This window comes from Copadichromis virginalis, linkage group LG7, assembly GCF_057382275.1.
Source record: "Copadichromis virginalis isolate Kocher_CV1m ecotype Utaka linkage group LG7, C_Virginalis_male_GT1.1, whole genome shotgun sequence".
Classification (NCBI taxonomy): Eukaryota; Metazoa; Chordata; class Actinopteri; order Cichliformes; family Cichlidae; genus Copadichromis; species Copadichromis virginalis.
This window is the reverse complement of record NC_140624.1, coordinates 24,454,782-24,515,729: the sequence shown is the minus strand read 5'-3', so window position 1 is coordinate 24,515,729 and position 60,948 is coordinate 24,454,782. Positions and strand designations below refer to the sequence as shown.

The following is a 60,948-nucleotide window of genomic DNA, read 5'->3' as shown; positions in this document are numbered from 1 at the left end:
TCTGCATATATATATATATATATATATATATATATATATATATATATATAAAAACACCCAGCACGCCCCTGCGGGCGGTTTATCCTTCAAGCTCGGGTCCTCTACCAGAGGCCTGGGAGCTTGAGGGTCCTGCGCAGTATCTTAGCTGTTCCCAGGACTGCGCTCTTCTGGACAGAGATCTCCGATGTTGTTCCCGGGATCTGCTGGAGCCACTCGCCTAGCTTGGGAGTCACCGCACCTAGTGCTCCGATTACCACGGGGACCACCGTTACCTTCACCCTCCACATCCTCTCGAGCTCTTCTCTGAGCCCTTGGTATTTCTCCAGCTTCTCGTGTTCCTTCTTCCTGATATTGCTGTCATTCGGAACCGCTACATCAATCACTACGGCCGTCTTCTTCTGTTTGTCTACCACCACTATGTCCGGTTGGTTAGCCACCACCATTTTGTCTGTCTGTATCTGGAAGTCCCACAGGATCTTAGCTCGGTCATTCTCCACCACCCTTGGGGGCATCTCCCATTTTGACCTCGGGACTTCCAGGTTATACTCGGCACAGATGTTCCTGTACACTATGCCGGCCACTTGGTTATGGCGTTCCATGTATGCCTTGCCTGCTAGCATCTTGCACCCTGCTGTTATGTGCTGGATTGTCTCTGGGGCATCTTTACACAGCCTACACCTGGGGTCTTGCCTGGTGTGATAGACCCCAGCCTCTATGGATCTTGTGCTCAGAGCTTGTTCTTGTGCTGCCATGATTAGTGCCTCTGTGCTGTCTTTCAGTCCAGCTTTGTCCAGCCACTGGTAGGATTTCTGGATATCAGCCACCTCCTCTATCTGCCGGTGGTACATACCGTGCAGGGGCCTGTCCTTCCATGATGGTTCCTCGTCTCCCTCCTCTTTCTTGGGTTTCTGCTGCCTGAGGTATTCACTGAGCACTCGGTCAGTTGGGGCCATCTTCCCAATGTATTCTTGGATGTTCGTTGTCTCATCCTGGACTGTGGTGCTGATACTCACCAGTCCCCGGCCCCCTTCCTTCCGCTTAGCATACAGCCTCAGGGTGCTGGACTTGGGGTGAAACCCTCCATGCATGGTAAGGAGCTTTCTTGTCTTTATGTCAGTGGCTTCTATCTTCTCCTTTGGCCAGCCTATTACCCCAGCATATATATATATATATATATATATATATATATATCGCCCGGATCAACAAGGTCCGCGTCAGGTGTTGAGGAACCAGGGCACCCTGACGAAAAGTGGGCTACTGGAACAAGAAGGCATCGGTGGGCAAGAGACGAAAACAGGGCGTTGTTGGAATGCTACTATGCAAGTAACCCCGGCGGAAGGGGCTACATGAATAGGATGAGGGACCTATGGATTCTTCGATACCCAACATCCACAATGACGGCGAAACAACTAGTAGCTCAGTGTTCCAACATTCGAAAGAAGGGACTGCTCTCACAGCTAGAGATTGACGAGGTACAACACAAATGCTACGGCAAGGAGGAGTCAGGACGCCAGGTCAGGGGGGAGATATCATCACCCCCACCCGAGATTGGGTACATAGCCCCAAGTGCGATAGGAGAAGGATCGTTGAGTGCGAGAGGAACTGACCTGAAAAATAGGATCATGGCCAAGCTTGAAACCTGGATCCCGCGTAGCCGGTTACCAAGATTACGTGAAGTTCCCTCAGAAGGTCTGCTAGATGATGTTAATGCAGCACTACGGGCAATACCTACAACCACGATTACCAACACTAACAAGCTGATCTACAATACGGCAACAGTGATCAGTGAGATGCTTGGCTACAAGTTGAACAGCGACAAGGGGCAGTACCCTCCATGGAGAAGGAGGCTAGAGGGCAAGATCAAAGTAGCACGGAGGGAGGTTAGCCAACTAACGGAGTTGCAGAAAGGTGCGACAAATAAGGTGCCTAAGAAATACAGCAAGCTGTCCATACCTGAGGCCTTGGAAACTGCCAAGCAAAGACTCACAGCCTTGGCCAGCCGCTTGAGGAGGTACACCAGAGAGATAGAAGGCAGGAGAATAAACCAGCTGTTCTCCACAGAACCAGCAAAGGTGTACTCTCAGTGGCAAGGGAACAATAAGAGAACAGCACCACCAAGGCTGGAGACGGAGCAATACTGGAAGAGCATATGGGAGAAGGATGCAACCCATAACGGCAATGCTCAGTGGCTAGAGGATCTGAGGGCTGACCACAGCGACCTCCCTGAACAGGGTCCAGTAACCATCACAGTGGCAGATATCCAAGAAAGGGTCTCCAGTATGAAGAGTTGGACAGCACCAGGGCCCGACATGGTTCACGCCTACTGGCTGAAGAAGCTGACTGCACTCCACGAGCGTCTGGCAGCACAAATGAACCAGCTGCTAGTTAACGAGAGACACCCGGAATGGCTAACTGAAGGCCGGACGGTCCTGATCCCCAAGGACCCCAAGAAGGGACCGGTCCCCTCCAACTACCGACCAATAACCTGCCTCAGTACTACATGGAAGCTCCTGTCAGGCATCATATCGGCTAAGATGAACAGGCACATGGGTCAATACATGAGCGGGACACAGAAAGGAATTGGCAAGAATACCAGAGGCGCAAAACACCAGCTACTGGTAGACAGAACAATCAGCCGAGACTGCAAGACCAGACTGACCAACCTGTGCACTGCCTGGATTGATTACAAGAAGGCCTATGACTCAATGCCCCACAGCTGGATACTGGAATGCCTAGAATTGTACAAGATCAATGGGACCCTAAGAGCCTTCATCAGGAACTCAATGGGGATGTGGCGTACAACACTAGAGGCCAACTCCAAGCCCATAGCACAAGTCACCATCAAGTGCGGGATCTACCAAGGAGATGCTCTGTCCCCACTGCTGTTCTGCATAGGCCTGAACCCCCTCAGTGAGATCATTAACAAGACTGGCTACGGATACCGACTACAGAACGGAGCAGTTGTCAGCCACCTCCTGTACATGGATGACATCAAGCTGTATGCCAAGAGTGAACGAGACATCGATTCACTGATCCACACTACCAGGCTATACAGCAATGACATTGGAATGTCGTTCGGACTGGAGAAGTGTAGTCGGATGGTAACAAAGAGAGGGAAGGTAGTCAGAACTGAGGGGATTGAACTACCAGAAGGCAACATTGCAGACATAGAGGACAGTTACAAGTACTTGGGGATCCCACAGGCGAATGGGAACCATGAAGAGGCCGCTAGAAAAGCTGCAACCACCAAGTACCTGCAGAGGGTCAGGCAAGTCCTGAGGAGTCAGCTGAATGGTAAGAACAAGATCCGGGCCATCAACACGTACGCCCTGCCCGTGATCAGGTACCCTGCTGGGGTAATAGGCTGGCCAAAGGAGGAGATAGAAGCCACTGACATAAAGACAAGAAAGCTCCTTACCATGCATGGAGGGTTTCACCCCAAGTCCAGCACCCTGAGGCTGTATGCTAAGCGGAAGGAAGGGGGCCGGGGACTGGTGAGTATCAGCACCACAGTCCAGGATGAGACAACGAACATCCAAGAATACATTGGGAAGATGGCCCCAACTGACCGAGTGCTCAGTGAATACCTCAGGCAGCAGAAACCCAAGAAAGAGGAGGGAGACGAGGAACCATCATGGAAGGACAGGCCCCTGCACGGTATGTACCACCGGCAGATAGAGGAGGTGGCTGATATCCAGAAATCCTACCAGTGGCTGGACAAAGCTGGACTGAAAGACAGCACAGAGGCACTAATCATGGCAGCACAAGAACAAGCTCTGAGCACAAGATCCATAGAGGCTGGGGTCTATCACACCAGGCAAGACCCCAGGTGTAGGCTGTGTAAAGATGCCCCAGAGACAATCCAGCACATAACAGCAGGGTGCAAGATGCTAGCAGGCAAGGCATACATGGAACGCCATAACCAAGTGGCCGGCATAGTGTACAGGAACATCTGTGCCGAGTATAACCTGGAAGTCCCGAGGTCAAAATGGGAGATGCCCCCAAGGGTGGTGGAGAATGACCGAGCTAAGATCCTGTGGGACTTCCAGATACAGACAGACAAAATGGTGGTGGCTAACCAACCGGACATAGTGGTGGTAGACAAACAGAAGAAGACGGCCGTAGTGATTGATGTAGCGGTTCCGAATGACAGCAATATCAGGAAGAAGGAACACGAGAAGCTGGAGAAATACCAAGGGCTCAGAGAAGAGCTCGAGAGGATGTGGAGGGTGAAGGTAACGGTGGTCCCCGTGGTAATCGGAGCACTAGGTGCGGTGACTCCCAAGCTAGGCGAGTGGCTCCAGCAGATCCCGGGAACAACATCGGAGATCTCTGTCCAGAAGAGCGCAGTCCTGGGAACAGCTAAGATACTGCGCAGGACCCTCAAGCTCCCAGGCCTCTGGTAGAGGACCCGAGCTTGAAGGATAAACCGCCCGCAGGGGCGTGCTGGGTGTTTTTTTTTTTTTTTTATATATATATGTATCTATTTGTGGTAAATCTGAATCTATACAAAATAAAATATGAGCATAGCCCACTTGATGTCATCTATTGGTTTAAGGCCTTGTTTACAACATTGCAATTTTGTTCATCTTAAGCAAAGATTAGTGACGTTTTTTTGCAAAGAGAAAGCAAACGTTGATTATGTTTTTTGTTAATATTTTTTTTTTATTATTTTTGTGTAAGCCAAAATAAGGGCTTGTTCATCATTTGATTGTTGGGTTCTCACTTCCAGAATTTTGGGTCCTCTCTACAATAAACAGTTCTGACAGAAAGAAATGTTTTTCATTGTTTTACATTTTTTTCACTGGCAATACTATTAGACATGTGTTTATATTTATGTATATAACATCCACCCAGAAAAAACAAATCAGCTAGTAAAACTTGACACATGTATTAAAAGCAAACAGGCCTGGATTATCTTTAAAGTCCTCCTAAAATCAAAACAAAATCTTTTCATTTCGACCCGAAAACTCAGAAACACTAACCTTAACAAAAAAGTTCTCTTTTTTCTTTACTCTCACCTCCATATGCTCAATTTGCATACCATAATACTGATTATTCAGAACTAACTGGTTATGGTTAATTCTGTCATGGTCCCACTGGGCCCTCTTTATTTTCTCTTTCCTCTTTCTTCTCTTTTCTCTCTCTATCCTGCTATTATTCTTGCTCTCAGGTGGAGTTTGGGCTGTAGCTGGTTACACACAAATAATACATAACACAACAAACGACAGATGCTTTTTCCTGTCACCGTGATAAAGAATTGAATCTGGATAATATTACACTGCTGCACTGGAAGAAAACAATCTAACAGACACTTTTTTTCACAGCATCAATAATTATACTGTGTGTAATCTTTCTAAAACTCATGAGAACCAGCTCTTTTTTGGAGTTTGCCAAAATGTATACATTCAGTCACCGTACATGTTATAAGATTTGGCACTGATCCCGAGTTGGACCTGATATAAGAAGTAGGAAATAAGTACAAATACTGTATTACTGTACTTTAGTAGAATTTTGCATGCTTTCCTTAAATGTTTATGTTTATGATAACTATTTTTTTATTTTTACTACTAATACTTTCTATTGCTTATATTTTTAAAAGTAATGCTTTTTTAAGTGGCAGGCAGTTTCAACTGTAATGTTCGTAATAGCTCATTAAATATCAGCGAACACACAAAATTCTGTGCAGTTTGTCACACAGTTTTAACTGCTGTAGCTTAATATAGCACCATAGCCTAGCATAACATAGCAGTAGCAAGCTGCTGTGTTACATAAGGAGAGAAAAGAACGTGTGATAACTTCACTCAGAGATTAAGAGTTTTTTTCTTTTACAACATACGTGTCCAAGTGAAGTGTTAGACGTAGTGTAACAAATATTATTTATGTCACAAATGTGTGTACTTTTGCCAACTCTGCATGTTGTTGCCTTAAGATAGTGTGGTTTATTTTTGTGCAGTTAATCCTGTTGCTCTACTACCACATGAGCAGTTCCACTTCCTGCTGAGAAGAGAAAGTAGGTTATAATCCAACATAAGTAAACTGTATTTGAGTGTAATGTAACCATTTTAAACTGTATTTTCTAAGGCACAATATTAAAATGTACAAAATGTATCAAATCTTATTTACTTTTAAGGGTCTAAGACAGGGAACAAAATTAGGGACAACTTCTGTTGAAAAGCAAAAGCTCTGCAACGATTTTGCTTCCTTGAGACAGCCTACAGTGTTGTATACTTTATTACCAGCTCCTTTTGAGGATTAAGAAAATCCTAATTGACTTTTGTGACAGGAGTTTGCAGCTCTAGTTTCAGTTTAGCTTTGTGTGTGTGTATGTGTGTGTGTGTGTGAGAGAGAGAGAGAGAGAGAGAGAGAGAGAGAGAGGGAGAGAGAGAGCTGGATGTTGGGATTTTGAGTGCTAGCTTTTTAGTTACAACCCAACTTCACTCTACACATCTTACAGCAGATATAAACTCAGTATAACACACCATCTTGCTTTGATGTGTTTTGACTGTTAAAAGGACCAATAGAGCTTTTTGAAAACACAATCACTTTTCAGTTCAGAAATAAAAAACTTTGCTTCCTTGTCCACATGTAAAGAATTGCAGAATTTGAGGGGGGGGGGGAAGACACCCACAATGATGGGTTTTGTTTTCGTTTTTGTTTTTTTACCTAAAATACCATTTGTATCTAGACAAAAAGAAATAATGTATAGATGCAAAAAAAATGCCATTTACTTAAACACGAGCGTATGTGTTGACAGGACAAAAAAAGAGAGAAAAATAACTTAACCTAGACTCTCTTCAGAAGTCAGAAGAGACCTTTAAGTTGTCATTTTTTGAGTGGTAGAACCTAGGAATAAGCGCCACCCCTTTGCAGGGCTTGGTTACTGTTAAGTAGATGTTTTTTCTCCTTTTATAAGTACAGGTGCAAGTAATTAGGATCATTTTGGTCTGAAATGGATTGAATGGATTAACAGACTTTGACTTTGGATTGCAGACTGTGGATACAGAAGCTTCTGTCTGCCACTGATTTTTTTTTTCACCATCCATGAGTCAGTTTTTGGTTTTAAAACTGACTCATGGAGTCCATGGATGGACTCATGGAAACCTAACCCTAACCCTTTTTCACCATCCATGAGTCAGTTTTTGGTTATTTTGGTTACTCTTTCAATTTTCGGTTTTTACCAAAATTTCAAGTGAATAGACTTGCAATTTTGACTTACTAACCTGAAACAAGGGTTGAGATTAGGGGTTAAGATTAGGGCTTAAGGTTTTAGGATTCCTGAGACTTACTAACTCAAAATCCTATGAAATTAAATCAAAACTGACAGGAAGTTTTAGGTAATTGAGTCAAAATTTATATGACCTGAAATTGTGACTTATGGTTGGCAAATGTATTTACTTATATATTTATAGTTGGGGGATATTCTTTTTTTTATTGGCAGAAAAAAACTTCCATATTTGAACTTGGCAACAGTTGGGTCAAGTAATACATTTAGTGTGGGCAGAAGGTGCCTGTATAAATCCAATAGCAATACTCTTCAATGCTTTTTCATGAAGGCCATGGTGGGAACACCGATAGCTGCAATAGCATGGAGGTAAGTACGGAGGTAGTGAAAAGGATAGAGAGGAAAGTAAATGGCAGCAGGCGGAGAGAGGTCAGAAGAATAAGACGCATCCCACATAGCAAAACTGGTATCGCCCAGATCTGGCCCACACAGTGTGCTTACACATGGCCCACATACCGCAAAGAATGACGGCCCTTTGGTGGCCCAGATGTGGTTGGCCAGAGGTGGCCCACACATGGGCCAGCACAAGGCCGATTGCAGACACACTAGTGGTCCTATGCTGGCCCAGAACAGTTTCAGCTCTGGCCCCAGATGTCAGCCTAATATGTACCTTAATCAAGCCATGTAATAACAACATGTGCCAGAACATAATAGTGCAAAAGTAGCATGACAAAACTGTTCAGACAGTGAATGGATTGATTCTTATACAGCGCTTTTCTGCTTTCCAAAGAGCTCTATACAACATGTTATACTCATCCAATCACACACTTTCTCTTAACTGAGTGCTTCCTCACTGCATTCATACACATTCACACTCCTGACATGCAGACTTAGAACCACTAACCTTCCGATCAGTAGGTGACCTGCTCTACCTCCTGAGCTACAGCCACTCAGTGGTAAACAGTAAACCCTCACTAGGTTTAGGATAAAGTGTACACTCACAAACCTGTCAAACCTGTATTTGAAATGTTGGCTACCATGGCAGTATAGAATTGCAACATGGCATTTGGATCTTCCTGTTTTCTATGAGCATGGGCCACATAAACCAAACCACAATCGGGCCAGATGTGGCATGCCATCACATAAACAGTGCCATCTATGCCCATATCTGGATGACATACCACTAGATTTGTAGTCAACACCGCCTAAACCAAGACCAAGACAATACCAAGACCAGAGGGTATCGAGACCAAGACAGACTGAGTCAAGACCAAGACAAAGTTGAGACGAGACCAAGACCGAGACCGAGACAAAAAAGTCTTTAAACTGCAGCCAGATGCTGCTTCGTTTACGGGTGTCAGGCATATTTATGTGTTTATGAGATGCACTCACACAGCCCTCCTCACTGCTGTCTACTGTCTCACTCACTTACTGAGAGGACAGACACATGCTCCACTTGACTGTCGCGTCTCTCACCCTCTCTGATATATATATATATATCCTCGCATGTGATTGGCTATAATATGGAGGGATTGTAGCATAGCTGAGCCACTGTGTGAGAGCTGAGCAGCGAAAGGAAATTAAGTGAGTAGCCGGCTCTCGCTCAATGGGAGTTGACTCTTCTGATTCACTACAAAGCACTCTGTTAGAGCTGATGCTTTTGCGCACGACACATTATCGAACATTACATTGTGTGTCATGGATACCGTTGACTCCAAATCTCCCGACCACTATGTCGATCTGAGACAGCAAGACCGAGACAGTGAGACCAAGACAAGACCGAGGGATCCAAGACCAAGACCAAAGTCCGTCGAGACCAATACAAGACCAAGACCACGTAAAAGTGGTCACGAGACATCCAACTCTACATACCACTTACCATGCCAGAAGCAGCCAGCAGTGCCGATTTGACACCAGACTTGTCTGCTATGTCGGATGAGGAGGCTAACTTGGAAGGATTAGACAGTGAGAGTTGTGAAGGTGAGATGAAGTCTAAAGTGGAATCCCTTCATGTTGTGGTGAGGTTGGAAGGTGATGGTGGGATAAAGATAATGGAGCTGCTAAATTTCACACACAAAAAAAAAAATCAAAGCCAAAGTTGGTGAGGCTACGTATCCCTGGATGTTGGAGGATGACCTGATGATAAAACTGCATCAAACTGAAGTCAGTGGAATTATGAGCTTCCTAAGTGTAAGAACAATTCAGATTAAAATTGGGGAAAAGTGGCGAATATATAGAAAAGATTTGGAAGACAGAATCAACTAAGGAGGGGAAAAGTGAGATTTTGCATTTTAAATAGAAAAAAGGCAATGTAATTTTTGAATAAGAAAGTTAGAGAAGGAACGGTTCTAAAGCTACATGGATATAACCTTGAAAGCTTTTGGGTTTTCTTGGACTGCACTTTGACGGTAGAGTAGCTTGGAGCAATCGTGTCTAAACTATAGGAAAAAGGTGTGAGTCATCTACCAGTGTTATCAGGTGTTAAACAGCTATGGGGTGAGGAACTGATATGGCTTCAGTGAGACAAATACTGTATATGTTGCCCTAATCCAGTTGATTTTGACTTATGAGTGTTTTGTGTATGGATCAGCAGCCAAATCTTTATTGACAGAGCTGAACAATATTCAATCCCTAGCTCTTATGATTTGTGTTTGCACAGCATATGTGTGATTATGTGTGTGATTGGGTGAGTGAGGCTTGTAGTAAAAAGTGCTTTGATTGCTCACTTAGAGTAGAAAGGTGCTACAAAGGTACATTCGGGAGATCTCCTCTTCAAGTGGAGGTAGGTGAAATGTCACTTTGGATTCAAAGGAGGCAGCTTGCAGCAAATTACTGGATCAGTTTAAGGGGACATAATGAAAGCCATCCTACAAAGAAGGTCTTAAAGGCTTGTTGGGGAGAGGAGAAAAGTACTGAAAATTTGTCTGGGATGATTAGACGTAGCTCAACAAATGAAAGTCTGTAAAACAGGCAGCTGTCTCTCTGCACTTTCACTCTAGAAGTTTAAAAATGCTTATGTTAACAGCCAATGATTACATATTAAAAGAAGGAACAAGAAAGCAGATCTTGTTCAGATGTATTACAGTCTCGAGGACCTTAAATCTAGTAAATGTGCACAAGTTACTGATGGGTTAAAAGATACACAACCAAAGGCAACAGAGGCAGCAGTGGCTATTCCCAGGCACAAGAATGTTTGATGTAAAAGGAGATCAAATCATCCAAGTCTATATTCTGTTGAGCAGTGTGTAATTTTGCTAACTTTGAAGTGGGCAGAGCAAATGTTTATGAGATACTTTCAGTCAAGGCAATCAAGGAAAACAGTATTCATGTGGGTGCTAGCTCACAAAACATTCTACTGGTAATCTGTGTAACAAAATAATCAGTGGAGCATGTTTTGATTTGAAGCTTATGCTATGAGGAAGTCATTTGAGCATATTTTGATTTCATGCTTCTGGTATGAGGAAGAAAGAAGGTGGGATACACGTGGTTGGGTTAGAAAATGTCTTAGCAATGCATTCAGGTGTGGCGACCCAACAGATGACAGGAAAGTGTAGGTTTCTGAAAACTACTCGACTATTTCTGAAAATATAGTTACGTTGGACTGTTGAGAAACGTATGATTAGCTAATGTCACAGTTAATACCCAGAGAATATCCAACATTAAGCTTCAATAAACCACAAACCTGCCTTTAATGTATCATGTTACTGTTATCACAGAAGTATGCTACATGAAAGTGTTTTTTGGATTGCATGTTCTGACTTCTCTATATGAAGGAAAATATTTTTCCCTTCCATTTTGTCAATGAATTGCTGATATTTCTGTTTATACATAATTTGCTGAGCCATTGTTTTAAAAAAAAGACTTACAAGGTAAACTTTGGCTGCAAATGGCAAAGAGATTTGTGTTATTCACTTCTTTCATCACTGAGCAGTGACTGAAATGAGGAAGTGTTTCATTCAAATCATTAGTGTGGTAGAACTTTATAATGAATGATTAACGTCTCTCGAATTAACTTATTTTTCCTTTTGGCTTCTTTAATGGGCTTCAGATTATTGTTAAAATGTGAGTGTGATTCTGCACAAATGTTTATCCTTGAAATTTAAGAATATGGCAAGGAGAAGCTCAACCCAAAGGTCCACTTACTAATGGCTTACCATGACCCAAAGAGGTCAGTAACCTTAACTGTCTCTACCTCCACAACATTATGTTTTTATATTCACATGAAAAAGAGTTGTCTGTTGGAAATATCAAACAAAAGCCTAGGGCGTGAAGGGGGAAATTGTACAGAGCTATCATCTGCATTTTTTGCACCTCCTAACTAGTTTACAAGCAAAAGATACGAGGCATTGCCTGCCAAAACTTGTATGAAACTTTCCACATGATATCTTTTTGTTCACTATGATGAACATAATCAAGCAGATAAATGTAAGCAATTTATTTCCCCCATTGTAAATTTATTTGAAATAACATGGGTAGTCTTACAGGTCATATTTTCCTCTGCAACAACAACGTCAAAATTGATGAACGATACAGAGTTTTGAAGTTTGAATGGTTGAAAACTTCTGAGGTACAGATGTCATTTTGTTTCTGAAACTGTTTTATGTTTGCTGTGCACTCAAGCTTGTTATTTACACTGACATTTTAAATGCTCTCCTAGAAAACTATTTATCTGTGGCATGTGTGCACCTTGTAAATTCCTTCATTCAGCGTGAACGCAAAAATGTAGCCACTGGTAGTGCTTATCTTTGATTTGATGGATTTCAAATTTTGAAAACTAATGAACTGTGAGTAAGTGGTATTTAGAGGCATTACCTGAGTAAAACAAAACAAGTATTGCTATCAAAATTAAAAAGATTACTGTGAAAAGTGAAATTAATCTCCTAAATATTCACTTTCAAAGCGGAAATTAATGGATTATATCATGACACCCTTTTACTTACTATCCCTTGCTATTTTACACTAATCTTAAAGACCTGTAAATAAATTAAATTATGTTACAGCAGCTTTACACTTTACTTTTGTAGCAGCAAAATCAGGTTTATATGAAAATTGGGATCTTTTCTGATCTTTTGCTTTCTGACATATTCTGTATGCCTCTCGACTAGATACTAGTTACTTGGTTTTATCTGAGACTAGCTCAGATAAAACCAAATTATCATAAAAAATGAAATGGAACTCAAGAAAGTTTATAGAGAATAATTAGCAAATGAGCCTCATTTAGCACATTAATTTGATTTGTATGACACATTTATGCAAAGATTCAGTCTCAGGTTCAGGTACATTAACTCTACAACATGATGACAGTGCAGGACTGTGTGTTTATGTGCTTTTTTCCCCTCATCAATATTAACCAAAAATCAATTAGTACAGTCTCCAGATTGCCCAGCCATTCCACAGAAGACTTCCTGTATTTCATAAATACAGGAAATCCTGTTTCTTGCAACTGTGGATTACATTTATTGACAAATATCCATGAAGTCATGGTATTTCACAGACAGATTACCAAAATAAGCACCTTATGTAATTATGCCTCTCAGACAGCCATTCAACACGAGAAGTAGGCGGGCTGAGTTTGTGGTTATTCAGCAAACAACAATGATTACTGATCCCATCGTATCCTTTTAATCCTCTCTGCTACTCAACATTCTGCATCTAAAAAAGATTTTGAAAGCTGACTGTGAAATATGTCTGCATTCAGTCAGTTCACAGAAGTCTCACACAGGCAGTGAAAGGGCTGAAAACTTTAAATGCGATTCTCAAGAACTGTCAGATTCTCCAGAACTGTCAAACCAGTTTGTTTATCCCTGAAGGCAGTCACCACACCTCCGACAGACTGACAGAAGTCTGTGTGCTTCAATTAGACCTTTCTCACTATGCACAATAAATATAATTTGTCACACCGGCTCGTTTAAAGATAAAATTGTCTTAACTTTTGCTTATCGTCAGAAGTGACCATATTTGGATGAAAGGGTAAAAGCTAAATTTTGGAGCTTGTATATGTGTTTATATGCTGTAAGAGTGCAGTACATGAACACTGATACTTGTTAGTTCCACCTAAAACTAGATTTGTTTTCTTCTGTTTTCTTTTGGTCCAGGAATAACCAACGGTAGCTTTTATAGACTGCAAACATTTATCGTATGAAGTAGGGCATTTTAAACATAGGAGTCTGTGGGACTTGATTCATTTTCTGGGCTCATCTTAAGTGGCCATTAGAGGAAGAGCAGTTTTTCACATGTCCACACTGGCTTAAAACATAGCTGCCTGGGCCTCCCTTTCCTCCAACAGAGCCCTTCCATGGGGCTAGCAAGGATTTTCCAGGCCAACCAGGAGACATAATCTCCCCAGGGTATCTTTTTTACATCCCATTTAAATCACAATTATTTTGGAAAAACGTTGTGCCTGCATTTGCCCCAGGGTCTTCCCTGTCTTTGTCATGCAGCATCTCTCCACATAGACATTCTGGCACACGTTTAGATGAACGTATTTAAGGAAAATGCAGTGCAACCTAAACAGACTGTTAGTGTTAGCCAAAATGTTAAGAATGAAGGCTCGAACTGATTTACCAGAGCACAGTTTTCCTCACCTCTCCAAATACCCTTCCTTTTCATTTGATTTTTTTTAAGCAATGCATTTCCACTGCAGAAAAAAACAACTGGGGAAATATTTTAAAATAAGAAGTACATATTTTTAACTGATATTTTCTTAAGTAAATTTCTCTGAAATGAGATGTCCTGGAGGGCACCACAGTGGACATGTGTCCAGTCTTTTTTTTAGAATACTTTTGTTTTTAATTAGGCAACTGATTTCAACTTTTAAAACAACCTGTGTCTTATTGTTTTATGTACTTTCTTGTCTGTCACCATGTAGGTCTAATTTTAATTACTCTGGTGTTTTTTTTAAACTGGTTTTGGCACTTTACTTTTGGCAAGGACATAGCTCGACTGGCCATCGGGCATACCGAGCATTTGCCCGGTGGGCCGCTGGCGATTTTTTGTTTTTATGGGCCGATGATTTTAAGCAATCACGTGATTTTCGCGCATTGCATGCCGGGAACTAGTGGCAAAACAATCCAAGTACCGCATCAAATGCAAGCATTTGCAGCACCGCAAAACGTTCATTCTCCGGTTCCAATACCTTCTTGTTTTTCTTTGCCGCACAAAAAAGGAATGTACAAAACAAAAGGAAAACAATGCCGGTCCGTACAAAGACAGACTCGACGAAAAGACAAAGAAAAGATACGAGGAAAAATCAAAGGAGTGAAAGGGTCAGACCTTTACGAGCACACAGAGTGGACCAAAGACGTTAGCGTGCTGCCCAACTTTCACCACGCTCAGATTTATAATTATATGGTTCTTGGAGTGAGTGCACACACTCATGAAGTTTAGTAACTTCAGGTCACTGCAACAAGCCCAGGTACAGTTTACCGACGGATGGATACAGGACCTTGAAATGCACCGTGTAGAAAGTAAAGACCATCGTACGAACAAAGGTAAGTTTACCAGTCTAGTTCACCAGTCTACCAATTAGTGATACAAAACAACTGTTTTATCCTGTGAATAAAAGTATATGGTTTCTTTTTATCGCTGTGTAACTGAGTTCAATTGAAAGCCTGTGTGCGCTAGCTAGTACCTCTTGCCACAAGTTCCCAGAATCCTTTGCGGTTTCACCCCTGAATGACGTCACATTTTCAATCTTTATCCCGGTGGGCCGGGCTCTAGTCAAAATGCCCGGGCCGATTTTTTTGTCCCAGTCCAGCCTTGGGCAAGGAGTAAGTAGACATCCAAGACAGTTTGCGCTGAAGCCACCGTGAAAAAAGCCTTATTTTGCTTATTGTTAGATGAGGACAGAAAAGCATGAAAAATCCAAGATTCATGAAGCTTTTTGTCAGTCTGTCAAAACAACTGAAAAAATAACAGTTTGAAATAAACTAAAATGAAAATTAATGGTCGGCTTTAAGAAGACAGTCCTAATACAGGACAAGAATGCTCTTTTGAAATAGGACAGCACACAGTTATTGTTTGTATGTTTACTGCTAGGAAGTCATGGATAAAAATATCACTGCACTAAAACCATCCTGAATGACCACCAGGAAAAAAACCCTCAAATAATCACAGAGGACACCAACAGGAAATAGCATTAAATGTCAATGGGTCATTCTAAAATCACACTTAAAACAATGTAAGTAACTTTGCAAAAGATCCCACCCTTGCTAATTACACAACCAATTGTACACATAAGTTTCTTATCAGACAAATCTATGTAACAAAAGCTAGACTTTCAGTTTGACTCACTGATAAATCTCTACACAGCCATTTGGCTATTGACATTTTGATAGGCATGGCAGATAAAGAAACATACTCTAACAAAGCTTTGCTTTAAAGTACCAGCAGTAACTATTTAGAATTCCATCCTCAGTGTCATAAACATGTCATACTAAAACCAAGTGAAATTGCTCACTCTGTTGATTGCTTGAGAAAATACTTTTTTTTGGCACAGTCCAGTGACAATATTCCAGAGAACCCATGACAAACACTTTGACTCATTCTTGAACTGAGTCACTCCACTCATCACAGAAGGGAGAAGACTGAATTAATATGTCAAAGAGATTTTTTTTTGTTACAACGCCCATGCTTTCACTTTACAGTCTAACAGTCTGATTGATTAAACGTGTGTCTGCTACATATAACGATGCGACGTCTGCATAGCATATGACATAGTCGAGAGCAGGAGGTAGGCTTAAGTAATAAAACCGCATAGAAAAAAACGTATTAAAGCTTTCCAATAATAATTACTATTGCCATTATATTATCAACACTGAACAGGCCAAGCACGGCTTCAAGCGTAAAAATAATTGCCATTTAGTACTCAAGAAACGCACTATTAGGAAAACACCTTACAGAAGCGCCGAGACTGTTTTCATAGCAGATATGTTTAAAGTGGCAGTAGTGGTTTGGAGAGCACCTCTTCACACTGTAACTCGTCAGAGGGCGGCTCTTGGACAGTTTTTTTTACGTATCATTATAAAGGCTTAACTCCCTCCCTCTGCGCGTTGTCCCGCTCCTGTGCTGCAAGCGCTCAGTGTCTGGATCTATGTTGTAGATAGCTGGGCTATATGCCACACATTATTAGCCTAGAGGCTGCACATTTTAAAAGTTAAATATCAGTATTTTTGCCGATCTTCTCCTTTTGGGCTTTTCCTTTTCTCCTCCACTTGGATACTGCTGACTTGGGCATTGGATATGTGCACACAGGATGATGACAACCCCTTTCCTCCCCGTAGAAGTAAAATAAAATAGGCTTTCGGACACACTGGATTTGCTCCTGTCATTCCATATGAAGAAGTCAAAAGTAAGTAGATGTTTTTGTTTGTCTGTTCGTTGGTTTTGCGGAATAAATAGTTTAATCTGCGGCTTACGCAGCGGGACTTGTTTCTCCTGCTCTCGAGTAACCGGAAAACCGTATAGATCGGGCACGATTTTTATTTTTAACAAGTTTGCGTTGTATTTGAATAAACCGACGGGACATGTTTCCGACTAATTACAGGATATAAGTGACAGCGGGATCAAGTCGTCTGGGTCCCGCTTCCTTCCTTCCTTTGACGCTGTGATGTGGCTTGATTTGGTTGCCAAATGGCAAACCTGATTTCCTCCTTAAAGTTATGTTTGCTAAAAATGTTCCACCTGTGCACACTGTATGATGACTGTGGCACATTTGCGTCTTCCTTATTTCGCTGGAGGAGCAGCGTCCTCACTGCACCCCGATTAGTAAGTTTAACCACGCCGCCCTGTCACTTCAGCCTTCACTTCTGAGAACGGTTTGCGCCGTGCGTAACTATTCAGCGCTAATTGTTAAAATGAGTAATTTTCAACCTGTAGGTTAGAGTTTATGATTGCTGCATGCACACCTTCGTAAATGGACGGTGTTTCCGTTTGAGTTGTAGTTTAAAGAGTAAAACTACTTTACTCAGTGAGAATGGTGATGCTTGCAGAATTACACGGCTTGATGTTGAGGCCATATTTTATCCACCTCGCCAGGCTGACACAAATCACTAGTAGGTAAATTAAGCCCAGGTTATTAAGGTGCAGTGTAGGACAGCGTGTCACTGTATTTCTTTATGTGTGCATATGTCAGTGGCTCTTTGTTTGTTTTCTGGTAATTGATATGCTCTTTTATCTGCCGTTTTTCCATGTACTGCAGGTTATTCATCAGCCTGCTTTATGTGCGCTGCAGGTCCACTTCGAGCTCCGTCTGTGAGCCTTGACACTGTAATCTCTGACCTATGACCTGGCTGATTGAAAACTGTAGGCTACAAGCAGAAGACTAAATGCACAGTTTAACATCACCATTACTTTTGGCAAATCAGTGAATTTCTATTTAATTTTGGCATTTTACCAATCTGTCATTTTTATTCCCGCCATGAAAGATTTGAGCCTCCAAATCTATACCGGCAGGTCCTCATCTGAGCACAAGCAACTGCTTTATACAAAATTTTAACATTTCATCTAAATTGAAGCCCGTTTACATTGTTAGAAACCATGACTATATCTTGATGTTAGGAAGTCTGCTGCATGAAATGGAAAGCATTTAGTTTGGGTATCTGCGTGCTGCGCCTGTTGGCTAAACTAAACATAGGAAGGTTTAAACTAAATCTCATCTCCAGGCTGTGTAACTGAACCCTGTGCATTTCAGGTTTTTGACTAATCTCAGCCTCACTCTGCTTGGCAGTTTAAGCCCATATTAATGACTAAATCAGATTAAAAAATAAATAAATCAAAGGACATGAAACATGTCAATATGGATATACCAGGGTGTGTACGTGTATGTCCATGCATAAGGGACGTCTTTGAAGTTTCGCAGACTAAGGCTGGGCATGTCTGCCACAGTTAATCTCATTCTGAGCAGTTTCCTTTATTCTTTTTTTTTTAATGAAGTTATACAGTAAGTTGTGCTGTGTGGTTGGACACCTCCCATCTTTTCTTCATGCACTGATATTGCAGCAGTTTGAGGTGTGCTCCTCTGTTATCAGAAGTAGAAAATAAAATAAACATTTTATTTATTTTATTTATATGTATCAAATCTGTTGAAAAAACTGAAATATTTCTGGTATTCCTTGGCGATGGAGAGCTCCTTGTTTATTCCTCTCATAATTTTTACGAATGTTAGGGCATGTAGCAGTAGATTAGTATATGTTTCAAATGCACTTTAATAAAGGTGTCATTTGTCAGAGAGTTTTGAATAAACTCGAGCATTCATAAAAACAAGCTATGGCACACAAATGTGGGGAAACAAGCATGAGTACTGGCTTGTTGCATCACACCACAGAACATTTGGCACCAGTAGGGAGCGCTAGTTTTCTGATGCTAGCCACGCGGGGCTTTGAGCTGTGTGAGGTTTAGAGAGACATTGTGTATCTGGTCTCCTGTGCCCTTCCTGACACACTAAGGAATTTAGCTTTTTATTGTTAATTCAGCAGAAAGATTGAAAGATTAAAGCCAAATATTCAGACAGCTAACATTTCGACAAGTCATCTTGTCAGCTCCAGATAAGATAAGATAAGATAAGATAGAACTTTATTAATCCCTCGGGTGGGTTCCTCTGGGAAATTCGATTTCCAAAAAAGCACAGCACCGACAGAAGTTACAGAGTTATACACACACACATATATATAAATACAGAGACAATATAAATAAAATATACGAAGGGGATAAATAGAATAAATAGGAATAAAAATTAAAATACAAGTGAATTGCACATTTCAAGTATTGAGTCTATTGCACCGTTGACTATTTACAAAAGTATTGCACAAAAGGTATTGCACAGTAGCTCCCTGCTCCTCCAAAGATCCCTGCGATGTTTTACAGTCTCCTCCTGTATACTGACTGTGTTGTTTGCCCAGATTAAACATTTCAATCCAAATAAAGTGACACAAGGCAGGTGAAGAGGCACTGGAGTATTTCAGCACCAGGATAATTTAGACGCACACATGGTTTGGCTTTTGGAGCCAAGTCCAGCACAGGCTGTAAATCCAAAGGCCCACAGCTCACATAATCCAGGCTCAGTTTCCTTCTACTTTATTGTTGTGGCCTCTGGCCTGCTGAGGACCAGCATGCAATCGAATCCCTCAAGTAAACTAAATTTCTCTATCTCTATCTTTGTTTTTTTTTTTTGTTTTTTTGATGTGCAGGAAATATAAACTTGAAGGTTCTGACTTGAAGACAAATCACAAAATCGAATGACAGGCCTCTGAATAATTAGATTTACTGTGTCATGTTCCAGAAGGCATGCTGCAGGTAGGCGTTGTAGCAAAGTGGGTGTTAATGTGTCAGAATTACACTCTCCAGTAATCACAGCTGAATGAATTAGTTAACAATGAGATTATATTAGCAGCAGGAAAGGAAACACAAAGCATTAAATTAGAGCCCGCATGCTGGGCTGTGTGAAATCCATTCAATGCATAATGAGGTGTTGCTGCTGTTGCATGACATATTTAGTGCTTTGAGATGCTTATGGCTTTTTAGAAACCGCACCAGACTATATTAAAGTCAACACTAGTTTCCACTGGCTCTTTCACATTCATTAACATCAGCAGCCCAAGGGAATTTATGCCACCTATGAAGATAAAGCATTAAATCACTGAAATTCCCAGGTAGGCTGCCAGTTATGTTAGCTAATGTCTTGTTTAACACATGAGCAGCTCACGCTACTGATGAGTGTCTGTTTGTCAGTGCTGCATATCAAGTCGACCCTATGACTCACATTTTAATCACAGCCCATGCATCACTGCATATCTATCCACATATTATTTGCTTTGTTGTGAATGACACTCATCACTGCTGAACTTTTGTTTGGCATTTTAACTGAACGTATCTAAATGCTTGCATAGTTTTTCAGATAGTCGTCCTGTCAGGTTTATTTTTTAACTGTTGCGCCATTACATTGATTAGATTTATCGTCAATCATTTCCCACCTGCTCTTCTGTAACACAATCTGAATGCCTTTAAGTTTAGAATAAAGTTCTGTGTGCTGTGGTTTATTTGACAGCAAGAATTAACTAGATTATTAGCACGCTGGTCTCTGCAGTAACTTGTGATGATTGAGCCACCTAACTCGAGGTTGCATGGGATTGGAGAGGTTTATTTATCTTAAGGATCACATGTTATTGGTGAAAATGAAAATGAATCCGCTTTGGTTGTTATTTTGTTTTTAGGCCCTGGGGGAAATGCTTGAATAATTGACTCTGAGTATAACTGAAATTGCTTCATATCAGAGTATTAGTGGTTAAAGACTGATATTGCAAACATGTTTAATCTCATCATAGCCCAATGAAGTGAAACCTCAATCAGGGGACATTCATAGAACTGAAGGACCAATTTGAAGGTCTTTTGTGAAGAAGATGAAATAGCCAAAAGCAATGTTTTAGCAGACAAAGCTTGCACAGTTCAGCAACTGTGAAAATTAAAGAAGACAGAGCTGATGTTCAGTTGCAAAATGCTCACCCCATATGCACCATCCAGGTCCAAACAGGAGGAATTCAGTACTTCCTAGAATTTAAGCCTTTTTTCAAGAACCAAAAACTGATGGAGCCAAAAAAGAAATGCTTGTTCTCTCAAAATGATTTTTTCCACCTATAAAAACCATTCAGAACATCAGCAATATTGAAGGGAATGTACAGGAGCTAAACCTACAGCTATTAGATGACTACCAAACCTATGTTTTATTAGCGTGTGAGTGATTTTTCTTTGTTTGCAAAGTGCTATATTTTGCTCTACAGCTCTGTGTAATTATGGTCTTAAATGGTGACTTTGCCCTTGTTGAAAAAGATTTGTAAAGCAACACCATAAAAGCAACGCTGCAAACCTGGATTGATTTACAGGATTTTCTTCTGTCACAGAGCCCAGGCCTCGTGTCTGAGCGTTTGATGTCTTATTTCTGCAGGAACAAGACGTCCTGTCCCAGATTCACCAAAGGCCTTGTTTTTATCCCCTGTCTAACCTAATGCTCCCATGAAGGGCACATGTCTTTGAGTGCAATATTTTGCTAGAAAGGTGCCTGTGTCTATACCTGCTTGAAAATCATTCTTGACTTCAGTGAGGTTTGGGATACAGAACCGCTGAGCTCCTCTCTTCCAGTCATCTTTTATGTGTCAGATGACCTTAAGTATGTTTGTCTTTATGCAAGAGTGTAGAAGACCTTTCACAAGGTGCTCATACAGCCAGCAAGGAGAAAGAAAACATGATTGAAGCAATTCCTGAGAGTTTAAAATCAATGTTTATAGAACTCTGATCCATTAACCACTTCATGCTGAGGTCTGTCAGTTAGGAATTCCTGCAGGCTTTTTCTAACTGATGTGCAAGCCTGAAATGACTGGTTGGATCAGTTCAACGATTTATCAAACCTGGGTTTGGTCTCTATACAAAAGACGCCGTGACTTGATGTCATGTGAATGCAAACATTATTGGGGAAATTACCGTCACAAGGAAGAGGGTACATGACCAGAGCCAAGCAGATGGGTCTGTTCTGTAGATTGGCAAAATATTTTGAGCAGAAACCATAGGGATCTATTTGTCAGAAGCAATTAGTAGCAGCAATTAGTAGCAGCCCTTTTTCATTTTCCCTCTTTAAAAGTCCAAAAATCTGTCTCAAATGATCCCTTATTTGCTGTTTAGTATAATGTACTGGACTGGTAAGTGTAGACTTGATGCACTGTGTGTGGCCTTGCAGGATTTATTAGTCTCAGAACTTTATTTCTCAACGAGAAGTTGAGTTTAAACAACTGCTTGGAGAGACATTTCTGCATCTCATTTTCTTATTTTAATGACTGCATGACTAATTTATAAACACGACCAATAAAGAGCAAGACAAAAGGTAAACAGTTGCAGCTTCCCAAAGTGGATTTTATGGTTTTTGCTGTGCTTTATGTCATTAAATATGTCAAAGATTTGGTTTTGGAGTGTTTGGAGCAGAGAAATTGAAATTTGAAAGTATTCCACAAAGTTTTAAAACAGCAATCGATTTCTTTTGAAATATTAATAAATGATGGAAGCTTCTGCTCTCACCACCACAGACTCTGTAATTCTGTTGAAATGTATGCCTGTTCCCACAGGGCAAAGTGTTTCAGAGTGGTTTCTTCTTTAGCCAAGAGACATATGTGCACAGTGTGAATCAGCTATGGACCCACAGTGCTTCTTAATAAAGGAACCTCTCCTTTCTTCACCTTCTTTAATCTGCTTGTTACAGTCTACAGTCAGGCAAAGTCAAAATCTGGTTGAGCTGGCGCTTTAAAGGTTTACATTTAGGGATTAAGGTTTCTCAAAGAGTATCTATAACATCATTTTAAGTACAATTGTGAAGCTTATAATCTGTTGCCTTTAAACTAGAGTTTGTGTGTGGATTTAGTTGTTGCTGCGTCAAAGCAGGATTTTTAGTTAATATGGTTTCTGGGTTGTTTTTTTCTGTTTTGTTTGTTTTTTGTTGTTGTTTTTTTGGAAAAAGCTTTCGCAGAATAAGTGAAAACACATCATCTGTTTTGTGGATTAGTTCATCTTTTCTCTGAAGAAATATCTCATATAATTAACACACTATTCATACTGTGGTTGCACATGTGTGTCCATTCTCTTTTAAGGACCTTCTTTCTTCATTTGAGAATGGCATCTTGCCTTGAACTCTTATAATTCAGTGTCCCTTGTGAATACAGGCCCTTCAGATATTTTTACGAGCGCAAATTATCCCATCACTGAGCATCTGTGGTATACATCTGATTCAGAACAGTTGCTAGGGGGTATTAAGATGATGCTGCTTTTTTCCTCCCTCGTGTTTCCAATCCATTAGCTTGCAAGTTGAAGTTTCCACATGATCAGTTAGGACAACTGTCATAGAATTTAAAGTCAGTGTTAGTCATCTGGGCTGTTTAAGAAACATGAATGAAATGTGTGTGGGTTTTGTCATATCCATTTTACTTTAAGGCTGACATGTTCTGTGGTGAACTTAAATTGTGGTTCAGGGAATGTCACTTTCAATTGCTGTCAGCTTTAATGTGACTAGTTTTATGAATTTAATATTACATCCAGAACCCTTTTAAACCCCAAACTATTTGTAAAATTCCCACTTACCAAAGCTCAGTTTCTTTATTCTAAGGACTAAAATTAACAACCTTGAAAATATACAGTGACACCTAACATTTATACTTCTCCCATAAAATACTGTAAGTTGGAGAATAAAGAAATCTTTTGAAGTCAAAAACCAACTGTTACTGATCCTGCCCTAAAGATCTGCAACTTCAACTCTGTTGAATGTAATCTAACATAAATAAAGTATAAAAATGCTGATATCCATTAAGTGGTAGCTTAAATCTTTAATGAATTAATTTGTCCTATCCTTCCTATCCTATCCTTATCCTTCTCTCCTCATCCCATGGGAGATGGATTCTCCTCCCTTAGCCTAATTCTGCCTGTTTTTCCTGTTAAAAGGGAGTTTTTCCTTCTCACTGTCACCAAGTGCTTGCTCATAGAGGGCAATCTGATTGTTTGTTCTTTCTCTGTATTATTGTAGGATCTTTTCCTTACAATATAAGGCGCCTTGAGGCAACTGTTGTAGTGATTTTGGTTATATAAAATGAATTTAACCAAACTTAATACACCCTCAACGGGTTGCGATTTACCAATACATTCAGTCTGGACCAGGTTCAGCAGCCCCCAAGGAAAACAGTAGCAACAAGATATATATTCTGTTTTGAAGTCCAATTTTTAACTTTAATCTTAACTTTAAAGTTGCATTTCTGGTCATTAAGCATGTAAATAAAAATATCTGGTTTCACCTCTTGTTTAGCAAAATGAGATACAGTTGTGCAATCTCCAAGAAAGTTTATAATTTTTCAAGTTTTTGCCGAAATTTATTTCTGCAATTTCTCTATTATCGGGAAATTCTATGTTCGTACAACACAGACCCTTGCCTCCAGCTCATTTGCATTTGTGGTATTTGCCACTAGATTGCCAGTGCGTTAACACTGAAAGATGAATGAGCAGCCCAATGCAGACGCCCAGCCACAAGGAGATCATTTTTTGGCACGTTGTGTTCAGTGGTTAGCAACAAAACCAAAAGCTAAACTACACTGGAATTTTTTTTAAAAAACAAAAGGAGGCAACATACTTTCCCACTTTCCCAAACAATAAAGTAAGAGTAAACTACAATTGGAAACCTAAATCTTTTGTTAAAAATCTATTTCTTTTAATTGAAGAATTGTATACTGTCTGTAATTCATACTGTCAGCTGAACATTTCTGTCTGTGCAGTTCAGTATGCAACAGAAAATGATTTTTGATGTCTGAGGAGAGAGCATTTGTTATCTTTTAGTCACTGGAAAATATGTCTGTACCTCTATCTCAGTCAGGGTTGAATTCTCTGCTTCACACTGTAATCAAATTATACTTCCTTGTTCCTGTTAGACTGCTTTTTAACAGCATCAAGTACAGGGCGCCCTTCAACGAAGCTGTTGATCTACTTGTCTGAAAGTATCTGAAAGTATATGAATCTGATAAACTGATCTACTATAAACCGGTTACCATAAAACTGACAACTATGGACCACCAATTCACATATTCGAGAATGAATCACAAGTTCAACAAAATATTATGATTGTTTTTGTTATGAGGAAAATGTTGTACAAATTTAGTCAAGCTTTTGGTGAGAAGGTGTAAAATATATCACCTACATCTGTAAGATGATCTGAAAAAATGCACAGTTGCACAACTCAAGATTCCTTGTTGGCCAGGAAAAATTCCCCTTCTTCAGTAAGTGCATATTAACCAGATCTGTCTAACCCCTTATTTGTTGATAAGCGGCTATATAAAGGGATTGTAAGAGTATCATAAAACACATTTTTTCCCACTCTTTTCCTTTCCAACAAAAACATTGTAGAGTACACAGCACCATTTTATCCTTTTCCTCCCTTTTTGAATTTTTTTTTCACAGTAGCAAGATGCGATTTCCTGCTGTACACAAACGGTGCACTATAATTGCAATTAAAAGTATGCATTGTTTAGTTCAACATCTCCTCTATTAAGGATGTAGCATTCAAGGGATGTCCTATTTGGTCAAATAACAAGCTTGTTTTGACATTTAAAATTATAGCTTTGACTGTAAAATAAATAAACAATAAATAAATTGTGTGCTCAGTAAGTTACCATAATGGGAGCCTTAATTCTTCATGCACATGCTCATATGTTTGGACAAGTCTTAGCGACAGTAGTCTGATTTGACCACTGCTCTGTCGTGTCATACAGCAATAAGTCTGGATTGACTTTTGCCCTAAAGATGACATTAACAGCAGACACTTCACTGTCTCCAAAAGACACCTGCAGATTGGCTTCTTCTCTGTATTACCCTTTAATTTCCTAGCAAGATCATTATTTGTGTTTTCATCATTAAAGCCTTTAATCTGCTCCAGATCAATCATACGTTGATGCTATTTGGTTAAAAGGACTGAAACATTTGGTGCTCTCTCATCTCTGAAACCTATTGTTTTACGCAGCAGGGGTTGTCTAATTTCTACCTAAATGTTGGCAAGGTCTGATCTCATTAGACATTTGAATAGGTTTGTTTGTTTCCTGTTTTTCTCAACAACATATGCTTAATGGCACACACACAACAAAACGAATTGTTTTCATCATTTATTAAATGAGCGATTTCTCTGAAAATCTGTCATTAGCTATCACTACTTGTGGCCATAGTAGTTTAATTGATCTCAGCTGCTGGTAATAAATTGGCCTCTGGAGACCACCTTTCTGTGTGACGTTATTGTACGTTTTTAATTAAAAAGTAAGCCATCAGACCTAGTTAACAGATCAAGTAATTTTTATCTTCTAAGCCATTCAAAGTATTTAACTGTTAGCTGTTAGCTGTTTATTTGTAGGGCTACACCAGTCGGTTCAAGCCAACTGGGTTAATAGCCCCATATAACAAATTAGGTTTGTTATAGATCCACATTAAATCAACCTCAATGAAATTCACTGTTTACTCAACAAGTTATGTCTCTTCGTGTATAGGATACAGTTTAATTTTGTGACAAAATAGCTATACTTTTTTTAGCGGATTGTGCACTTGCTATAATCTTTGATATATTTTTCTTTTTCTCTTTTTCTTTTTAAATTTAATCTTTAAATCGTTCTGCTTCTCATTTCAACAGTGTAGCTGATATGTAATTATAGGAAAAGAGTTTATCTGAATGGGTACTGAGACAAAATTGTAGAGTACTTTGGGCTGTCAAGTTGAACAGGAAGCAAAATATTCCCCGAAACCCAGATGTCTGACAGTTATCATCTCAAGACAAATGTCGCTTGTAAATGTGTCAGACATAGTTGAGGAAATGGTTTTTACGGTTTATACCTTAAGGTAAATTTATAAAATTATTATTTCCATTTGTACAGCAGTTAGAATTTCTGAATCAGTCTCTAAAGTCTTATCTGTTTTTTGAGGTAAAAAAAAAAAAAAAAACAGAGCTCCAGAATAAAAATTTGACTACACTACTTCCTGATGAGTTGAATCAGGAAGAGAACGAGCTGGTAGTAATTAACATATTCTTTGACAAAAAGAAAAGAAAAAAAACACAAAACACATTTAAAGGTTTTAAAAAAATTCCAGGGTATTCATTGGAAACCCTTGGATAACTTGAACCTGAATCAACTCAAGAACATCTAGACAGAAACAGCAGCCTGGTGTTTTCCCTCCCCATCTTTCATCATCTGGTCTGTTTTAATCCTCATTTCAAAACATGGGAACTAATGACTAATGGCAAAATTCAAAACAGTGATGTAGGCAAAAGATTATGAGAAATGTCCATCTATCTGACACAACAGGCTGCATGTTGCCATGGTAGACTAATGTCATGCAAGGTACTGTGCTCTGCTTTTATGAGATTACGTGGATAACAGGGCCACGAGCCCAGCAGTCTGGAGAGCCTGTTCAGCTAATTAGGCATCGGGTTCAAAGTGGTGATGGAAAATCAGACGGGATAATCATTATCTGCATCATTATAATGAAAACAGAAAACAGGCTTTCAGCAGGCCTCAAGAACTGTGATGCACCTGATGATGGAGAACAGGGCTTTATTTTGGAGGCTTGTGAATTAATATTCAATGATTTTGGTTCTGATAATACTACTATTACTACTACTACTTCTGATACTGTTAAAACAAAAAGTGGTTGTAAAGTGTCCGACAGAAAAATGCAATTTTGTGCATGGGAGATACTTTAATCTCCTGTTAGTGCAGCTGTGTCTTCTGTCTGAAAGTCAATCAGAAAGCATCAGGGAAATGTTCAGATGACCGAGTTCAAGTAAGTCAAAGTGCTGTCGGTACTGAAGCCTTGTTGTTTATTGATATGTTTGGCCTGAGCTGTGTTGGGAATTCCGGAGCCTTTCTGGAACTTTTAGAAACAAGATCTGTTTGTTTTTTCGGTGTGTATTATTTTAACAAGATAGTTCCCATATATTTTTATTGTTGAAATTAGACCGCTCACGATAAGATACAGTTGTTTAAAAATATGGTGTATATGCTATGGACTACGTGACAATATGATACTATTACATTTTACATGGATGTCAGATTACACTGATAGTCTTAGGAATGGTTCCACTATCGTGCACTGTAAAAATAACTTTTGGTCAGAGTGCATAAATTACAGTCACTCTCTTTGCAAATTGTACATTTAGAGGACTTAGATTTCCATGACCGTACCGTCTTCAAGTAAAATAGAACTTATTGCAGCAGTATCGTGCACCAACTGATTTCTACACACAGCTTTACAAATTCCCAGTATCTTTATATTATTTTCTTCAAAGTAGCCACATAGTAGCAATAGTTGTTGCAATGTTGTCCCACACAGTTGCTACTTGGTGAAATAAATTGTTTTACAAAACAAGGTTTTAACAGTGAAAATTGTTGAAAAGTGAAGCTAAATCTCAGTGTTGTTCTTGTTGCACAGCATTTCTTCAACAGTGTTTTTTTTTTAACATTGTGTCCTTGCGTAAGTCTGTACCTCCTTCCTGTGTTGCCAACACACAAAAGTAAGTCAACAGCTGTTTTGATCCAACAGCAGAAATTTAAGCAGGTTTGCGTCCGTTGTTATTTTTTGTTTGAAATGTTTAATGGTAGGTCTGCTCTTAAACCTCTGCTGAATAAAAATCAAAATGATAGAGAGTTGTACTATAAATATGAATGGGAATTGTAAACTACAATTTGGGTTCTTTTTTTCTTCTGTCAGCACAGAAGTAACACATGAATGGTTTTCCTAATCCAGGAAGACAGCTCAGCCTTGGAGCAAAGAAACAATTAATTATACTTTGGTAGTAATCCAGATCTAGGAGTCCTACCATTTGATTTTTTTCTTCTTTTTTTTCTTTTTTCCTTTTAACCAATTACATAATCTGATTTTATTGACTCGGGCAATAAAAGAAAACGTTAAATTATGTTTTGTTTTAATACTTAAATTCTGTATTTTCTGGTCACTCTCAAAAGGCCATCATCATATTCTATTTCAAGTATTCAATTTCCATTTTAAGTAAACCTTTTCATAGAATAATATGATGTAAAACTAAAAACCTCTTGGATAGTGATAGGATCTGCATTAATTATACAGAAATGTCAGGTCTCTACCACCATCATAATTGAAGCAGTTGTCCTAGTCCCCTCATCAGCCCAATCTAACCATAAATCTTATGAAGATTTGTTTCAGAAAGACACTTAACTTTCCAGCACCAAGAGGTTAATCGAGTTCTTTAACATGTTACACCCAGTCTAACATTCGTTGATTGGTTGTGCTTAGCTAATTTATTTCATGGGTTATGAATCTGTCTCATAAGGATCCTGGAATGGTGACTACATCCCCACCTGATGTGTTTGCTGATGTTTTGTTTGTTTGTTTTCTTTTTGTTGTTGTTGTATTTATTTATTTATTATTATTTAGTTTTATTTGTTAGTATATTTACATTTGCAAACATTCAGAAATTATAATGTTGATAATAGCAAACCAGTCACAGGAGGTCCACATGTGCACAACAGTTAGCTGTTTACTAGCTTGATAGTGAAATGATAACATGTCTTCTGAATGTCCTTAATGACCAAACATAATTAGCAAATTTTTCTTAATAATCTTTTCACTGACTTAAATTTGATGGGATGCTTTCTAGTCTGTGTGAAGTTTTAGGGTTTTTTTTTTATTACAGCATGAGCAACAACTGCACACTTGACACACTGAATCATCTTTTAAAAAAAATGTTTCTATATAGTGAGCATGTCCATTAAGCTATGTAAGCTTAAGCTATGTAAGAAATGTAAACAGATGGATATTGTGGCTTGAAGAGGAATTTTAAGGATTCTAGCCTGCTGAATTCACTATAAGCCTGTAACTCCATACACTCAGGTACTGTAGCAAGTTTCTGCATGTAATCCATACTAAAGAAATTACGGGCAGCCTGGACACTGGACATTAACGTAAAGGAGACAACAGATACACTTGTTTCTCGTTCATGAGCATCACTGTGCACACATTCTGTACAGACAGTATGTTAAAGACAAAAAACAAGAGTATTGGAGTGGTTTGAGATGTTGTGTGATAAACATCAGGTTTTGCTTTGCTGAAAAATCCCAACATTGTTCTTTAGTTGTAGATAGGGAACTCTGTTTTTATTATCCCTCATTTGTTATACAAATATGGTTAGAGGTTAAAGATTGAGGCATAACTCATGAATTTAAGTGTCCAACAAACTTGCTTGTTTTTCAACCCCGACTTCCATTTAAAGACAATAGTTGGATGATACAAGCTACAAGGAATTGAATTACATTCCGTCTTTTCCTTTAGCATTTCCTGATGTAGATGGATCATTGTTCCACTGGCTTCCTGTTGTGGCTTATTGTGACTTACATATAGCAACAGGAGGAACACTGGTGGGTTTGAAGATTTGAAAATTACTGATCTCACCCCCAGGCTGGCAGGGAAATGTAGATGGTCCAGGTCTGTGCCGCAGTTAGTTGTTGCAAAATAGTATGATCATCATTAACAATAGAACAAAATCTTGTTATAAAGGTTGCCAGATTAGATGTGGCATAGTTCCCTTTGTGAAACACTTAAAATTTTATCCACCAAACAGCAAGTTCACATTGAAGGTTACTAATGTGTTTTTGGGCTCTCCTTCTTTTTGGCCCCATCTTTACTGAGAGGAGAATTAGGGATCCATTGCATAAGAAGCAGGTCAGCCAAAAGACTGCAAGCTGTCTCTTCATGAGCCTGAGAGTAACTTTAAGAAGCTATGTTTACATTATTGTTCTTACTGCGAGACATATGTTTTTAAGAACAAATATCTCATTTAAATGGCAGCACTCTGTTTCCAATCACTTTAACACTTGGCAAGTAGCAATATTACAAAAAGGGATATTATCCAAAGGATGTAAATTTTAAAAGGTTAACGTTTGGCATCTGATATCTTCTATTTAAGTACACAAATTTAAAATAATTAATCACAGTCGGACCTGATATAAGTATGCTGATACTTGATGGGGTTTTTTGGGTTGTGTGTGTAAAACTTCAAGACTTTTAAAGTAGCTCTTTCTCTCTTTTCTGGCTACCCATATGATCTACCCCGACCTGACAAGACCATAAAAACATTAAAACATGTAAGACAATGACAACAAAAATCCCTTGTCATTGAAAAATAAAAATAACATCTAGTACTGTGTCATTACCCAACTCTGTTCCAGCATGGCAGAGAATCTATTTCTTTTTTCACTTCGCTAGAAGTTAAAGAAGAGCCAGGAACTAAAATACTCTTACAACTAAAGCAACTGCCAGTTAAAACAGAAGGCAAGTGAAAATTGAAAGCAGTCCTCTGAGTAAGAATTCTGTTAGTCATCTTATCAGACTCTTTATTGCATTCTTTAAGACCTTTGCATAGATTTAAGACATAACTTGAATTGGTTTTCCAGAACAAAGACAGTAATTTATCCAACATTGCAGGTGTGACATTACACGTCCTTGTAAAATGCTTTGATGTGTCTCCACCATAAAGACTAGCCAGTAAGAATAGTACTCAACACAGCATTGGCAATACACATTTATTATATGGCTGTAAAATTGTCATATTTCATTGCCAATTGTATTTCTTGGTGACTTCTATAAGAGAAAACACATCTTTGTGCAAGTAATGGCCAAAGGCTTGGGAGGCCGAGTTGTTAAGCATGGAAACACCAACAACTCTAAATCTTGGAAAGTTGCAGGAACAGCTGCAAAACCCACTCTTTTTGTTCTTAATCTGATTTAGTGTGACTTTTTTTGCTTTTGCTTTTTAGGTACAGTGAAACTCTAATCTAATGTCTCACATGAGATTCTGATCATAAATGGCTTTTTATGTTGAAGATGTAACTAATTGCCAAAACATGTTTGTCCCTTCTGACCTGCAGAGTTGGATACACGTCTGTGTCCATTTCCTGCTGTTCATTACGCTTGGGGTGCATTCAGATAGACTTAACGTCAACCCAGTGACCAATGACATCGCTAAACTCTCCACTTTGGTAAGAGAAACACTCCAATTAAATTGTATTTGAGAAATTCTAAACTAAATGTCTATTCTGGTATGTTATACATGGCAGGCTACCACTGAACAATCTAAAGCTATTATAGCTATTAAAATATAGTCAAATGAACACACAAAGCACAATGCAAAGGCATTAGAACTGTATTCAAACCAGTGGCAGATCTTGAAAGTCTTTGGTCAAACAGCTGCAAACACTGTATTTCTCCAGAGAACCATATTTGATCACTGCCATCACTTAACCGTGTAATGTAAAAACTACCTGTTTATCTTTCTAGAATATATATTTTAAATAACTACTCGTCAACAGAGGAGAAAAAAGAAAGTTAGCACCTGAACAGGAACAGGAACAGGAACAAAAAAGAAAGCTGTGTAGTTGTTTCACCAAGTCTTTGTGTTCATGGTTTCAATAATAGTAAATTCACAAATTTTCAAACTGAATGAAAATTCATGTTTTTATGATGTTGCCTGCAGTTTAATGTTAATGTACTTTCTTTTTTTTACAGAGACAAAATATTCCTAAAGATTACCTAATTCCTCTAGAGTACATTCCTAAAGAAGAGGTAAGATATTGTGACATCTTTCAATGAACAGGCAGTAACCAAATTTATGACAAATCTAGCAAATTGATAAGCACAAAAAAAATGCTTTAATTGTCCTTGCATTTGACGTTGTTACTTCAAAGAGGTGAACCAGGTTTATGGCCACTCTGAGTCATTTGGCATATTTGGATTGATTTGGGTGTGTCAGGATGGTAATAAATCAGCAATAAGATGAAACCAGTCTGCTACCAATTTGCAATTGGATTGGTTCAAATTGTTAATAACATAGAATCTGTTGTGATAATACAGCAATTAACTTTTATAGGTGAACAAAAGTGCAAAGTCAAGTCCCCTATTGCCACAGACTGCACTCAACGCCACACATAGACTCAGACTAATTGCAGTGCGTTAACAATCTGTGTTTATAAATTAGGCAGCAATTATTGGCAAACCTTCAACAGTCTGTCTGAGAATGATTCGAGTCAGTTGGACCACAAATGTTTTGACACTGGTTGCTTCTTACCTATGTAATTACCTTGCCTTTGAAAGTGGTTACTCAGAGATTGAACGTGACGCATGCTCAACCTCTGGGTGACCAGCTGGTCACCGCAACTGCCACTTTTCCCTAGTTCCAAGGCTGCCATTTACTCTAGTATGACTGAGCCATAAGACGATGAACTCACTGACAATGATTACCTTTTTTGAGCTACATCCCCATGTCAAACTATCAGTAAACACATCAGCTATGCTGCTATCTTATACCATGTATGTATCACACAGTTCATACATCTCATGTTACATATGTGTTCCTTTTTTTCCAGGCTGGGATGTGTTGGATGAAATTAAATATCTTCTATTTGGAGGAAAGCTTAGTAAGGTTATCAGAAAAGTTTGGAAACGTTTCATCCAATAAAGAGAACATTAGCATATTCATTCAGATTCTCCAAGAACAAAGGGTCCATATGCAGGATCTGGTAAGTTCATTGTTTACTGGTTATCTTTTACCACTTTTATTACAGATCCAGCATCCATGACAAACAGTGTTGAAATGTGCATTATATATAATTGGATAATGTATATGAAAAACACATAATCAAAATATATAGTGGCCTAATTATTTAAATTGAATGATTTTGGATGAAGTTTTTTTGGACTGCAAAAAAAAAAGAAAGAACGAAAGCATGCAAGCTTCAGGTATGCATTTAGTCACATGATTTTCATTTAATATGGGTAGAAATGGGTTTTCAACATTTTGAAAGAGTTACCCATTCTCACAGGTATTACGCAGCATATAGTCTGTTTCAAATACATGGTCGCTACTGGTTTAGGTTCAGAAAGTAGGAGTCATGATGCTTACTCTGTTAATTCACAAGTTATTCTCACACCAGCTTTGCAAGCGAGACATGAAAGGCTGCAGAACACTGAATGTCTGAAATACATGAAGCATTTGCACAGTCATGCACTTTCATGTGATAATATGTAGAAAAGCACAAGATTGCATGTGTGTAGAAAAATTAGAGATTTTTTTGGAAGGAAAAAAGAAATGAAATAAATGTATTTAATGAAAATTGTGTCTCTGTATTTCCAGAATGAGATCATGCTTGATTTTGAGTGCCACTATAGGGAAGAGAGGTTTGACACCAACCAATACTTTGACTTCATCGAAGATTTACTCAGAGCTGCACAGAATAAAGAAGATGCACACGACTGTGATGTTCCTCCCTGTCCCACCTCACCATACCCACCATTAATAGACGAGTATTCAGAAGGTGAGTACTCTATATAACACTTTTATGTTGTTAGACATGTTTGTGTAATTTCATTAGTTTAATAAATGAAGAAAAACTAAATGGTTAATTGAGGTGTGAGATTTGTTGCTTTATTGCTGAATTCGTGTGCAAAGTTTGTATTGATTGCAGCATGTTTGTAGCTACTGTGCACTGGGTTTTGCAGAAAATTTACTATAAGGCCATTTGTGATATATAAATGTTTGCTCATTTGTGTTTGCCTTTAATTCATGTTACAAAAAAAGGGTAGATCTTTTTTTGAGCCAGTGGTCAAATGCTAAGTCAGCATTTCCTCTTACAGATTCTTATTGATTAAAATAAAACAAAGGATAAAAAAAAAAGCACTGGGTCGAACTATTTGAACTAATATATCTCAGGTGTTTCTGCAAAAGTTCAGTTGTAACGCCTCCACAACAAGCTGCATGTTGCACACTCGTGTTCACTCCATCTGGAGTGTGATGCTTTAAGCCAAAGCACACTACAATAAATGACAAGACTGGCAAAATATCTATCAGTCAGTCCAGCTTTTCTTGGACGAAGCTGATGTTTTTAAGGTAGTCTGGATTTCGCAATCTGAATTTGAATTCATCTTTTTTCATTCTGCGTGAAAAGAGTCAGCAAGGAAACAAAAAACAAAAAAATGTCAGAAGAGGATAATCATATTTTTCACATTTTAGTTTCACAGTTAAGATCACTTTGTAATGCACCTGATATTCTACATGTGCCCTTAAAGATATGAATTTAAGATTTGCACAACATTTTTCATTTTATGAAGTTACCACTTTCTCTGTATCAACAATTTGCATTCATTAATGTTGAGAAAAATTGAAGAAGGTATAATCACTTGAAAGTAAAGAACACTGTTTAGTACTCATAAGTCAGATAACAATAATAAAGAATAACTGAATAGGATTACTTTTAATGATGATCAGTAACAAGCAGAAAGATTGTTTAATCACATTTTCATATGTGATATATTACAGTATATCATGATATAATTTGAAGTCAGTTTAATACTTAGCAACCAAAGGGCTACACAGCACGAGCGCGTCTAATACCTAATACCAGATTACCCAGAGAAGTTTGCACAAAATTAAAACTAAGCCTTGTCAAAACCACAGTTGGAAAGGAAACTTTAAAACTCAGAGAAATGTATAATCCCCCCAAAAAAATAATGTTATAACTATACTAACAAGAATATAAATTTGCAAAAGAATCTAAACTAAGGACTGAGAACAATAAAACACACAAACCCGAGGCATAAGTTAAAGGTGTGGGAAAGCAGGCAGCGTTCAGAAACTAACCTTAACTCTTGAAAACGCCCTCCCAAAAAATAAATTTAAACCCTGAACATTTCCGTCACAAGTTCATTCCTGCTTGTAAAACTACAGCCACCCTCTTAGGAATATAGTGAAAAGGCTTTATTTAGGACAGACCTCTTGTGGCTGTTTGGAGAAGCTTTTAATCCACAAACCATTATTTCTTCACAAGAACTTTGCAAGATAAGAGCTGAAAAATGTTCTCAGCGGTCAGATGGCCCATAGAGACACGGCTGAGTCACAGGACCGAGGGAAGATGTCCCAAGGTAGCACATGTGAAAAGGAAGAAAAGAGCCGAAACCTGATTGTCTACACGTTGAATACAGAGCAATCTTCCCAAGCGCTTGGCTTTTCTTTTGCGGAGTGGTTGGATGAGCTCTATTGTGCGTGTTTGAGGGGAGAGTAGAAAAAGTGGTGTTGAGGTGCCTTTTTAACACCTGACAATAAAATGTTGACACTCCTCTCTTCCCTTAATTTCCATCCCTTTATGTCACTTTTTCATTTGTCTTGTTGTGTTTTCTGGTAACTCTGAATCCATCTCTTTTGTGTTTTTCTGTTTATCCTTCAGAGTCCCCCACTACCAGCCCACCGTGTCCAAATGACTGCAACACAAGTAAGTCTGTGGATATTTGCAAGAAAAAAAAAAGAGCTGCAAAACCAGTCCAGCTGGTGTACCAAATGGGCAGCAGTGTTTTTCCACTTTTGATATCAAGTAAGCCAGTGCCCTCAGAATGCTGTCACTGATGAGCAGTGCTCTTCGGGGCAAATTCCTCATCATGTGCCTCGCCTTGTCCTTTTAAGTGTTTACCTGCCTACTCAGTTAAAACCCCTGCAGGGCTTTGCATCTTCACAAGTTGTCAGTGTTTTGATTAACTGCACGTGGAAATGCAGACAGAATGTACATTTCATTAAATACTGATTCATAAACATTCGTTACAGTGTGAAGTGTAAGTGCGTTGCAGAGTGGTTGTAGTAACACAACAGAAACACTGAAGGGGGAGATCAAGAACATGGTGATATAATAAGTTTCTTTTTGTTTACTGTTGCTTTCCTGATAACCACATTAACCTCCAGAGAGATTAAATTTCAGTATTTTATTTGAATGGATGCCAAGAAAATCTTTGCACATTATCAGTAGTTTGTGCCGCAAAATGCTCTTTATGTTAAAGAGAGTAAGAACTAAGAAATAAGGTACGGTATAATATTTATTTGGTGATGCTCTTTACTTTTCACGGTAAAAACAAAGAAAATTTAATTATTAAAAAAACAGAAATCACTGAAGAAAAAGTTTATTTATTAATATTTAATCATAGTTTAAGTAATTTTTAAGAGAATTTGTCCTTTTAATCCTAGGTGAGCAACAAAGACTCCTGCCTGAGGTGGTGGAGAGAAGCCTTCTCTCCTTACTCTTCATTCCACTTTTAGCCATCGTGTTCTTGCTTGTATGGAAGGTGAGCCAACCTTTGACCTCAAACACTAAGCTGAAGTACCTAAGAGATTTGAAAATGTCGAGAGATACAGTCGTGCTTTGTTCCATTGAATTTATGAGAGCTGGCGGCAGCCTTTCAACTTTGTGCCATTGTTCTACACACCTCGTTGATCCTTGTGGTGAACTTTGGAATTAAGAGGAATTTTCTAACCTGGCACAGGTCAGATCACGGAGGAACCAGGACGATGTTCAACAGAATCCTGCAGAAGAAGGACTCACAGGAACAGAAGGGACTGCACCTCCACTAGATACTGAAATATCAGAAAAGTGAGCTTTTTTTGTTTGTTTGTTTTTAATTTACAGGCAATGCAAATTTGCAGCAGTAAAATAATGCTCTGACTTCTTACTGCAGCTGGATTAGTTGCTTAAAACTGATTGAGCAAGCAGTCTGTTAATTATGTACTATTTATTCACAAAAAATATAAACAGAGATCAAAGGTATTACTTCAGGCATGAAAACTCTAAAATAGCAAATTTGCAGTGAAATATTGGAGGTGTGGGTTTTGTTAAAATTGTGAATTTAGTAGTAGAAAATGTTTTGTGTGTTTATTATTACACTATTTTTAGGCCTAGGCTTTGGACTCGTATCAAATTCTGCTGCTACTTTACTTTTTACATTTCCTTCATATTCACTCTTTTGTAAGTCCCCTGATTTCATAGAAATATTTCATAGAATATCATCACTGTGTAGTCAAGACTCTTTAAAGAAGGTCAATAGCCTAACTGTTGCACAATGGCAAGAAACAAAAAATAATAAGTCATTATTTTAAATTAAAAAGTATATGCACAAAATAAATAAAAAAATAAATAAAAAGGTAATTTTTCACCTAACTGTAGGGTGTCGCTCATATATATAACCCTCATATTGCCACCCATATTAAAAAGTTTAGGAGACACCTCTGTGCTAGTCCATCACAACAATGTACTAAACATTCCACAGAGATTTTGGCTGAAGATAGCACTGACATGACTGACACAGCACTGTTACTGCAAATATCCTGATTGCAATCCCATGATGAAAATCTCCACATCTCAAAGGTGCTCTATTGGATTGAGATCTGGTGGATATTGAGGCCATTTGAGTGCACTGAACTCAGTTTCATGTTCATGCAACCAGCTTGAGACAATCTGAGCTTTGTGACATGGCGCATTATCCTGTTGGAAGCAAGCATCACAAGATGGGCACACTGTGGTTATAAAGGGTTGAACATGGTCGCCAACAACACTCATTTAGGCCGTTGTGTTTGAACAATGCTTAGTTGATACTAAGGGGCTCAAAGTGTGACAAGGAAATATGCTCCACACCAGCAGTCCCCAACCTTTTTTGCGCGACGAACCGGTTTATGTCAATATTTTGGCGGCCTTTAAGGTATCAGGGATAAATACAACAAAATAAAACCAGTACCGGTACCAAAATAAAGATTTATTCATAATACACAGGAAAAGACCCAGGGAAACCGAGTTAACGATAAAAATGATTTTTAAAAAATCAATAAAAATTAATAAGACCCCCAAAAACCATAAATTTCACACCCAAGCCTCAACTCTTGCGACCCGGTTCAAACGACTCCGGTACGGGTCCGTGACCTGGGGTTTGGGGACCGCTCGCTGCTCCGCACCATTGCACCGACACTCTGAAATGCTCATACAAAGTCGGATGGATGCACACTTTTATGGTGATGAACCCAACTTCTGACTCTACCATCTGATTGTCTTATTGCCAAACCATCAGACAAAGAAACAATTTTCCTTGCGCTTTCCGGTTTCTGCCAGTGTGAATTGCAACAGTTTGTTGTTCTTATCTGACAGAAGATACGATCTTTGCGGGCCTCTACTGCTGTAGCCATCTTCTTCAAATATGATGCTTCCTTATTGTAACCTACCAAGCAACTGAATGCAATCAGACCAATCTCCTCTGACTTCAACAAAACATTTTAACCAAGAGGACTGCCACTCACTGCATATTTTCTTTTCTCTTATTTTTGGACCATTTTCTGTAAACCCTAGAAGTGGTGGTTGTGTGGGGAAAATCCCAGCCAGCATGGCACCAACAAACATTCCACTTTCAAACTCATTTAAATCACCTTTTATTCTTATGCTTGGTTTAAATTTCAGCAGGTCACCGTGACTGTGTCTAAATGCTTAAATGCATTAATTTGCTTCCATGTGATTGATTAATTTCCATTAGTTAATTTTGCCTGATAAAGTAGCTAGGAGGGGTATATATTCACATCATAGAAAAAGGTTTGAAGATATATATTTACTGCCAGGACTAGTAAAAAAAAAATGACAAAAGTAGTTTTCCTACACTTTTCAAGCGTCTTGACTGCATTGCTCACATTGTCCTACTGTACCAACCTTGACTCCTGTCATGTGAAAGCCATCTCTGTTGTTCTTGATGTCTTTTCTTGTTTGTTCTTCTGCTTCTTCTTTTTCTTTCACTGAAAGATAATGTCTGTCTGTTCAACTGCAGGAACATGCTGAACGTCATTGAAATAGTGTAAGGCTTCTGCATTTGGTGTTCTTCGGTGTATTTGGTAAGATTTTTGACATTGCTGTAAATAAGAGCAAATACATTTCAAAAAGCTCTAAAACCTCATCTCACTCTCCTTTCTCACAGGGTTCTACCCTTTTCTTCTGTTGGTGTCTAAGGGTGAAAAGAAAACACGAAGCTGAATTCCATTGTGAGACCGTAGAGGCGAAAGGCCTGTTCATGACTGCTCTCCAGATTCACGATGGCATATTACATCACCGAGACTGTTCTGGTTTAATCACACACTTATATCATGCGGATAAGCTTGCCTTTCTTCTAAGACTGCATGCTTTTGAGAAAAAAAAGTGAGATATTTGCTGTTATAAACTCCTGTTCCACACTCATCCTGGGACTCTATGACTCCGACTAATCATTCATCAGAATCTGCTGGATCGACAGATCTTTGGGGGAAAGCTATGTCTTTTTACCAGCGTGTCATTCAGTCTGGCTGTGTTTTTGGGCCTGCCGCTTCATTTTCAAGGAACATACCACAAGGTGACCAGTGTTATGCTGGTTATGTCTTGTATGAACTTAAGCCTGAATTACTACCTCCGGTGACCCTCATGTTAACCACACCTTCAGCAGCTCCACAGTTTCCTCTGCCTCCAAGGTTTCCTTAAGATTAATAATGTTAATCTTTGTTGTTCCAAGATGTAGTCACATTATCTGCTTTAAGTACAGTATGTACCCAATGGGGATATATGATGTATTTATTTATTGGTGGCAGCACTCAGTGGCTGCTGTTCATGCAACTATAATGTCTGAAGTTAAGTCATTTAACAGCACCATTACTAAAGGGCCACACATTTTAAAAAAAAAAAAAAGAAGAAGAAGAAAAAAAGGTTCTGTATACTAACACATCGCAAACCCCAAAACATATTCCTCCTAAACAAGTGTCATTTTCTTATTGGTGTTGTTGTTGTTGTGCGTATATGTAATTCGGGTGATTTAGAATGTGTGAGAACACATGTATACAGAATATGCTGCTTTGACTAACTTAGATCTAGACTGTTAAAATCTGCAATGACATTCTGCTAACAAGTATCAGGGATGACGTCTGTGGATTCATATCTTTTTTATTTTATTTTATTTTATTTAAAGGTGAGTTTTTCAGAACATAGAAGACAGGCACATATAAGACAGCAACCGGCTTCCCTTAGCAAATGTTTTAGTTCGACAATGCCTTTATTTTTTACTTTACACACATCTATGTTTGCAAGGCAAAAACTGTTACATAAGAGATTTCTTGATGGCCATTCCTCAAAGGAAAAAACACTAAATTGTTTGAGACAGAAACAGAAATATTCAACAAAGACCTTAGCATTTAGATTTTTATGATAAACTATCTTTCTTTTAAACTGTTTGTTCAAAAACCAAATGTAATCGTAAATCAGGCTCATCAAGTGTAGACTGTTCACTCATAAGGTTTCGTCTGTTCTTGCTTACTTTGCCTTTCAATACTGCCAGAATTAGTGTTGCACAGGAAAAGCACTCGTAGAAAATCTGATGAAATAGTAAGTGCATTTATCAAAATTAAAATGCTAATAAAGGTCAACAGATGATATGAGTTTTTAAAAATTGACAAAAATGCCCCTTACCTTTATAATCCACAAAGTTCTCCACATATTGAATTTTTTGCCTTAAAGTTGCGCCAACTTATCACAGTATTGAGGAAACGGGCAGCAGGGTTAAACTATTTAAAAAGGAAACTAATCTTCACAGCCTTGCCCAAAGACAAAGTAGGGAATCCAATAAATTATGATGGGTTGTAGTCAAGTAATTATGAATATTTTTAATGACAATCAATAAAGAGGTAGCAGTGTGATTAGGACACACTGACTGTGACCTTTCCCATCAGACACATACCTGACAATGACATAACTGGCAGGACACAAACATCAGTATCTATATCTAGTTTGAGTGTTTCTCTTACATATGTGGTCTTACATTGTACCATGTCCATTCATGTTTTTGTGCCTTGTTTGGTTGGTGTGAGTGACTCGTGTGGAAATGTAAAAGCCCTTCCATGTTTCCGTGTTTTAGCAGAGTGGCAAGATCATTACAGGGCAGACAAAAATAACAGACAGGAGTTCCAGTCTCTCTTCTTCTTTTATTTTTAACTGAGAGTTAAGTTCGTTTGACTTGTGCCCAGTAAAGATTTGGATCTAGTAAAGCAGTGTTTCAGAATGTGAAAACTAAAATGGCTGAACAAACTGCAGTGGTTTTAACTTTTCTGTCCACGTTACATTTTCTCCTTTATATCCTATAGGAAACTTTTAATCTGGTAACTGCTTGTTTCCTGTGTATTTGGGACTATATGTTGGGAATTTTTTCATATAGGAGTAAAGAGTATATTGTGCAAAATTAAATATATGTTTTGTTTTGCTTTTTTTGTTTTTGTTTTTTTATGTATACCACATTGGTGTTCATATAGTTCAGATCAACTTTACCTTTCAGCATCAATAGCTGGAATTTTTTCGTGTGGTATTGTTTTTAGTGTTGAACTGCAAGAAAATGTTCAAAAATGCATTTTTGAGGAACGCTTTTGATCATGACAAATTTCCTGTGACATGTTCTTTATGGCGAGCCGAGTCTGTGTTAGGAAAAAGTATAACACTTTGGTGTCCGTGTAGTCTACACCAACAGTACTTTTAGAGGAAATATCTAAACGTGTGGTATGACAAAGTATTGCAATTTCAAAGTTTTCAGTCAGTTGCTTCCTTTCAAGGATGCATTTTTGAACCGTATTGAAGTATAATATCTATGGCAGTTAAGACCTGAGACTTTCTCTACAGTTACCTTTAGGTTGTGCTTCTCCACATGAAGACTATTACACGCAGTTTCCAATATTCTGACAGAGATACGGGCTTCTCTAGCCACAAATGAGCAAACAAGGTATACTATGTCAAAAGTTGCTTTTATACATGGTCTTTGAATATAATGAGCTGCAACAGGTCTAAGCTGTGAACAAAAAAATAGAAAAAAAAAACATGGTCTCCCATTTTCCTGTCTATGCAAGAGCCATAAGCAGCAGTATGTCTAATGCGGGGAAGCCAGAAAGTAAGCAATTTCTTGCATTAGTCAAGAGAATGACTGCCCTTTAATACTGTTCCTATGTGAGTCGTAATGTGTTCTGATGCATCCTGAACAGTGCTTTTGAGTGTGCGAGTCATTCAGTCCATCTATCTTCAGTGAGTGAGTCAAATGGCTCTAGGCAGGAAATAAGTCTGGGTGCCAAAAAGCAAATGTTATTAATGCCTGGTTGGTATTCTGGGTGAAAACTCTACTGTATTCTGTATTTTTGTATAATTGTAAACAAACATATATGAAATATGAATAAAGTACATGTACCCAGCTGTTATCTGTTGTTTGTTCAAGAATTTTAATTTAGAATCTGCTTGATTAGGAATCCACATGTCATGTGAATCCACACATCACATTTTGAGTACTTGCGTGAAAGAGCTTTAGGTACTTTGGAAGAAAGTACATTTTTCTAAAATTTCTAAAATATTCTTGAAGAAAAGCTTGGACAATTAGATTTTTATGGCAATTTTCTATACTTCCATACTGTTTGCATTTGTGTTATTATGCTGTAAAATGTTATTGTCTGATTTAAACTGTGTTCCAATGATAACTTGAGAAAAAGCCTACAATAATGTGTTATGAATCCAGCTGATAAGATAAAACAAACTATGTCCTCACTTAAAACCTAGTAAATCACCTCTCTTGTCTTGCAAGACATTTCTCCCAGAAGACTACAAGCATAAAATAGTTAAACACATTTTTTTCCTGCTCCTTTTCTCCATATTTTATTTCATTAACGCAATTACACAAGAGGGAGTACTTGGCCTTCAGCCTTCTGTCTATATATATGCTTCAGTGTTCCAATATCTCGTGGTTTAACATGGTCTTGAGAACATTCACTGTAGCACACTCCACAGAGACAAACATGACAGCTTTCCTTTGATAGTCTGTTTTCGCTATTAAAGAGAGATTATTTGTGTTGCACCCTCAGAGAGACATGACTCCATTCTCCTTTTTCTTGCAACTTTATTCTCCTCAGTTCAGGTTTGGAGTTTACAGGCAGAATAGCGTATCATCAGCAAAACATCGCTCCCTCACGTCTCAGACACTGTTTTTTTTCTGCCCTTACTGATGACATCACACATCTGAACTCTGACCTCCTGGAGCCAGTAAACTACAAAAATTAACTAGAAATGTGTCCAAAAACAAAACACAATTAAATAAGAATAGTCTTTAAAGATTTTCCCCACAATTCAGAAAAATTTAAGTTTTATAACTACTTTTAGAGCGCAACATTTGCACATTCATAAAAGTACAAATGTCAAAATGCTTTTCTAAGTCTAATCTACTTAAACCATGTGATTTGCAAAATTACTTCTCAATTAATTATAAAAAAAGAGTGCATATCAGGAAAAGAACTTCAGAAAGAATGATTCTACTTTCTGATATAAAGTGGTATTATTCAGTGTATCACACAGTGAAACATGATGATGGAAATATTTAAGTCTTAGAGTGTTTTACCAACTTCAGAGGTAGATGCCGTCATCAAATCAACATTTTCCTGGTGTTATGCAGGTTTTCTCCATCGTACCATGTGAGTTTAAGGTCTACCACTATAGCAAATGACTTGTTCACATAATACTTCGATTTCTGTGACTGCATTTTGTTTGCAAACTTCAAGTTTTTCCCATGTCTGATTGCTGATTCTGATTAGGATTTGAACTACTTTCAAGTACAGACAAGCAATGTTCCCTCTAATTTTTCATGTGTCTGAGCAAACACACAAACTCTCTGAGCGATCCCTTGGACCTCTGTGAGCGACAGCAGACGTGTGTACTGTGGTCACGCCGGCATCGAATCCATCCAAGTTACATGGTTTATTAAAATAATCAAATTACAGCATTTACATTTATGTCAGACTACTTTTAATTAACCGCTTTAGCCCACTTACAGTGAAAATTTAAAAAATCTTGTTCATGACCTGTGTAGTACGTTAACACTATTGGAAGTAAAAATAACTTGAACTCCAATTTTGGAAACACAACTTTCTTTTTTCTTTTTCTTCTTTTTTTTATAAGGCTCTGACTGGTATTATGAGTCTGTGGTCTGGGAGAGAGTCCTGTAACTCTCTGTCTGCAAAATACAGTATATAATGACCAATGTTGGGTAATTAATTATATAGTCACTTCTTCAAAAAAGTAACTAAGTTATGCAAACAACAAAGTTTTTTGCAGCTGTTTACCTAAAAATGCAGTCAAGGCAGTTTTTTAAATAAACATTTCAAATCAATCAGCTGTTCTGCATCAAATTTGATGCCACACAAATTATTTGTGCCACTCAAAAAATACATTTCTATCCACTTTTGAGATAAAGGAGAACAACAGCCTGATACCTGCAGGCCTGACAACAGGAGATGTATCACTCCTGTAACACCTGTAACATTCAGCAGTTGCCTCATTGTTCTGACACACACGACTACACTACACACTAACTACACAAGATTTGTGCTAAACGTCGCAAATCTCTCACATCTCAAAACATCGCACTCACTCCTAAAACTTCCCCATTCCTAAACAACTAAATACCATGTTGCCATATCATTTTTGATCGGTCGACATGGTACATTTTTCGGGGGGACAAGAATTTTTGATGACATTTGTGATTAAATGAATGTCGGTGTCCAGAATATGCTTGTGCAATATTTTAATACTTGGTACTACTGGGTTGACTTACCAGAATGTATGTTTCTTTTTTTCTTTTACTTTGAGGTGCTGTTTAGTCAACTTCCTGCATGTCTGACCAGACATTATCTGACTATGCACTTTGCTCCCTCTGTCCTCTTTCACATCAACAATAAACATCATGCCAGTGAATGCATCAGATTCAAGATTCAAGAACTTTATTGTCAGTACAACAGTATACACAGTATACAGAGTACCAAAATGCTGTTTCACCCCAGACCCCCATGGTGCATTTATAAGAATATAAAAGATATATCTCCAAGAGATATAAAACTAGGAGTTACAAATAAATAACTTTGGGTAAAATTAAGGGATAAAAAGGCACTAATTACTAACTATACAATACTATAATAATAACTATACAATACCAGCTGTACAATAAAGAAAGACAGGACAGAGACAATATGAAGTGGATTGTGTTGTAGGTATTGAATACCAGGTTAAAGTTGTGATCAGGATTTTGTGGACAAGACAGAACGAAGACATGTGCAAGATGCAAAATGTGCAAATATAGTATAAATACAGTATAATTTTGATGTGTGTTCAATAACTATGTGACTGAGTGTGCAAATAAGCATATTGTTCCCAGGTCTTTGTAGTGGGTTTGTGGACGTTTTTGTTGTTTTTGAGTCTTTTGGTGAGTATTGTAAGGTGCTAGTAAAAGTGTTTGTGCATATCAGCCTTTTATGTTGCACCCCAAAAACATGTGTTTTAGAGGTGGCATATTTCTGTGGTGTATTGCAAGTGATTTCAAGCCCATTTTACACATCTTTGTCATCATACCCCATTCTGGTGGCTCTTAGTTGAATCTGTCAGAGCAGACATATAAACATACTTTGTCTTATGAAGTTTTCACTTTATAGTAGATATAAGAATGTCTACCTGCTAAATGTGTTGAAAAGATATAAGGAGAGGAGCTCAAGTATGTAGAAATTAAAAGCAAGACTTTTTACTTGATTCATTGCTCAGTTCTGGTAAAAGAATTGCTCTAAGCAAATTAAATGTCCATGTAGATCTCGGAAGTCTTTGAGATCTTGACAGCCTCAAAAATTCATTTCATTTTTTATTAGACTAAGTTAGCTTCTCTAAAAAAAAGTAACCACAGTTTAATACTCTGAGTCTTGTCCTGACATAGAGCATAGAAACTGAACATTTAACAGTATTTCCTCTTTTGTCAGACTTTTTTATTACATTTAATTGTACGGTAGTTGATTACAGATCACTGATTACTGTAGGTCCTCTGAAACAGGAGGCAGCAAATTAGAGGCATAACGCTATGACATTTACTTCAAAGCAGATAGCATGTAATGAAAATAAAATGGCGGTGCAGCCATTAAGCAGATCTGCATTTGGTCTGGAAAGAGAGTTTGTTACTCTGTACAAAAAGCTCTTTGGAAATCTATGGCATCTTTCTACTGCATTCAGCACACACAAAGGAAAACAGGAACAACCCCAGATTTCTTTTCAGTACTGTAACCAGGCTTACAAAGAGTCAGAGCTCAGTTGAGACGTATTTCTTTAACCATAACTAATAATGACTTTGTGAATTTTTCACAAGTAAATTTCTAACTATTAGAGAAAAGAATAGCTACCCCAGTTAATCCCAAACATTGTCCAAGCTTTTCTTCTCAGCCCTCCCACAGATGTGCTATAGAGCACTGCAGCATCTCTGATCTTCAGTATTTTCTTCCTCCAAACCATTAATGTGCCTTTTAAACCCCATTCTAAGAATCCTTCACTTTTAAATGAGATTAAGCAATCTTTGCTGGTGGGCTATGTGAATTTTAAAAGTGGCACTATGTGACCTTAGGCAATGCATACATTTTTATTACTCTGCAGATGATGCCCAGTTTTATTCATCCAATTGACAGAAATCTGCAGGCATTTTGAAAAGATGTTAAGGCCTAAATAAACTCTAATTTTCTAGTTCTAAGTAAAAAAATAGGTTCCTAAAGTTGTAGAAACATGTCTAACTAGATAGTTACTCTATATTACATTACTCTGGCCTCACAGTAACACTGTGAGGAATATTTAAGTCCTTTTTGATCAGGGTATGTCATTCAGTTAGTACATTAAACAAATGTGTGGGATTACCTTTAGTCATTTGCGCAGTATCACTAAAATGAGAAACATCCTGTCTCAGAGTGCTGCTGAGTTCATGCATTTATTACTTCTAGGAGGTTTTTTACTGTGAAAAGCAAAATGTTCCTTCCCAGAGTCATCAAATGCTAGCTCATAGGGGGTTATGTTATTTGTTTCTTTCTAAAATGTAGCTTCTTTTCATTACAATTGAAAGCATCTTGTGACAACTGTTGTTGTAAATCAGTGCTATATAAATTGAATTGAACTGGACCACAGGCTTCTGTTACAGAATATACTTCCTCTTCACAATCATCCAATTTACTGACTCCTCTGCAACACTCACTAGTGAAGCTGCTTTGGCCTGCACAAGTCTGACTGGTTACAGGATGTTTGTTTTGAGAGTGTTGATAAAGAAGTACAGAGAAGGGCAAAAGGAGTTGCATTGTGTCTTTGTAGATTGAGAGAAAGCATACGATAGAGTGCCAAGAGAAGAACTGTGATGCTGCATGACGAAGCAAAGAGTGGCAGAGAAGTATGTGAGGCTTGTGCAGGACATGTACAAGAGCACCGAGACAGTGGTAGGTGTACAGTAGGAGTCACCCCTCCCTCAGCCAGGTGGGAGGGTGTCCATCTGCCAGGACTGGTTAGGGTTAGGGGAGGAAGACAGGACAAAAGACACACCATGGAACAGATAGTGGTGAAGAGGTAATGACTAATAAGCAAGATGGAAGAGTAAAAGGGAAAGTTTGCTAGATAGTTGTGAGACCGGCTACTGTGATGTATGGTATGGAATGGTGAGTCTGACAAAAAGGCAGACTGAGCTGTACAGAGGGCATATTGAATACAGAGCTGCCAGGCAGGAGGAAAATAGGAAGACAGCAGAGAATATTCCTGGATATAGTGACAGTGGACATGCAGATGGTTGGTGTGAGATTCCTAGGAATAGGCTGAGACGCAGGCAGATGATCTGTGGCAGCCACTTAAAGGGAGCAGCTGAAAGAAGAAGTGTCTACCTCCTGCAGAGTGTTCGGCACTTGGTTAGATATTGTGAAAGGATTTTCTCTAACATGGGAAGGGTTCTGCGAACATACACTATTTTGCCATCAATGGACTTGGCTGGGTCTTTCATTTTCACTTTTTCCCTTCCGAAGTCCATTGTGGTGGCTCACAGAGCCCAGTATATGAAAATTGTGTCACTGTTGGAATTTCTGGGTCGACTTGTAAAGACTGAGGCCAATGCTTCCATGAAGAAAATAAACTTATTCCACAGACGACTCCTGTGAAAATAGTTTTCCCATTTCTCAACACTAGCTTTCATAACCTCACTGATTTCTGCCTCACTGCCAGGAGCTTCCGCTTTCCCATCCTTCCACTTAGATGACTCCCAGATGCACGAATGGAAGAAGGAAGTGCATTTAGCAATGAGAACTTTTCTTTTTTTTTTTTCTTTTGTGACTGTAAGCCAGCTGAACTTGGACCACAGTGTGCTGGCTCTTTGTGTGAGCACACTTGATGGATCAGTCCCTTATGCACCCTTCAATGGGACTTGGATACATGTTCAATTTTTTTTTTTTTTTTTTTTTTTTTTGTCTTCGGTTGTGTTTGGTCTCAGGAAAAGATAGATGTGAGTCAGTGTTTCTCCACAAGTTCTGGTTTAATAACAGTTCTGAAAAACAACTGAGCGCAAATGACTATGACGAACAGCGTTTAAGTGGATGCACTTTGGAGAGGGCTATAGCTGTGGGACTTATCCAAAAATAACAGTGCTTGCAACTGTACTGTGGTAGCAACAGCTTGAAACCCTTCACAGCCAACACTCTGAGCCAGTGCAGAGTAAACACAATAAAAACATCATGCTGTTCAGCTTCGGCTCAAATACACAGTAGATGTGTTCCTGGAATACTCACATGATATCAAAGTGATTACTGAGTAAAAGGATTTATATGAAAAAATGACAAAATCTGGGATAATATGTTACAGTCTGTCAGTATTTGTCTGTGTGATTTTTATATTGAGTGGCTATGAAAGTCACATGAGTCTTTTTCAGACTTGAAAACTTGTCACTTAAATCCAGAGTCTAGCACAATTGGATGGGTAATCATTCAAAACTGAACAAAACAAACCCACATGGGTTTAGCAAAGAATTCATTCAGTGTAAATAAATTTTTTGTTTAAGAGCAATTATTCCCATTTAGCCATGAAATAGCCATGATGTGAGGACAAAGTTATATATTTCAAGTATTTTTTTCCCAGGACTTTAAGATTTGTGCCACAATGCAGTAACAGTACAATCCTACAAATTATTATGCTTCTTTTGAACAGTATAAAAGTTCATTAAATTCTACCAAAGAAAACAAATCTAACTTACACTTAGTAAGTTAGATTTTTTTTCTTTGCACTAAATAGTTCTTGCTTGGTATAAATCTTTCTGGATATCTGCCACCTAAAGTAAATTCATTTGACAAGGTAAGGTTAAAAATATTTAAACAAGCTTGACAGGCTACGACATGCCACTAAAAGGAACTTGTGATGCGGTTACAGGTTTAACATGTTCACTTTTGGGAACGCTTTTTCAAAAGTCACACAAAAGATATAGCTTTTTTTTTGATTAGGAACAAACATGATTATCATCAATCTTTCTGTGTAAGGTCACCAAACAGACAAATCTGATATGAGTAAATATCAGGCATACCGACCGCCGAGCCTCACCAAAATCTCCCTGACAGGATTATTCAAAGTTATTTGATGTAAGACAGTGTGATTTGTCATATGTGTTCTTCAGTCGAGAAAAAATGCAAAGTAAATATGTGAAGAGCTAGGAAGGTTTTCTTTTATTCTGATTGCATGTTGGCTTCCTGGCATTTTCTTTCTATTTTCCAACATGTACATTTTTGTCCCCATGAAGCATTCTGGTGAGGGTGGTATGTGTGTTTGTGTGTGAGTCCAGGTATGTGGAGGCACAGGAAAGAGCATGGGTGGGAGGACACAACTGAATCCCTGTAGTCATTAAGGTAATTTTGTGAATGCTTTGCCCATAGCTCTCCATATATTTGTGAAAATAAAGCATATTTTTTCAAAATAAAGCATGTTTTCTGTGCATGTCCTCTCCCTGTGAGTGTGTGTGTGGGAATCAGCACAGGCCTCTAGTCACAAGTCAGACGCTCTAATGTTACTAATAACCCACACCAATAGACTTGTGATTCACATCTTGCCCTTTATGGCGCTCTTCCCTGTGGCCAGAGCAGAATGCCTTCCCCCCAGGTGGGAAGCACAGGCCTGGCAAGCCCCGTCCCGAGAGGACGTAACACGAGGCTTATCAGAGTGCTGGGCTGTGCTGTAATACTCCTGTGAAAGGTCTTTCAGACCGCCTCCCAATATTGATTTTTTCTGGGCAGGAGGGAAACTGAGAAGGCCCCCCTCAGTCGCGCTGGACCTGGGGAGGAGGAAGAGGAGACAGGTAGAGATAGAAGGTTAGGAATGGCAGGGTCAGCACACCCATGCATCACCTATGCTAATGTGTCATTCACATCCGTTTACATAAAGGAAGTACTTACATAACCTTTTCACCACAGACTGTGTTGAACTAGTTGCAGGTGGCAGATTAAAAAACAGTCTCATCAGTTTCATGATTTACAAACACTGAGTAGTTACTGCTCGTGTGGTCTGAATTTTTTTATGTCTATTTTTTTGTCCAGGCAACACCCGCTGTGTTTTAAACTTCAGTGTCCTGAAACTGGATCTTATTGTTCCCATAAATGAACCAGACTGAAATGTTTCCTCACTACCTCAGACAGAGTTCTTTATAGCTGGAATGTTATTTGGAAAAAACATATGAAAATAGAAAAATATATACAACGAATAGATAGAAAATATATAAATTGCATATGAATGAAAAAAGGGAAAACGTGATTTTTTTCACCAAAGACTTTTTGAAAAGGGCTGCAAGCCACTCTTTCAAAAAGTTTTGTGTGTTTTGCAACCAGTCAGGAAAAAAGTATATTTTTATGTAGCACTAACCCACCCAAATCAGTGAGCTGTGACATTGACGATTCAGGTTAACTACCCTATGGCCTACACACCACACACCAACATTAGTGACTTGTTTCGAGTAAGTGTAATGAATTCAAAAGCAGGAAACGACATATTTGCCAGTCGGTCAGGTCACGCACACTTTGTCTTATTTATCTGTCATCTTCTTCTTTTTGGCTAGTTCCTTTAGAGGCAGACACAGCGGCCACACCAAGCCTCTGCATCTCCTCCTTCAGTGCAACCATGAATCTAATCCTAGTTTCCTCTCCTCCCCCTTTCCTCGTGTCAGACAGCTCCATATTCGGCATCTCTTGCCCAGTATATCCTCTTCGCATGTCCAAACCCTCTAAACTGTGCCTCTCTGACTTCTCCAAAAATGACTGTCCCTTTGATATTTTTATTTTTATTCTTGTCCATCCAGGTCAATTACAATGAAAATCTTAACATCTTGACCTCTACCACCTCCAGCTTTGCCTCCTGTCACAGGGGCACCACAGGGGACTGTCCTCTCCCCCTTCCTCTTCACCCTCTACACCACAGACTTCAGCCACTGCACAGAGACCTGCCATCTTCAGAAGTTTTCTGATGACTCTGCGGTGGTTGGATGCATCAGCAGGGATGATGAGACAGAGTACCGGGCTGTGGTCGACTCCTTTGTCACGTGGTGTGAGCAGAATCATCTGCAGCTCAACGTGGCAAAGACCAAGGAACTGATCGTGGACTTCAGGAAGACCAGGAAACACTTGACCCCTGTTTCAATCCAGGGGGTCAGTGTTGACATTGTGGAGGACTATAAATACCTTGGAGTACACATTGACAATAAACTGGACTGGGCTAAAAACACCACAGCACTTTACAGGAAGGGCCAGAGTCGTCTCTATTTTTTGAGGCGACTGAGGTCCTTCAACATCTGCCAGAAAATACTGAGGATTTTCTATGAGTCTGTTGTGGCCAGTGCGATCCTCTATGCTGTTGCATGCTGGGGGAGCAGGCTGAGGGTCGCAGATGCCAACAGACTTAATAAACTGATCCGTAAGGCCAGCAATGTTGTGGGGATGGAGCTGGACTCCCTCAAGGTGGTGTCGGAGAGGCGGATGCTGTCCAAGATAAAGACAATGTTGGATAACACCTCCCACCCACTCCATGACATGTTGGTCAGTCACAGGAGCACGTTCAGTGAGAGACTGAGATTACCGAAAAGCACCACTGAACGACACAGGAAATCATTCCTGCCTGTGGCCATCTCCCTGTACAACGCATCCACTTAACACACTGTTTGCTGCTACAACTACACATGTTTCTTTTCCAACTATTTATTTATAAGTGACTTATGTATGTATGTATGTATATATATGTATATATTGTACTATTCTTAGTTAGCGTATTGTCTGTCTTGTCTTAATGTTGGTTTAAAATGGAGCACTGTAACAAAAAATAATTCCCCCCAGGGATCAATAAAGTATTCTGATTCTGATTCTGATTCTGTCTTTTTGTTAGTCACACCATCTTGTGAACATTCCCTTTCATTCCTGCTACATTCAGACTAGCATACAAACAGATCACAATGTCCTCTGCGGACATCACATAGTACACTGGTGTGTGATCCCCTTGTGTTAGATTTATATTTGACAAGCTAAAATATAGTTTCGTCAAAACTGGTTATACCGGACCAAGTAAGCTTCTGTTGGAAAACCCCTTTGACCTAACTGAACTGGGGGAAGGTAATTTTAATTAAATGTGACTTTAATGTTTTTGTTTGTGTCTGTGTTATTCATTAAGGTATAAAGGAAGTTATAAAGTTTCTTATATAAGTATATAAGCAGCTCCCGTGTCTTGTTGAAGTATTAAAGCCATGCAAAAGTGACACTGCCAATGTACTTTCTATTTGGCATCAGCCAACAGAATGTCTTTGTCTTAGTTTCTATTGTAAATAGGGGTAGCTGCCATTCAATCCTAAGATTTGATTCAGAAAGAGATGCTGGTAAACAAAGGGCGGGCCACAATTTCACATGGAAATTTAAAACTTAAATTTAGAAGAAAAAAAACAGCTTTATGTTGAAATTTAATGGAATAAGTGTGCCGTTTTAGTCTTAAAGCCGTAGGTAAGGGTACAAAAAAGGGTTTTTTTTGTTTTTAATATTGACCACATGATAACAAGGGATAAGAAGTCAAAAAATTAGCCTGCAGTGTCTGATCATGATGTTCATTCTATCTGTGGCTGTCTATTGATTTTGTGTCAGAAACATTTGACCCCATCCTCTTTGTGTTGTTCCAGTGCTCCCCAACAGTTGATGTTTTTGTGGTGTTATTGTTTATTCATAGTCTAGGTCTTCTGTAGTTTGGATTGTCCCAACTCTTTATGACCTAATGATTTATTTAAGCTGGATGTGTCTGAAAACTGACAGAATTATTTGTTCAGTTATTTGTTATTGTTGTATGAAGACTGCATAACAGTGGAGAGCGATTTGTAACACATTGTATGTCTAAGAGTACAGTGATGCCAGAAAAATGTCAGTTAAATGTAAGCTGAATAAATCTAATGACAGGACAGAGAGAGCAAGAGCAAAAGGTGAGCCCGACAGTGATGAAGGGAGCTGGATCACCTCTGTGGGACGAAGCATCAGAGGAGAGATGGGGGCGTGCATGCAGATGAATCGGAGACCTTGAGAGCACTTGTTCAGTGTCACCTTAGTGCAGAGTGAGGGTGTGCAACAACTCAAACCCCTGTCATCTGATCTAAGATTACCTCTCCGCACACTGTGACTCAGTGGCTCCTGAATGCTTCTTTCAGGCCTGCTTTCAGGGCCAGCTCTCACTTGATGATGAATCACTTAACTTCAGCCTTTTATTTCTGGAGAGGATCTCGTTACTAGGCACCCATGTTTCCACTCCACAGAGAACATTGGTCAGCATCTCACCCCCACACGAGAGCTGCTGTAGGTTTCATCAGACCATCTGGAGAGCAGTTATTTTAATCAGAGTCAGATAAATGAACCATGCTGTGCTACAATATGCTGTGAGCTGGCTTTTTCCTGTTTCCCCTTATAAAAGCATCTTTGGTATGTTATGTCAGTCTATTTAAAAAAAACACACACGCACAACTCTATTTTCTAAGTAATTAATTAATACTGGCAAGTCTCCCTTGAGGCTGTTTATTTGCAAATGCATCAACAAAAGAAGTTGAATGGGTGTTGCCTTATTGTCTACACCTGAATAACGCACCGCTTCCCTATTGAGTCTTCCTTTTGACTGATTTCAAAGGGGAAACATGATAATTTTGAAAGCTAGCTGACATTAAATGCAAACAAAAGCCGTCTCCCACTTTTAGTATTATGACATGAAATACACCTGTTCTTTCTCTGATGTGGCACAGAAAATATGTAATGAATACTCCAGATAGGTACGTTTCCTGGCAGATGGACGTAGACATGTTAACGTCTACAATACAGAACATTCAGCCTCTATAGGATCCAAGGCAATACAACATTTGTTATCAACCAATTCAACTTAACCCTTTCTAACCCACATAAAGAGTGGGTCCTCATCTGTTTCTCATGTCCCAAGCTGCATACTTTTAATTCCATATTGGAGCATCATTTTAAAGCAATGTCAGTTGAATGACCTACAGCACACCTAAAACAAGTGGATCAACACATGAATGCAAAGAATGTTATCTCAAGAGTTCTCCACTTGCCACGATTCATATATTCCAGCTGTGTCACATTCTCTTTTATAAACTTAAGGTAAAAACATTTCTGCAAAGGAGCACTTGATTACAACTCCTTCAGGTCTCTTCTCATGTCTGTCCTCCATGCATTTTCGGAACTGAGACATCCTTTCTTCATAGTATGCTGAGCACATTTCTAGGTCACAGGCAGGAGTACATGGTCCTCACAGCCTGGGTTTGTTTTTCTTCCTCTCTCTTTTCTGTCTCTCGCTCTATCCTCTGAGGTGGAGCAGTGAATTGTTCTTGAGGCATGCTTGCCTGCAGTTTCCTGAACCCTGTACTACAAAGCAGGTTCAACATACTTGGGGTATCTTTTCATTATCTGCATTCGCTTACCCCAATACTGACAATCAGGATAAGCCACTGCATATGAAACTGGCAACATCTGGGTGTACCAGCAGCTGAGCAACAAATTTTAGCAAATTTTAGCAACATAATACAGAATGGAAGTAAATTAGTAATATAACAGGAAATGCTCTGTATAGTAGATTAATGTTAAAAAGTGCCATATGCCACTTGTTTTGCACATATTCAACTCTGTATATTTTATATATTTTATTATTATTATTATTATTATTATTATTATTATTATTATATATATATTTTTTTTACTATTTAATTTGTAAAAATGTGTATACACACACACACACACACACACACACACACACACACACGTAGGAAAATATTTAGTATACACATCCAGAAATGCATACACTATTATATATTGTACATATATTTATTAGTTTCAGGTTGGCCATTCTTGTATTTTGCTCGTTTGTGTTGTTGTGTTTGCACATCTCTGTTGCTTGTGGGGCTCGCACACAAGAATTTCACTCGCATGTGCTGTGCCAGTGTGCCTGCACATGTGATGTGACAATAAAAAGTGATTTGATTTGATTTGATTTGAACATGTGTACACTGTAAATATTTTGGTCAGTAAGACATGAAAAGAGCTATATACATCAAGTGTAGCCTATTTAAGAGCACGAAGAAAAGCTGCAAAAAAAATGCTGATTGTGTAAATGTGACTTAGCACTGTCATTAAGACACTGGACAATATAATGGATCGAGCTTCCATGGTGTTTAGTAGCCTGAGAGATTTTCCAGAGAACTGATTGGTCAATAAGTGGTGATTATACACTTGCAGATCTCTAATCTAATCTGCTCCGACGCAGGTTCGGTTACCAGTTACATTAACAATTTTACAAGGGTAAGAGATCAACCACCTTTTTAGTACAGGAAAACCCAGGTTAACCCTAAAGCTACCTAGAATGAAATCCTGCTTGACAGTTCAAGTCTGTGGGCTCTAGTCATCATACCTGTTTTTTATCAGCTCATCAAACCTCCATCCATCTATAGCCTTCCGCTTACCCGGGACCGGGTCGCGGGGCAGCAGCCCAAGCAGAGAGGCCCAGACCTCCCTTTCCCCAGCCACCTCCTCCAGCTTGTCCGGGGTAACACCCAGGCGTTCCCAGGCCAGCCGGGAGATATAATCTCTCCAGCGTGTCTTGGGTCAGTCCCAGGGCCTCCTCCCGGTGGGACATGCCCGAACCACCTCAACTGGCTCCTTTCAATGTGGAGGAGCAGCAGCTCTACTCTGAGTCCCTCCCGAATGGCAGTACTTCTCACCCATCTCTAAGGGAGAGGCCAGCCACCCTTACTTAAATTCCTCCACTCCTCCAGAGACTTAAACTCCTCCACTTGGGGCAGGAACTCGTCTCTGACCCAGAGTGGGCACTCCACCCTTTTCCGGCTAAGGACCATGGCCTCAGATTTGGAGGTGATGATTCTCATTCCCACCGCTTAACACTCGGCTCTAAACTGTTCCAAGGTTAGCTGGAGGCCATCACCCGATGAAGCCAACAGAACCACATCATCCACAAAAAGCAGACATGAGATCCTGAGACCCCAAGTGAAAGCCTTCCACCACTTGGCTAGACCTAGAAATTCTGTCCATAAAAATTATGAACAAAATCGTTGACAAAGGGCAGCCCTGTTCCCATCACCCACCGGGAAGTAGTCCAACTTATTGTCGGCTATCCGGATCAAGCTCTTGCAATGGTGGTATAGGGACTGAATGACCAGTAGCAATGGGCCAGACACCCCATAATCCCAGAGCACCCCGACAGGACCCCCTGAGGGACACGGTCGAATGCCTTTTCCAAGTCCACAAAACACATGTAGACTGGTTGGGCAAACTCCCATGCACCCTTGAGTATCCTTGAGAGGATGAAGAGCTGATCCAGTGTTCCACGACTAGGACGAAAACCAAATTGTTCCTCCTGTATTCGAATTTCGACTAACGGACGGACTCTCCTCTCCAGCACCCTGGACTTTCATTGACTTTCCCAGGGAGGCTGAGGAGTGTGATTCCCCTGTGGCTGGAACACACCCTCCGGTCCCCTTTCTTAAAGATGGGAACCACCCCCCTGGTCTGCCAATCCAGGGGTACTGCCCCTGATCTCCACGCAACATTGTAGAGGCGTGTCAACCAAGACAGCTCTACAACATCCAGAGCCTTCAGGAACTCAGGGCGGACCTCATCCACCCCAGGGGCTCTGCCACCAAGGAGCCGTTTATTGCCTCGGTGACCGTGGCCCCTCCGAACACCTCCCACACCCGAGTTTTTTCTTCAGCCACCGGCCGCGCTGCCTGTCGGTAGCTATCAGCTGCCTCTGGAGTCCCATAGGATAACCAAGCCCGGTAGGACTCCTTCTTCAGCTTGGTGGCTCCTCTCACCTCTGGTGTCCACCATTTGGTTCGGGGATCACCACCACAACAGGCACCAACTACCTTGCGGCCACAGCTCAGTGCAGCGGCTTCGGCAATGGAGATGCTGAACATGGTCCATTTAGACTCAGTGTCCCCAGTCTCCCTCGGGAAAGCTCTGCCGGAGGAGTGAGTTGAAGATCTCGCGGACCAGGGGCCTGGCTAGACGTCCCCAGCATACCCTCACTGTATGTTTAGGTGGGTCAGGTCTGTCCAGCGTCCTCCCAGGTGGTGATCAATTGACAGCTCAGCCCCTTTCTTTACCCGAGTGGCCAAAACATATGGTCTGGTGATATGATTACAAAATCGATCATCAACCTGTGGCCTAGAGTGTCCTGGTGGACACTCTTATGTTCGAATGTGGTGTTCATTATGGCCAAACTGTGGTTTGCACATGTAACGCTTCCAGCTCTTCATAAATCACAGACGCTCAGAAAGGTTGGCTTTTCACGGTTTCTTATGAAGATGGCGCCGGTGAGGTCGGCTGCCGTCACAACTGCTCCGACCACTTTTTCTTTGTCTTTGTTTTTTAAGTTAGTTTTCAGCATTTCTAAATCGGCAAAATCATCACCATTGGGTACATTAGGTATGACAGTGACACTCTTGTTTCTATTAGTATACAATGTACTCACAATTTGAAGGTTTTAACTCCGGATCCGAGCTGGCCGAGTGAGATCTTGAGGGAGAACAAAGGGAAGCGGCGGCGGCCTAGAGGGAAGCGAGCCTCCGGCATCAGGAACAGGCTGAGAGCTCGTGAACACCGCACACCTCTGCCTAGCATCCTGCTCGCCAATGTCCAGTCACTGGAGAACAAGCTTGATGACCTCAGGGCCAGGATAAAGTTCCAGAGAGACATTCGGACCACGCCATCCAGCCGGCCGAGTTCTTCTCGGTTCACTGCATGGACAGGACACGAGACTCGGGGAAGTCAAGGGGACGCGGCGTGTGTTTAATGGTGAACAACAACTGGTGCAACAGTGCGAACATTGTTCCTCTCACACGCTCCTGCACACCAAATCTGGAACTACTGTCCATCATGTGTCGTCCTTTTTATCTACCTCGGGAATTTACATCGGTCATTATAAGTGCCGTTTATATTCCACCACAAGCGGACACGGTCACCGCCTTATGCGAGCTGCATGAGGCACTCACACAGCACCAGACACGACACCGGGACGCTGCGCTTATTGTGACGGGGGACTTTAATAGTGCCAACCTCAAACGCGCAGCGCCAAACTTTTATCAACACATCACCTGCCCCACCAGAGGTGAAAGGACACTGGACCACTGCTACACTACGGTCAAGGACGGCTACAAGGCACAATCTCGCCCTCCGTTTGGCAAATCTGATCACGCCGCCATCTTCCTCATGCCAAAATACAAACAAAGGCTGAAACAGGAAGTTCCGGTTCAGAGGAAGGTCGCGCGCTGGACGGATCAATCGGTGGCCGTGTTACAGGACGCACTCGATGACGCAGACTGGGACATGTTCAGAAACATCTCCGATGATGATGTCAACGTGTTTACGGATGCGGTTGTGGGATTCATCGGAAAACTAGCGGATGATACCGTGGAGACAAAGACTATCCCACCGTTTCCCAACCAGAAGCCGTAGGTGGATAAAACCATCCGCGACGCTCTGAGATCCCGCACCGCTGCCTACAACACGGGACTCACGACGGGGGACATGGACCCGTACAAAGCCGCGTCATATAACGTGCGGAGGGCGGTGAAAGAGGCGAAGCAGCGCTACGGGAGGAAACTAGAGTCACAACTCCAACAGAGTGACTCTAGGAGCCTGTGGCGGGGACTAAGGAAGATAACGGACTATAAAGCACCAACAACCGGTATGATGAACGCGGCCGTGACTCTGGCAGACGAGCTGAACACTTTCTATGCTCGCTTCGAGGCTGCAGCTAAGGACTCCAACAATGCTAGTGCTAGCGGCGCTAACGGCTGCAGACAGGAAGATACTGCCAGCACCGGGAAAGGTTCTCGTCATCTCCGAGCATGAAGTAAGGAGAGCCTTCAAGTGAGTGAACACCAGGAAAGCAGCAGGACCAGACGGCATCCCAGGTCGTATCCTCAGAGACTGTGCATACCAGCTAGCTCCTGTGTTCACTGAGATATTCAACATCTCTTTATCTCAGTCGGTGATCCCCACATGCTTCAAAGAGTCCATCATTGTTCCTGTCCCGAAGAAACCCCACCCTGCTTCTCTCAATGACTACCGCCCTGTAGCCCTCACCTCAGTAGTGATGAAGTGCTTTGAACGCCTGGTCAGAGACTTCATCATTTCTTCACTACCAGACACACTGGACCCACTACAGTTCACTTACCGTCCAAATCGTTCCACAGACGATGCCATCTCTCATCTCCTCCACACATCACTCACTCACTTGGACACTAGAAGGGGGAATTATGTTAAAATGCTCCTCATAGACTACAGCTCTGCATTTAACACCATAATTCCCTCCACACTCACCACCAAGCTGGAGCATCTGGGACTCAGCTCATCTATGTGTCAGTGGATCTCCAACTTCCTAACTGGCAGACCACAGGCAGTAAGGATGGGCGGACATGTCTCAGCCTCCACCACTCTCAGCACTGGAGCCCCCCAGGGGCGTGTTCTGAGCCCCCCCTGCTGTACTCTTTGTACACATATGACTGTGTGGCCACTACCAGCTCCACCACCATCATCAAGTTTGCTGACGACACCGTCGTGGTGGGCCTGATCTCTGATAACAACGAGATGGCCTACCTGAAGGAGATTAGGAATCTGGAGAACTGGTGCCAGAGGAACAACTTCCTTCTAAACGTCAGTAAGACAAAGGAGCTGATAGTGGACTTCAGCACTAAGCAGGAGAGGAACTACCAGACCCTGTCATCAACGAGTGCCCAGTGGAGAGAGTGGACAGCTTCAAATACCTCGGAGTTCACATCACGCAGGAACTGTCATGGTCCTGTCACATCAACACCGTGGTGAAAAAGGCCCGTCAGCGTCTCTACCACCTCAGACGTTTGAGAGACTTCCAACTGCCCTCCAAGGTGGTCAGGAACTTTTACTCGTGCACCATAGAGAGCATCCTGGCGGGAAACATCTT

At 39.8% G+C, this 60,948-nt stretch overlaps 1 protein-coding gene across 1 annotated transcript; it reads left to right on the top strand.

Annotated features, from left to right (window-relative positions):
* The first annotated feature begins 16,285 nt into the window (after positions 1-16,285).
* On the top strand, positions 16,286-42,833 carry kitlga (kit ligand a). The gene is made up of 10 exons (XM_085462642.1): positions 16,286-16,574; positions 31,672-31,782; positions 32,309-32,365; positions 33,166-33,318; positions 33,933-34,113; positions 36,019-36,063; positions 36,804-36,901; positions 37,100-37,206; positions 39,413-39,476; positions 39,560-42,833. Exons 1-9 carry the CDS (start codon positions 16,560-16,562, stop codon positions 39,441-39,443), a joined length of 798 nt encoding a protein of 265 aa, XP_085318768.1. The 5' UTR covers positions 16,286-16,559; the 3' UTR covers positions 39,444-39,476; positions 39,560-42,833.
* Positions 42,834-60,948: the final 18,115 nt, after the last annotated feature.

Coding starts and splice junctions, on each gene's coding strand:
- kitlga (XM_085462642.1), top strand. Junction 32,366..33,165: donor AGTACATTCCTAAAGAAGAG/GTAAGATATTGT, acceptor CTTTTTTTCCAG/GCTGGGATGTGTTGGATGAA. Junction 33,319..33,932: donor GGGTCCATATGCAGGATCTG/GTAAGTTCATTG, acceptor CTGTATTTCCAG/AATGAGATCATGCTTGATTT.